Here is a 72,089-nt window from a genome sequence, read left to right as displayed (position 1 = left end):
GGGTGGGAGGGTTGATAAAGAAGGGGTATCACTGTTGCAAGTATCATTCTTACAGTGGAAAGGCTTTTTCAAGGATATAGGACAGGGTCTCCAGTGATCCGATCATTTAAAACAACTGGTCTCAAACAGTTCTCTCTGAAGAGGATGTGCTCACCATTTTCATTCATAAGGGAAGTAGAGTTCAGCCCAGAGCTGCATTAGGATGGTATGGGAGATAACAATGACTCCTGTCCACTAGGAACTGGACTGATTTAAAGAGAGTCACTGCTGCCTTTAGGCTAAAAAATGAGGACTAGATCTACAGGATTCTGTAACCAGATTTCCTAGCTTTTATAAGGGCAAGTGAGATGTTTAGGACTTGATTCATCATTGCCCTGCATCTTGCACAGATGTTCACACCAGTACAAAATGAACGTGAAATGTTCTCATTACAGCTTTGTAGCCACACACGGAGCAATGGTACATTCCACTGTTAAGAGTTCCTTTAACTGCTTTTTAATGTTTAAGTACGGAGTAGCTGTTTTCGTTTAGTTTTTGGATAGCGTGGCTAGTGGAAATCCATTACTACACATGGGTATGATTAAAGTGATTGGTTTTCCATGGCAACATTACCCATCTATAATCTTGTTTCTTAGAGAGATTTGAGCAAGTGTATTAGTAATCTCCTCTAATAATATACCATTGGGAATTACTCTGCCCTTTAAGCCCAAACTCAGAGACAACAAATGACAGATGTCATGGCTTTCAGATAATTACATATTTTGTGGGTGCAACAGATAGGGAGTCTCTAAGAGAAATAATGGTAGGCATTAGTTCTTAACATTTAGACACTATGATAATTCCATTATCAACAAAAGGGTCAATCCAGCCCCATGAACATTAAAGAATCTGGAGATAAGCAGCACTTCACTCAAAAGACTATAAGAGAGCTCCTCATCTGGTGTAAATAAGAGTAGTTCCACTGACATGAGTGGGGGCTATGCCAATTTATAGCAGCCGAGGAACTGGCCCTGTATTGTCACCCATTGTTTTCTACTGAAAGTGCAAAGAGGCTGAACTTTGTGATTCTTGTGACAGATGTGAAAATCAGACCCTTTTGGATACTGCTGCGCCACCACAGTTCCCCCAATCTCCCTTGGGAGTTGTAGGTGGTTGAGCATTTCTGAAAACAGCATGTAGAAAAACTACAATTATTCATTCCCAAACTGGGTCTTTTAACCTTTGCTGTTTTATGAAGGCTGGACACAATGATCAGTTCCTACACCTCTGCCTGAATAGGTAGAGATTCACTTTGCAACCCCTGCTATGTTTCCACTCTTGCAGCAGTGCAAGCCCAAAGGTGCATCTTTCGGGGAAGAGGAATGCACTAAGAATTGACATTGGAAAGATACTATACTCAATTTGGAGTCACTGATTGGATGTTTTTAAGGAATCTCTCTCCATATTTTGTAATCTTTACCTGTAAATGTAGATGGTTTTTGTATTGAACTTATATATAACTAAGTCATTGGGTTGATCAGATATTCCTTAATGATGCTCTTCTGGGCAGGAAATGTACATTATTCTAGGTATATTACACTGTAAAAAGTCTGGGAAATTTATTTGAAGGCTCTTCTCCTTTGGCAGCTATTGCGGATACCCATGCCGGTCATGAGGTTGTCTGCTTCTTCTCATGACTCAACCTTTCAGGAGGCCACACTCACTCCCATCCCTTCTAGGGTAACAGAAAGTTCTGGCCAACAAATAGTCAAATGACCTTGTGTCAGGCCTTCAGACCCTGAGTTTAGGGCCAGGGGAGTCCTTACATCCTTATCTCAGAGCTTCCAATAGCCCTTACCCCGGATATCAGAGGGTTTCATGCCACCTTCTTCTGTGTCTTTAGAAAAACCTAGGCCTCCCTCTACTGATGGTTCTAGTCCAGGGATCCTGTAGTGAGCAGCCAAGGTTTGCTTCCCCCAGACTCCTTATTGCTCCCCCAGATGTCTTCCTAGCTTGGCTGTCTCTAGGCCCTTTTCTCCAGCCTCCTCCCAGGCTAGCTCTTGTTTGGAACAAAACACCTCTTAGGGCTTTCTCCCTGGAAATCCAGTTCCTGCCCTTTTACCAAGGCTTGTCACAGGAGCTCACTCCACCCTGTGGCTTCTCAGTGTCCCTCCTGCCCTATTGTCAGCATTCCCCTCCCAGGAAAGGATCCTACAGCCTTCCCCAGCCCCTGAAGTCTTTCCTTAATTTTAGCCACCCAGCTCCTCCTCATCCTTAAATGAGCCTGACACATCCTGAAGTTGCCACCAGGTGACTTAACTGAGCTCCCCCCTTAACCCTTTCAGTGCCAGTGGGGGGATAGACACACCATCACAATAAGTCATCAAAATCCATTTAAAATTACAGCTATTGCTTCTAAGCCAAATTCCACCACTCTTGCCATAAAAAACAAAATACAAACTGCCAACTACATACAGAAATCAAATGCAGTGACAGCATGATTTGCTACAGTATTTTCAACAACTAGATGGCAACAATGGTGATTACAAGTTAACACAACCTCTCTCATGTAACCCTTTCAGGGCTAGTCTCCATTTGTACTGCACCCAGCACAATGGGGCTCCAATTCCAATTTTGGCCTCTGGGCAATACCATAATAAAAATATTTACTACTAATAGTTGTGAAGAGAATGCATATTGCCACTGTGGAAACACAGATGGAATATTTATTTTTCTATAGTTTGCCTAATGTTTAAAACCCAGCAGAGGGGCTCAAGTGCTTGACCCAGATCCTCAAAAGGTATTTTTATTTTGACAGAAGTTAGAAGCCTAAATACCTTGGAGGATCTAGGTCCTTATGATTGCTGCTTTCCATGGAAGAGCTGATGTGCTACCAAGAGCGTAAGAAAACAAACCAGCTCTGCTGGCAATGGGCTAAGATAAACTCAACCAAATTGAGGTTTTTTCCTTCAGTCTCTGGGACACATCCCGAGTTTTATTTCATGCATTTTCCACATGTCCCATTTAAGTCATTTTATTACCAATAACGACGGTGTTCGTGGGTGCTGCAATCTGCCACTTGACTACCTCTGGTTTAGAAATGGCTACAACTAGAAAAGGCACCCAACGTACACTGTGAAAAGTGCATCTAAGATAACTGCCTTTTCCCTCCTTCAGAAGTATGAAATAAGTCAGGTGTGATGTCCAATTTTACTGAAAAGTCATCTCATCTGACCCTCGGGCTTCAAGATCAACTGTAACTCTCAGTTCTCACAGGAAGTCATCAGAAATTTCTATAAACATTTTGTTGTGGGGGGGGGAAAAGAGTGTCACTTTCAAAGCAGGTCTGAGTTAAAAAAAACAGGTTTCATAAAAATGCAGCAGGTTATGTGAAAGTTATTTGTTTCTTGAAAAGCCTTATAAATATTTGCAAAAATTAAAAGCTTCCACTACATAGTCAACACTAGTAAAAACTTTAACCTTTCTGTGAAGGTGCAAAGAGTTAGGACATTTTAATCACAGGATGCATATGGTAATTTTCTTTAGAAGAATACAGACATATTGTCGATATTATGGGGCTTTACTGCTGAATTGTTGTATGGGAGTCTAGGTTCATGTTGACTTGTAAAAATACAGATATGAAGAATACAGACAGATGACTAAAGAAGTCCAATACAGTCATAAGCATGTATTGTACTGCCAATTAATGGGCCCAGGGGTGCAAGCCTGAAAACCTGCACAAGTACTTCCATCAAGGATGTGCAGAATAGGCTTATATTACAATTGGCACAGAAACAACCGCAGGAATTTCCACAGGTTGGTATCAGAGAAAATGTGTCACTGTCATGTTGCAAGAGTCCCATTAAAGCATTCACACATCACAGGGGAAACTACTGCATAACTCCCCCCCCCCCGTACTTTCCTTTTCCAGAGCTTTAATAATTTCTTATATTTATAAAATATGCTAGTTATTTAAAAATGGAGACAAAATGTTCATATGTAAGCCTTAAAATGCAGTAAAATAATTAAACCCATAAACAAAGCAGGCTTCATTTACACACCTTTATCGTCTTTCAAATGACAAAGTTATTGAAGGTTGATTTTTTTAAAAAAAAGTTCAGTAATGATCAGCACGACCACTTCGCACTGGCATAGTGTCTTTCCATCTGCAGCATGCTGTATAAACAGAGCACCAGAATTTCCCTTGTGCCAAGAGTCACTTAGCAGTGCAGAGGGGAAAGGCAGAGTAGCAGCACTAGGCATCTGTCACAGGGTACTCCACTCACCACTTGGCTGGTGCCTCCTCCTGGATGCTCTGGGGATTAGCTGATGAGGTAGATGCTGTCACTCTGGTCTGTAGCCTCTCTCTCGCTCCAGGAACCACAGCCTACCAGCCAGGTCACTCAGTGCTTCCCCTCTTCCAGGGTATAGTCCTTCAAAGTCTCGGTCACTCCCACAGTGACCCTGACGGTCTTCCCGTTCATCGTCCTGGCCATGCCACTTTCCCAGTGGCATGTAGGGAAACCTGGGCCCATCTTCTACTCTGGCTTCCAGCCCAAGGACTTTACAACATACAGCCAAGGAGGGTTCAGTTCCCAACCTTGCTGCTTATTCCCAGGGCTACTTCCTACCCCAGCCACCCGCCATTCTGAGTTCCACTCTCCTCCCAGAGAGCAACTATAGGATATTTGTTTCTATAGCCCCCAAAAGACACCTCCATTCTGCCAGGAAATAATTGCAGACTGTCTCCCTACAGCACCCTTCCTGAGCCCAGCTTTATAGAAGCCCTGCCTGTTCCCACACAGGTGAGCTTCCCCTAATTAGGGCTTTCCTTTCAGCCTAATAGGTTAATTGGCCCATCTGGCCTCCATTAACCCCAGGGCAAGCACAGGATAGACACCCCATGACAGCATCAATTTGATTCCAAGGGCCAGTCTGCATGACCCCAGCACAAGTCACCACTATACGCTAGCTGAAAATCAGTGAGTACAGCTGTGCCCCTCCCCCACCCTCAACACAGAACCTGCTCCAAGATCCAAACCAGCAGCTTCATCCAGTGGAGATATCCCTCCCACCCCACCAAAGGGATTCTCAGCTAGCAAGCTATAGCCGATCCATTCCTTTGTGCCTACTTAGATCAGATGGTGGAGATGCATGGGACAGGAAAGAGGGGAAGGTTACCTGCTCCGGGGGGAATTCTGCACCACTGCGCATGCACAGAATTCATGTCCCCCACAGATGTCTTTGCTTCCCTGCAGAAAAGTGACTGACAGGGAATTAAAGGGAAGCTGCATGTTTCAGGCACCCAGAACAGCCAGCAGAGGGGTAAATCACCACAGGCCTGGAGACACCCCAGCCAGTGGCTCCTACCCTGATCCAGGATCAGCTGCTAGTCCCAGCTAGGCTGGAAGCAGAAGAGGATGGGACTTCCTCTTCCCCTGCAAGGAGTGGCTGGGGCTGTGTTAGACCCACCCCCAGAAACCTCCCCCAGCAGCAGCAAGGTCATCCTCCCTCCCCCTTCCCCCCCCCCCGCTTCCTGTCCCCATCACTTCTCAGCTTCAGGGTGGAGGGGGTCACTGTATGGGGAGCTGCTCCCACATCCTCCCAACCCCGTGCATCCGGACCTTCCATACCCAGACACCCCTGTCAAGTCTCACCCCATGCACCCAGAACCCCCCTAGCACTACATACACAAAACCCCATCCCACTGAACCTCAACCCCTGCATCTGGAGACCCCATGCACCCAGACCACACCCACTGAGCTCCCTGCACTCAACCCCCCACCCTGACAAGTCCCACCCGCCCGCATCACCCTAAGCCCCCATATCCAGACACTCATGCCACTGACCCCGAACTAGCTGCACCCAGACTCCCACCCCACCAAGCCCCACTCCCCTAGTATCCAGAGTCCCCCACTGAGACCCCCACACCCAGATCCCTCCACTGAGCCCCAACCACCATCACCTGGAAGCCCCTGCAGAGTCACATGGCCCCTGCACTGGAACCCCCCCCCCCCCCATGAGCCTCTGTGCATCCAGACCTCCCACACCTAGACCCCCCACTGAGCTGCCTGCACCCAGATTGTCCCACACAGAACCCTCTCACCCCACACCTGGATTCCCCCACACTGAGCCCCTTCATACTTGGATCAGGCTTGAGACTGCCTGCCCCACACCTGGTGCACCTGGCACAGAGGGGCAGGGCCCCAGGCCGTTTCTGGGGCAGGCCCAGGCCTTGTGCTGTGTCAGGGTCGGATGCAGCCTCACCCCTGAGTCCATGTTCTGGGGATGGGAAGGCTGCAGGGTGATCTCCCACATTTGTACAGCCAGTGGCCTGTGCTCCCCACTGCCATGCTGGAGCCTTCACGTTTATTTATTGACAAATAAAACTTGCAGAATTTTAAAATATTGCACACAGAATTTTTAATTTTTGGTGCAGAATTCCCTCAGGAGTAGAGGTTTTTTCATTTACTGGCCTACAGAATATATTCTTCCCAGTCACTGATCAGAAGCAACTAGAAGCTAAAACACTCCAATCCCGTCTTTCCCCGAGCACAAAAATGCAAGGGAAGAGGATAGGGTTACCACATTTCCACAATCAAAAAAGAGGACAGGGGGGGCGGGAGCCCTGTTCTAGCCCCGCCCCCGCCCTGCCCCCATCCACTCCCTCCCACTTCCCACCCCCTGACTGCCCCCCTCAGAACCCTCAACCCCCCCCCCGCTCCTTGTCCCCTGACTGCCCCCTCCTGGGACCTCTGCCACTAACTGCCCCCTAGGACCCCATCCCCTATCTAAGCCTCCCTGCTTCTTGTCCCCTGACTGCCCCCTCCTGAGAACCGCCCACCCTACCTGCCCCCCTAGGACCCTACCTGTCCCCTGACTGCCCCGACCCTTATCCACACCCCCACCCCATATTCACACCCCTGCCCCCAGACAGACCCCTGGGACTCCCATGCCCTATCCAACTGCTCCCCACCCCCTGACAGGACCCCCAGAACTCCTGACCCATCCAACCCCCTCTGCTCCCTTTCTGCCTCGACCCCTCTCCACACCCCTGCCCCCTGATAGCCCCCCCAGAACCCCTGACCCATCTAACCCCCCCTGCTCCCTGTCCCTGCCTGCCTCGACCCCTCTCCACACCCCTGCCCCCCTGACAGCCCCCCCCAGAACTCCCGACCCATCCAACCAACCCCCCCCCCCCCCGATTCCCTGTCCCCTGACGGCCCCCCTTCTTCAACTCCCCGGCCCCCTTACCATGCCGCTCGGCTTAGAGCAGGTGCCTCCCCCCCCCCCCCCCGAGCGCTGCCGGGCAGGGGCCCTGTCAGCCGCTTTTTCCTCTTTAAATAGCCGACCAGGGGGAAATCCCAGACATTTTTAGAAATCCCCCCTGGACAGCTATTTAAAGAGCGAAAAGCCGGACATGTCCGTGGAAATCCGGATGTATGGTAGCCCTAGAAGAGGAGGGCATGGGATTGACACTAACAATGCCTGGTGCTTAATTTTACTTGTGCCTACCTATCGCCTTCATTCACACCTGCACAGGAACCCAGCTACCTTGTGCATCCTGCTCTGTACTACTCAGAGACTTGAAGAACCAAGGCCTTTGCAAGTCTCAGTTCATCCCCACAGCAGTACATAATAAACAGCATCTGAAATACCAGCTAACACTCCAAACCCCAGTGGAAATGGCTCAGATGCTGCATTTCCAACACAAGGAAAACTGGAGAGAATGTGGATGAGGTGATCTCTTTTATTGGACCAACTTCTGTTGCACGCCCTGTGTAAGTTTGAAAGCTTGTCACTCTCATCAACAGAAGTTGGTCCAATAAAAGATTACCCCATCCACCAGGTTTCTCTAACATCCTGGGACCAACAACACTGCGTACAAGAAAAACTAACAGTTCCATAATCCTTCAGGACAGAGAAGCTACTAAAAATGCTGTAGTTCATCCATAAGAGCTGCAAATTTAGTGCTCACTCTGGCTTTGGAGTCATGCAGGTCAGAGCCTACAAAGACACTCTCAAGCTCTTTGGAAAAGCTTGTCTGGTGAAGCCTAAATACTCACAAGCCCAAACTTTCACATGTGCATTGTGTATACAGGAGCTAACCTATCAACTCCTGCCTAGAATACTAATGGCTTTAACTGCACAAAGAAATGTTCCCTGTTTACAAGCCAAACACAGCCAGCCTTGTCCTTCAGCCAACTGAGACAAGGTGGGTGAGGAAATACCTTTCGTTGGACCAACTTCTGTCACACAGTAGCTCAAAAACTTGTCTCTCACCAACAGAAGGTGCTCCAATAAAAGCTATTTCTTCACCCACCTTGTCTCTCTAATATCCTGGGACCAACATGGCTACAACACTGCATACAACTTTAGTCAGCTGGTCATTTTAAAGATACACTTTGCAGAAATCTCCCTGAACTGAAGAGCAGGAATTAACCGCTAGCGAAAATATGGCTTCTTTTCCCTCCTTTCATAACAAACAACAGCTCCTCACCCATGACCCTCACATATATTCCCTTCCCCACAACGGGCAGGGCATTAGCAAACAGCAATGGGGCAGGGGGGAGGAAAGGGACGGTGCATGAGCTTGCAAACTAGAATACAGAGAAAGGCCATTCATACTGCATTGACCACAGGAACCAAACAGCCAGGCCTAGCCTCTAATTTTATGTACCCCCTTTTATCCTTTCAGAGAAGGAAAACGTTCCTCCTCCCTTGACTCCACTCTCAATGCAGCCCTCTGTAGCTATTGCTGGAAACAGTCCCAGTAGTTTGTGTAAAGTGAAGAGAGGGGAACAGAGGGGAGAGCTGGATGCCCAAGTAAGGGTAAAATCAGTCTGGCCCTTCATAACTTTCTGCCCCATACATTTATCCATCTGAAACACTGAGCCTACTTCATCCCCCTGTTCAGCTCCATTGAAGTCCATGCAATCAGTGCAGTTTCAGCAAGTATAAATGTTTATCCTATAGTACTAGATTCGGCTACACTTACTCATGTCCAATAGCACCTGAACTCCTCATGCAGTCTTTGAGGTGAAGTAAGGTGCTACCAAACTTGAGTATAAGAAACTGCCCCATTGTCTTTATGGCCCCAGTCCTGCAAACGAACCTCCCACCCAACAAAGATCCATTAACTTCAATAGAGAGTTGTGGGATTTGTTGCAGCACAGGGGGCCTCATTGGAGGGAGTCTTATTATGGTTGCCATGTGATGTCTCATCTGCCTAGGTATTTGGTACTAAAGTATGTAGATTAATCTCTAGTTTATCCCAAAGACACCTAATCCTGCTATATCACTCTCCAGCAACATTCACTTTACATTCTAATTCTGCTGCTTGGCCCTATGCTCCTGTCACCTATTGTCCAAGTTCTAATTTATGAGTTTTCTGAGGCAGAGATTATCTGTGTGTTATTTGTTTGCTAGTACAACAGAGCCCTAATGGGGTTCTTAGGCATTACTGCAATAAACAGTGAACCGGAAGCTTTACAAGAACTTTAACACAAAGAAACCCCAAAGAACAGGTCATTATTGTTGTGTGCATTTCTAGAGCGAAGTTTAATACAGCACTTGGAAATCAGGTAGTCTGAGTGAAGGCACAGCCCTTTTATTTGATGCAGGGGCACTCCCTGAGCCCAAGTCTGCTAGGACTTCTGGAGATACCTAGTTCACACTGAGTATACTCAGATACTTAATACTAATATTAGAATAGTCATAAGTCACCATTTTAATGTCACTCCAAAGCTATCGACATGCGACCTAGCCTGGCACATCTTGATGGCTCCAAATGATCTGAAAAATGTGTTTATTTTTAATAAACAAAATCAGCTCCCCTTGAATCTTCCCACCATTCTGCCTTCTACGCTGCATTATCGGATAGGTGAGTGTAAGAGTGGGAAACGTGGAAGTCAAGCAGGAGGCATGGAGGACTGAATAATGGGCATTTTCTTTTGATTCTTACAGTTCTGATGAACGCAATTGATTTCCTAACAAAAGTTAATCTTTGGAAAGGAGCCATGTTAGTGTTCCTGTCAATTTAGTGGGTGTTTTTTAAATTCTTTTGCATACATCTTGAAAGGGAACAGTATCCAGAACTTTGACATGCTTCAGAGAAATATATTAGACTGCTTTGAACTTTAACAAAGCTTCCCTTTGAAGACTTAGTGTTTGGAATTACAATTGATTTTAAAACAGAAGAAAAGTGGTACTGTAAACATGGAAAAAAAGAATCTCCAATACCAGGTTTGCTTTGGACATTCTGAGATTAAGGATCCATGCTTCTAAAAACAGGATATGTAAAGAGACCCTTACAGCTCTCTTGTTTGCCATAACTGACTATAACATCTGCACTGTGCCATAAAGCCCTTAGGAAAGTTCAGCTAGTCACACAGCATTAGAGAGATAGAGAGAAATATGTATACTTCAAGTTTGTGACTGGAGCAAGTGGAGCAAATTAACAGGTCCTAGGAGAGCTATGTTAAATGAGCACGTGTCCTCTATGATAGGTTGTGGTGTACGGCTCCTGTCCCTCAGAAAACGTTGGCTTAGTCTCACACTACCCAACTTGCTCACAAGACAACACACATTTTGAAATCTACATGCAAAAAAAGTGCATGTGGTTCACTTGGGAGCCTCTGCTAAACTGTATGTAACAACGTCAGGGGTCTTCTGCTGATCTTCTCTGGGGGCAAGTGTTGGAACCCTGCAATGAAAGCTGATGGGCTCCTGATGACTTGATGCAATGGGGTTCATTAGTTGCAACATGAGAGCATCTGTGTAGAGAAGTTCTAGTCCGAACAGTCCAAAAGAAGGAACCATAAAAGCAGCCAAGCCTGGGGAAGGAGACTCATGTTATAGTATAAACAAAGTCAAACCTCAAGAAGATTATTAGTTGTGTCCCCGTACAGCATAGTGGGCTGCATTTTGTAGTAAGCCAAAAAAACTCATCTATTCCTATGGTACAATTGGTAACAAACCTGATAACAGCCCTGGAAGAGTAGGCATTGTACCTGTTTGTATTCACAGGGTTGACCGAGGGGTTTGTTTTAATTGTTTATCTCACAATAGAAACAAATAGACACAGTCCATGTCACAAGCTAGATCACAGTGAGGCAAAGGAGGGAGTAGAGGTTGAATAGGAGTGGAAGAAAAAGGTTGACAATCGTTAGATCACCTGGTTACTCAGTAGAAGACATGGATGTAGCTCTCTGCTGCTATCAAATTGCAGTTTTTTGTTCAACCTTTTTTAAAATTTGTAATTTCTCCGAAGTGACGAGTCAAGGGTGAGTGTGCAGGAAGCATTTGAATAAGCTGTCAGATTTTAAGAGATAATGCTTATGGACAGTAACGAAGGCCCCAAAAGATCCACAGTGGCTCTCGTCTGTGTTTATTACATGCTACAGCCATTTCAGTCTGTTACAACTGGGGAAGGGAGGGCGGAGAATGAAATTTGAGATATAGAGTTTGGTTAATTAATTTTCATGCCACCAAGGTTTACCTCTCTGAACTTGGGGGAGGAGGGGTGCGCTCCTGCACAGCACTGGGACTCCCCTGCAACTTCAAAGTGCTCTAGCCTGACACTACACCTCTTCAGCCCTTAGACACTTCCATGCAATTACTGCATTTTTGTGCTTAATTGAAAGGACGTGTGGTTAGTCACGTAATTAGACAAGAAAAATATATACAAATATAAAATAACCACTGTTCAGACACCCAGATCAATAAAGAAGGGGGGGGGGGGAAAAAGAGAGACATTGATTAGATATTAGCAGAACAAACTAACTAGTCCACTAACCAATAATTTTGATAGTCTAAATCTATATTTACTAGAATATCCAGCAATCTCAAAAAGCTGTCAGGTAATAATAATCATATAACCCCATAATTAGCAACAGTTTTTCATAGCATTTATTGCTCTATCATGCAGTAATATTTAGAGAGCCCTGTAGCTTCATATTTCAATTTTTCTTGAACACACAGTAATAGAAATATACATGCTGCTGAGAAAGCAGGTTTGTTTTCCCAGGGGTAAGGCAGGATCTATTCTGAAATCAGATAAGGTTAATGTGCTCACTAATAGAACAGGAAAGCCTATTTTTAGTTGTATAAACCTAAATATTAAGACTCTAAGATAGAGGACTGTTTTCCTTACATTATATAACTTTGCAGAATCATGTGCTCTAACCGGCAGGGCTTTGCACAGTGCACAGAAAGATAGGAAGGTCATTGTGTTTGGGAGCAGGCTATGAATGGGCATACATCAGTTAACTGCAAGGCAGGGTCCTTTGCCCTAAGTGGTAGCGAGGGGCAACTGTTGTGTAATGGTGCGCTTGCAGAGGTCAAATGAGCCAACTTCCATCTTGGAGCACAGCTGTGGACTATACAAGATGAGCTGCAGGGAGCAGTAGGCTCTGGGTTCTCTTGGGCTAGAGTTATGTAATCCTTAAATATGAGCTTTTGTTTAAATATGATGAACAAAATACTCTACATTAACCTCTTTGCCCATGCCCCCTTACCTACAACTACACTGGATACAAAAGGGAGAAGAGTGTGGACAAAGAATAACAATCAGGCTTTAAATGCTAATGAAACACTTTGTTTCACATTTCTTCCCTCTAGGTTCTCATTTTTGAGCCACCATCTCCTCCTGTACCGAACCAGGTTGAGGAGGAAGACTGAGGATCCCTGCCTGGCTTTTCTCCATAATCATTCTAAGCCATCTGCTCTATCAGCACCCATGAATGAAGGGAGATCTGCAGGCCAGAGCCATATGCCTGGAGACCCTCTGCTTCTGCACCAGCTCTAAAGTCCCACTCACATCTGTCTGTCCATCCACCCCTTTACCCCCAGGCCGCAGAATTCAGGCTTGATACCAGGGACTTTCCCTTAAGGTCAATCTTCACCTCATGGCTGAAGTTGGGAGTCCAGCATCATACTAGAGCCTTACATTGGCAAAAATAATTCTTGATACACAACTAATACATCTCTGTAATGGGGTCAGCAACCACCTCTCTCAAGCACCCCCTTTGTCTCGGGGACAGTGCCTGCAAACAATTTTTTCATGGGGCAGCACCCACCTCTCGTGGATGGCCCCATTTTCTTATTTGGGTGAGCCTGCTTTTGTTTTTTGGTCATACATTGGGATGGCACTCACCTCTTGTGAGAGCCCCCCCTCAGCAGGTCTTCAGCTGCTCAGCCCTCCGGCCAAGCCCCGCACACACACACTGTCTCCCCCCCGAGGTACACAGTACAAGTTCTTACCTCGGCCTGGTATGGGGACATAGATCTAACACATCTCCCAGAGGCACTGCCTTCAACTACCTAGCTGGGGCCCATCTTGGTACCTTGGAACCTTGCTGGCCTGGCTAGGTTCTATGTTCAGTCCCCCTGGGCTTCAGCCTGCCCGCACTGACCTTCTGCTGGTCCTGCTGCTCTTCCTGCCAGCCAGGCACCTGGACTTCACTCCTCCAGCTCCACAAAGCAACTGAACTCCCTGGTCTGCTGCTTGTCTTATATAGAGCCTTTCTGGTCCCTGATTGGCTGTTCCTCTGCAGCTACTCTAGGCTGCCTAGAGGACTTCTCACTGCTCTTATTCTGGGGTGGAATAAGGCAAGGCTGCAAGGACTCCAGCAGGGGGCCTTTGGACTTACTCCAGCCTACCACAATCTCCAAGATGCATTATGTAGTGTCAACCCATGTCAGTCACTTGAGTGTTATGGTGGAGCTCCAAGAATCCTTCATCCACTTTTGATCAAATTGTTCACATATTAAAAAAGGTGATTTGTTTAAAAAAAGCACCAATTATTCATAACTGCACTAATGGGGGGCCTGAACCAAAACCTCCCACGCTTGGAAGACTAAGATTTGAAGGACAGGAACTGCTGTACTTCAAATCCATTTAGCACAATTGGGATCCAGCTTGTAGCCAGTATTCTTCTAAAGTCTGAGTAATAAGGTCAAAGGTAGGGTCCAGATGGGAGTCCCAGAGGAATCATGGGAGTAGATGGGCCAGGCAGAATTCTAAGAACAGTTGCCACCCAAAGAGTTTGCAATCTAAGTAACGGGGAATGCGAGGCAAAGCTCTTCATTTCCTGTAGGTGCTAAGGAACCTCCGCAAGCTGAGTCATTGTTACTCCTGTGCAGGAGAGAATAGGACACGGATCAGAAGTGTCCAGTAAGAACTATAGCATTAGGTTTCATCCACACCAGTTCTATTCCAACTGCTCAGAGCCCCACAGTTTGTGTGCGCACTCAGCTGAATATTTGTATCTCAGTCAACACCTCAGTGCAAATCCAGGCATTCAAGAGTGATCAAAGCTGATTATGAGACAGTCAAACTTTTTTTTTTTTTTTTGGGGGGGGGGGGGGGGGGAGGGGGTAATTCAGTTAGCAATACTGCTCATTTCCTAAGCAAACAATCCAAAACAAAGGCATATGCTTTATGGGATCACACAGTATGTCTTACAATGTCAACTTTTATCTACGGGCTCCCAGTGCTCGATTTAAACTTACTTTGTTCCTCTTCCTCTTACTTATTTTACCATCTCTCTGTTCAGTGTGGTCACACTGCCCCCTGCTGGATATTCGTAGGATTGGTGGAAGCACAGTTCTAGAAAGTGTGCTTTTAAAATAGGATTTCTCATTTTAACAAAGTAGGCATTATTTTTCCTCCTGGCTATTACTCAAAAGTTTTTCTTCATGAATGGCAGTTTCACAGCAGCAGAAATGTAGCTTCTTCACACTTACAAATGGCTGCTTGAGTTAAATCTTCAAATTGCTTGTCTCATTATTTAATTCCTTTTTATAAGATGTGGTCTTCACGGGTTTTTTTTTTTTTTTTAAATGTATCTAATTATTTGCCCATAGGACCACCGGTGTGGGTGAAGTTAATACTTGTGAGTAGTGCCAAAGGAGATGGAAGCCTCCTGTCTACCTACAGAACAGGTACAGCCTGGGCACCAACAGTAGAAGTTTCACAACTGTCACATCAGTGAGACTCAACTCTACCCAAGGGAGTTGCCTCAATGGGTGAAAAGATAGATTAGCCTCCATGGGATGGACAAAGCTACAACCACACTGCAAGTCTCCATGGTTCATTTATTCCCTGGCCACCTCTTGCTGACCCTAACAGACCATTCTCCAAATATAGTCCACAGAGTGCATAATGCCTAACTCACCCCCTTCCTAGGATTGATCTTTGTTAAAACAAAGGAAATCAACAGTAACCTAATATAATGGTCAGCTCAAACCGCCCCACCTTTAACTGGTCCTAGAGTTCTTCCCTCAGGAGATCCTCTCTTCCACACAGCCACACTCAGGTCCTAGGTGGGGCAAGAACCCACCTAACTCTTTTAAACAGGACCACCAACTGCTAACCAGATGAAGAGAGGGTAGGTCAGACAAACACTTCCAGACTGTTGCAATCTCTTTCACTGCTAACTGAACAAATGTGATATGGAATAGACAAGGCACAAATGATAAACATGGAATCCTACAATGCTGTTTTCAGAGTAGAGCTGCACTTTCAGCTACCATGGTCCAAGTGACACTTCAGATATCTTATGCAGCCAAGGAAAAGCAAGAAGCACTGGAGGACTAAGAGCTTGATTAAACGTTAGAAACATACACACAAGTGAATAGTCACTTCCATTTTAATCCAAATTGTTCAAGTGATGGTTGCAACAAACACTTTTGCCACAAGCCACACAACGTGCAGGAGTATTATGCTGTCCCCTTTGCTGGAGATGGATGTGCAAATGAAACATGCAACTGGCATATCACAGGAAACAATCTCTGGCACCCGAAGTGATGCAGGGACCACAGGCACACCACCACAATCCAGGAATTAGGAAAAGAAGCTCATCTTTCCATTGCTGCTGTTCAGAGAAAAAAAAAAAAGACGATCACTTACGTATAACTGGAGATCTTCCAGATGGACTCAGCCTATTCACTCATGGGCTGCACTAGCAGGTCCATCTCACACCGTGCAAGCTTGTCATAGCAGTTCCCGTTACAGCACTCCCACACAGCTCCTATCCATCCCTTTGCATTCCTGATTGTAACGAGGGCAAGAGGGCTATCAAAGGGGCATGGCTATAAGAGGGTGATGGAAGGACCTGAGGAAGCAGAGGGTGCCATGCTTCCTTTTATAGCCTGGCCCTCGCAGTATTCAGGAATCCAAAAGAAAGGGGTAGAAAGGATGCATGAGAGCTCTACTGGCACAGCTAGGAGAAGGTTTCACCATCCAAGCTGCACCCACCGGTGTATCAAGAGTGGGAATATGCAGAGGACACTCAAAGAACAAATGAGCTTTTGAGTCGTTTGTCTGCTACATAGGACCATAAAACATAAAGGGGCTTCTCTCACATCCCGGACATCTTTTCTCAACCTGTGAGCATTCAGCTCTTCACAACCTCCCATTCTCATTCCCTTCCCTTTATGTTTTTATGAAGGATTATCTGCCTTTCCCCAAACTTTCCCAGTGGACAAAGCTCTGGCATCCTCCTTACCTAAGAAGCTCGGTTTTTGCTCCTTTCCATCCCTCCTATTAGTTGATACAATTTTAAAAAACATTATTGCATTTGTATAGCGCCTTCCAACTAGGAACTTCAAAAATTGCACAAATAAAAGAATGAATGAATATTTTAACAGCACCCTGGTAAGGTAAGTATTTGGGGTAACTTTTTCAAAAGTTGCTAAGTGACTTAGGAGCCTAATTCCTACTTTCAAGTGACCTAGGGACTAAGGCCCAGATTCACAAAGGTACTTAGGTGCCTAACCCCAAAATGCCAAAGTTTCCGCTAGTCAGAATTCATAAAGCCCCCTACACAAGTGCCCTAATGCCAGGGGAGGCCCTGACAGCCTTCAAGTGGGATTCTCAAAGTACACAGGGAATGCCTATCTTGCCAGCAGGGCCTCCAATTCTATAGGTGTGGTATAAGCATACGGGCAGGATCAGGCCCCTCTGGACAGCTCACCTAAGAGCTGCTACCTGTCAGACCATGCAGCAGGAGAGCCAGATCCAGGCTAGAAAGGGTACATCTGCACTGCAACTGGGAGCGGGCTTCCCAGTCCGAGTAGAAAGCCAGGCACTAGCTCTGCTCAAGCGAGCGTGCTAAAAATAGCAGCGTAGAGTGGGATAGCAATGGCAGTAACTCGAGCTAGCTGCTTGCGTACAAACCTGCCCAGACACCCTGGATACATGCTGGGATGAGCCACCACTCAGCCACACTGCTATTTTTAGTGAACTAACTCAAGCAGAGCTAGCATGTGCCTGTTTACCCAAGCTGGAAAACACACTCCTGGCTGCAGTGTAGATGTACCCCAGGAGGTAGAGAGGCAGCAAAGCACCCACACAAAAGACAGCCAGGGCATGAGTAGGGTGGGAATCCATAGACAAAATACATCTGAGAGAGTCCTGGTAGCCGGGACTTGAAGCCAGAATCCCCACATCCCAGCTGAGTGCCCCAACACAGAGCTATAAAGTCTCACTCCTATCTCCTCCCTTCCCCTCCCCTCTGAATATTTCTGGAGCTCCTCCCCTGAGGTGTGACATAAGCCCCCTTCTTTTACTTTCCTCCGTGCTTGTCATCATCAATATTTGAAGTGGCTTCTCCCCTCTCCTCAGGCAGGTCACGGTTCCTTTTCTTGGCAGGTGGTGCCTCCACTCAAATTAATTCCTCCCTTTGCCAGATACGTGAACAACATCACTGCTAGCTGGCAAGGAACGTAAAGCCCAGTACACAGATAACAATACAGGAAACAAAACAAACCCGAGCAATAAATGAATAAATAAATAAATAAGCAAGCAAGCAAGCAAGCCCACTCCAAAAACAACAGCATTGAAGAGAGGTGAACATTATTGGGAAGAAGAAACTAGGATCTGGGGAAGGAAAGGGTTAAGTAATAATTTATAAGAATTAATAAACTAATTCCCTACCTCCTGACACTCTCAAACTCTTCCAACCTCAGCTCCATCCCTGGCACCTTCCCGAGGTTGCATGTTCTGAGACAGAGCATTGCAGCACTGAGGCACTAGCCACATAAACAAAAGTCACCTTACTACTTCTTCGCCGCTGGTTGGGGCAGGGTCCTCGGCTGACTCCAGCCAGGCTTGCTGGTTTGTGTGGTCGGAAATCCTCCTGGTGTCTCGACTGACTCTCGGTAGCCCGTACCAGGTCCCAGCTCTCTCTACATCCTGATCACTGCAGCACTAGAGCAGCAGAGTCTCCGAGTACAGTGAACTCTTAAACTGCTCTGAGGTACAACAACACACACCCCCAGGACACACCGGATGGTCCTGAGCCCATAAAACTGGACAGCAGGCAGTGTGTACTGAGCACCCTCCTGGTGCACCTTTTAACTTTTAGCCCAGTGGTGATAGCATTCACACAGGATGTGGAAGAAGGTTCAATTCTCCTCTCTGCCTAACAATCAAGTTATCGAGTATTCTCATCAGGCAGCTCTGCCTCAATCTCTCCTTTTGGAGCTCTTCCATTGTGTCTACCAACATCAACAGCTCTTTGGGGCCAAAAGAGAGTGATTCTGTAGGCTAGTGGTTAAGGCACTCAGCTGGGAGAGGGAAGACCCAGATCCCAGTCTCCCTGGTCAATGCATTTTTTTTTTTAAACAAATAAATAGAGTGGAAAAGTTTCAACTGGAGAGATTGAGGAAGACATAACCCAGTGGTTAAAACATCATCATGGGAGGGGGAAGACCCAAGTTCAAATCTCGTTTCCAGAGAAGGAAAATGAACCTGGGTCTCTCATATGCAGCATGATGTCGCTAGTATCCCCGCCTCATAGAATATCAGGGTTGGAAGGGACCTCAGGAGGTCATCTAGTCCAATCCCCTGCTCAAAGCAGGACCAATCCCCAACTAAATCATCCCAGCCAGGGCTTTGTCAAGCCTGACCTTAAAAACCTCTAAGGAAGGCGATTCCACCACCTCCCTAGGTAACCCATTCCAGTGCTTCACCATCCTCCTAGTGAAAAAGCTTTTTCTAATATCCAACCTAAGCCTCCCCCACTGCAACTTGAGACTATTGCTCCTTGTTCTGTCATCTGGTACCACTGAGAACAGTCTAGATCCATCCTCTTTGGAACCCTCTTTCAGGTAGTTGAAAGCAGCTATCAAATCCCCCCTCATTCTTCTCTTCTGCAGAAGAAACAATCCCAGTTCCCTCGGCCTTTCCTCATAAGTCATGTGCTCCAGCCCCCTAATAATTTTTGTTGTCCTCCACTGGACTCTTTCCAATTTTTCCACATCCTTCTTGTATTGTGGGGCCCAAAACTGGACACAGTACTCCAGATGAGGCCTCACCAATGTCAAATACAAGGGAACAATCACGTCTCTCGATCTGCTGGCAATGCCCCTACTTATATAGCCCAAAATGCCATTAGCCTTCTTGGCAACAAGGGCACACTGTCAACTCATCTCCAGCTTCTCGTCCACTGTAACCCCTAGGTCCTTTTCTGCAGAACTGCTGCCTAGCCGTTCGGTCCCTAGCCTGTAGCAGTCATGGAATTCTTCTGTCCTAAGTGCAGGACTCTGCACTTGTCCTTGTTGAACCTCATCAGATTTCTTTCGGCCCCATCCTCTAATTTGTCTAGGTCCCTCTGTATGCGGGTTTACGTTTCCTCGGCGCACACCTACCAGCTCAGGCCCCACATGCAAGAGAGGTGGAAGAATACCGAGTCGGAGGATCCTGCTGGGGCTTAGGCATAAGACTGGCATCTGGGTGCCTAGAGTGAGGCAGTTGTACACACGCTCACTGGCAGATTTTTAAGCGCCTACAGCGTTAGGTGGCAGCTGAGCAGGGGTCAGAGGATCTCATTGGCACATACATGTTGAACTCAGGCATTTAAGTCCTTTTGTAGATTTAGCCTTAGACACTTCTGAAATTTTAACCAGCACCACCATTTTATAAATGGGGAAACTAATGCACAAGGAGCTTAGCTCATTTGTCCTGAGACATACAGCAGGTAAGTGGCAGAGGCAAAAATGGAGCCCAAAGAAGTCCTGACAATTCTCCTGCTGTAGCAACTAGCCAACACTACTTCTCCATTTGAAATGGAGTTTAAAGCAGTGGTGGGCAACCTAAAGCCCACCAAGTAATCACTGGTGGGCCACAAGCCAGTTTGTTTACATTGACTGTCTGTAGGCACAGCCGCCCACAACTCCCAGTGGCCGCGGTTTGCCGTTCCCAGCCAATGGGAGCTGCAGGAAGCAGCGTGAGCCACAGAGACGTGCTGGCTGCTGTTTCCCACATCTCCCATTGGCCGGGAACAGCAAACCACGGCCACCGGGAGCTGCGGGTGGCCGTGCCTGCGGACAGTCAATGTAAACAAACTGCCTTGTGGCCCGCCAACAGCTTTCCCTGATGGGCTGCAGGTTGTTCACGGTTGGTTTAAAGGCTATTACTGTTAAAGAATATCCACAATACTTGTAATTCCATGCTCCTAGCAGAATTAGTTGACCAACCCAGGAAAGTAAAAAAATATTCCCCTAGTTACGTGAATTCAAAACAATATCTTATCTTCAGTACACCCGTGCATCTGAATTAAAATACTTCTATTAATTTCCATAAATGGCCAATAATATGCATTTCAGCATTGTTTACAGAATTGTTATAAAGTTTGCTGATTAGATCAGGTTTCGATTTAATCTATAATAAATTAAACCATGATTGCTTCCCCATCAGAATAATATGACCTTGGTATATTAATTTTAATAAAGATAAGAAATTGCCAAGATAAGCAATTTTCAGTGTTAATAATTTAATAAGGCAATAGACCTTGTAATTAAAAATAAGTTTAAGGAGGCTAAGTGATTTTGATAATGATTTAAGGACCAATTACAGAAAAGATCTCATTCTCTCCTAATTAAATATTGGGAACAGCGCAAAGCAGATCTGAAGTTAACCATTTTTATTATATTGAGGGCATTCACATACTATATTTATATCAAAAGTTTGACAGAAAAATGATATAATGGGATCCTTAAAGAATGGGTTTTTTTTACAAGACAAAAAGAATGTCCTCTAAAGGTGGCTCCAACTTCTGCTGCTTTGTAATAGCCCAGTAGGAGAATTACAGTAGCAAGAGTTGCCAGAGTATATTCATCTTCCAGATGCTCCCTCCTCTCTCTCAGGGACTTATGGAGATCCAGACTATACCAGCATCACAAGTCAAGGATTTCACCCACACTAGCAATACAAAAGCATGATCTCAGCGCAGGTCCGAGTTTGACTCTTCTGCAGTAAGCAAAGCTTGATATTGAGATTGCGTTTGTATGATGGTTGTTAATTTACTAAATGCTAGTAACTAAAAGAAATCTCTTTAAGATGAAGTGGGATTTGTGGGGAAAACTCAACTCACCCATACATCAGTACTTTTAAGAACTGAAGCTGACAAGCTGTAATTGGGGATTAAAACTGGTGTCCCTAAAGGGCAATAAGGGAGCTTTAAAGCCTGGTCTAAAAAGCACCTGGAGAACCCAGGCTGTGAAACCCTGTAATTGTTGTATTTCAGGTTTTAGTTCTAGTAAGCTATCTTGTAAACCTACATGGTAGCAAAATCTGGTTCTCAGCATCATGGCCACATTGCCAAGAGTATCTGCAGCACCATCTATCCATTTGTAAGACTCCCATGCAGGGGTTAAAACACAGCTCACCCTCCTCTGCTAAATGCAGAGGGTGAATTCTCCCTGAATTGGGGAAGCAACACCACCTCTTCTTCCCCCACCCCACCATTATATCTGAGCCTTTAAAGTGTTCATGGATTTATATTTACCACACCTCTCAAAGGCAGGAAAGTATTTGTGCCCTGGTTTTAAAAATATGAAATTGAGGCACAGAGTTAAGGAGCAAAATTTTCAGAAGTGGCCACTAATTCACTGATAGAAATTGAGGTCTGGGTTCTCAATAAGAGATGCCTTCACAGTCTTTAGTGGGAGCTTCTGAAAATCAGGCCCAATGTGCCTCAGTTGGGCACCAAAAATTGGATGCACTTTTGAAAATGTTGAGCTATGTTTTGTCCAGCTTGGCCTACAACTTGTCCAATGTCACTCAAGAAATCTACTGGAAATTGACCCCAGATCTCTAGGGCCACAAATTAATCTTTCTTCCCCAAAGTCTGTCTCCCTCTAACAATTTTTGTTATCTTTTATCTTATTTGAAGCATTACTTTTTTTAAAATCTTACTGCAAATGAGTTTTCTATAACTCAACCCATCCAACTCAGATAAACCATTCTCTTTTCACCCTGCATGCAGCTGAGCAGAAGCCAAGGACAGGGTGACTGAGCCGAACAACATGCACTGGTACTAAATGAAAATTAAACTACAAATATTTTAAAAGATCTGATTTCCTACAAGTGAAATGTATCATTTGTTTAAACTCTATTCATTATTTCTTTCCTCATTTCATAGATCAAATCACGCACAAGAACCTTCCTAAATAGAGCTTTAACTCTTAATAAGAAAACTCTTCAGGAATTCTATTCCTTGTATCAGAATACTGAGGGAATTCATAATTCATCTTAATAGAAGAAAGTTTCCTTTCTCCAGGGGAAGAATTCATCAAGACTTCTCCTGTAGGTAAGATTTTTGACATACATTTGCTTGTTTCTTCCTCTACCATTTGATCTCAGTACTTTATGAATATTTGAGTGTCTGTTACTAAATTTCCAACTGGCAAATTCAATTAAAAACAGAAAGCAACAGTTCGATCCTGCTTACCTGGTCAGCAAATAGTTCCTTTATTACACAATGGATGAAATACGCACTACTTTTGTGGTGGTGAGTTGGATTATATGAAACTTTTCGTCCTTTGTTGGAGCTATGTTATCAAGCCATCAACAGGCAAACACCAGACAGGTTTGACCAATTAAAGTAACAGTCCAGATAATATTGCAAGTGACAGAGAGAAAATTCCTTAATGTGCAGAGGTCTTCTGTCTACATTACAGATCTTTTTTCTCTACAAAGATGTATGTTTTGTCTTTTTACAGAATGAGGATAAGAAAAGCACTGCAACAAGTACTGCAGAAGGTACAGCCATAGTCTATCTTTGAAGTTAATAGAAATTGTCATCTCACAGTTTCTTTTTATTCAGTACCTCTGCCCCTTTCCCACTTCTGCCTCTGCCCTTATACACAGTTACAATCAGATAGAATGTCACCAGGAATATTCTCTCTTGGAATTCACTCTTCCAAAGCCCGGGTTTTGGGACACAGACCAACACAGTTGGTGCCAGTTATTAACTGTCAGTTGGGAAGTGCAAGTGATAGCAATCCATTAACTGGCTTGTAATTTGTAGGATACCAATATTACCTGATCATAATTGGAACGGGTTTTTGTAATGCTTAACAGCCACACAAACAAGGGAGAGCTTTCTGCCAGACTTCAACAGTTGTCTAATCTTATATTTTCAAACCTCTCTCTAGGGACAGCAGGCTAAAGCATTTGTCAATTTTATGACTATTCAGCCCTGGCAGATAATGCATTAAAATTCTGAAAATGAACGTCGCTAATGATTGCCCAACATAAAACCCAACGGTATATGTTAATTAAAGAACTTCAAGGATTTCACATCCATGTTAATTTCTTGTGAATTTAAAACATACAAATAAGTATCCCTTAAGTACCATATATAGGAGCCTTATTTAAAATTTGAATATTTGCATAAAACAGCTTAAACAAGATGAAAATTGTGTATTACAGGCTAAACTATATTAAAGGAAAGGAGCAGCACCTTTTGTCAATACATATTCCCATCTCTGCGTTAGGAGAGCCAGCCTGGTTGCTCACAGAATGGTGGGGGTGGGTATGTGCGCACGTGTGTCAATTTGGGTGTCAACCTTTGTTATAAATACTTTGTAAGCTAATGTACTTTGTCAACTGCATAGTGCTGGGATGGGGGTTATGTTTGTGTATCGAGTTTAAGATGTCAAAGTCAGCCAGCTCAAGACTTCACACACCCCTCATCCCCCGACTTTAGAGGATCAATACATTCAAGATTATGCTGTTTCTAATTTCAGGCATATACTTTCAAGAGAATTTTCAGAGGAGAAGACTGCAAACTCGATACCTTTTTAAAAGAAAATTTATGAATATGAGCGCTCCAGTCACAAGCTTAGATTAAAACAAGGGACAGCTAGAGAATAGTAAGATTACAGTGATAATACTTGTCCCTCAGAGTTAAAATACAAGACCAATAAAAATAAACTGAATTCTTAAATAAGCTTTCAGAAATAATTTTAGTAATCCCCAATTATGTGAAAGCTAGGGAACATGACATGTTTTTTTATCCCATGAACCATCCCTTTCCCATACATTACACACACAAACTCTATGTAGGGTATGAACAAAAGTTGCATACGTATCTAACCACAAAAGCAAGATAGAGCATCTCACAGTACATACATTATACTCTTCCACCCAGGCGCACACATCCCTCACCACTGCAACACTCACCGACAACACACAATTTTACCCTTTCCTGCATAGGGATGCAGCCTTCTGGAACCCCCTTCCCCAAACTTGCAGGCACAATATACCGATTCAGCTCCCCCACCTACTCTCCATTCAAGGGCAGGGGGGCGGAAAGCACACTGAAGGACTTGTGTAGTTTTGTTTGTTTTTTTTAAGTGTATCTCACATAATCTGAGGGGTAGACCTGTTTGATATCAGCCAGGAGTTAAATCAAAGGAGGCTGTTAAGGGAGAAACCAAAGGAAATTAAACCATGGCAAAAATAAGAGGCATCTTCAAAGAAGCGACAGGGACAGCAATGGATTAAGTATCAGCTACCTAGCTGGCTCCATTGAGGCTCGAATGGTTTACTCTTCCCAAGGTGAAGCCTAGAATCAATGGGGTTCCCAAACCTTAAAAATGGGGGCCTCAGGAAGGAGGATGGGTGAGTTAGTTGTCAGCCAACAGAGGCGGATACCAAAACTGACTGAGAATATGGCCACACTACAGCGACTACACTGGCCTAAGTCCCATGCTATAGACAGAGTTTACACCTATAGAACGGGTTGTTCTGTAGGAACACCACCACCGGGAGCAACAGCAGCTAGGCTGACAAGCAGTCTCCCACAGACTTACTTGTATCTACACTAGGGATTAGGCTGGCAGAGCTACGTCACTCAGGGGTGAAGGTTTTTCAAACCCGAGCGACGTGGCATGTCAACCTAAATGTTGAGTGTAGCCCAGGTCTGAGATCAAGCCGGCTTGGGCACAGCATGTTCTCTCCCCCAACACAGAGATGAGAAGAAACTGGACCAAACTGAGCTACAGCTAGAGAGGCTTAATGGGAACAGGACTCTTGTGTTAACCCATTTTCCTAAATGCTGTGTTCCTTTTGGCAATAAAATGCTACGTTGTTCTAAAGATGCTCTTTTTGAGTCACTTGAAATGCAGACCCCCAAAGCGAATGGGCTTACTGGTGCCAAATGGAGTTTAGCCTGTCCTGTTAACGTTCTGGGAAAAAAGGAGGGCTGCAGCCCAGAGATCCAGTTTAACAGTAGGTGGACCACATAGTTCCTCGGAGAGTGAAGGAAGCCAGGCTTGTTCATGACGGACTGAAAAGGAGTCTAAGGTGCAGTTTACACTGGAACGATGACACAGATGCACACATATTTGATCCTTCATACTTGAACCATCTTTGATGAATCAGTTACCCCAAAGACATTGTAAATCTTGGTCTGTCAGCTAACCATAGTGCATAAGAATTCACTTAGGACTACCACCAACTTTTTTGTTTAATTAACAAACCACCCCAGAGAACCCACCAAACTCACTTTCTGTGCAAATTTTTGGCTTTCAAAGTGTAGTTCTTAAGCCAGAAGGGAAGGAATAATCATGAAGCTCAGACTGTTTTGGGGAGAGGGAAACTACTTGTAATTAATAGAACTTTGAAATTGACCAAGTTTTCGTGTAAGTCATTAGAAGATTCAAGTTTTACTGAATTTGTGTGCTGAACATTTGGGACAGATAAGCTACATTTTGTACACAAAACAGACAGGACACTTGTACTTTAAATGTAAACCAAAAAACAATCACAATGACTGTCGCAAAATGAGGAAGGCACATTTTTGAAAAAAAAAATAGATAGTATTGTCATAACTGTTATAGTTTTAATCATTTACATTTCAAGACACCATTCTTAGTCTCTTAAGAATAAGATATGGCTGGTTAGTTTGCCATCTCATTTTCCCCAGAAAGCATTTGCTACAATACAGGCAAAGAATGCATATCTTGTAATAGGATATTGTTTTTTCAGCCCTTCTGAGTGGGGAATAATTATAGCAGGCCTAATTAAAGCTATGGTTTATCAGTAAAGGTGAGAACTGTACTTCACAGAACTGAGGATGACTCAAATGGAAAGAGAAAGTAATGCATCCATGAACTCCACAAACAAAACAAAAATAGATGTATTTTGTTACTGTTTCAATACAAATTTAACATATCAGTGTTGTTATGGCTTGGACACTTTCTCTCCCTCCCCCCATATTCTGAAAACTATAGTTAAGGTGGGTTTAAAAATAACCCACTTGACAATTTTTCTAATTTGTTATTCTTACACATTTCTACTGGAAAAAAAATAACAATGATACTACACAAGGTGACACTTATTGAAAACCTGACTCCACAAGCCTTGGTTGAGATGAATGGCAGCTGAGGTGCTGGAAAGTGCAAGTGTCACACATACCATGCCTATATAATCATATAAAGGATTCCATATGGAATGAATCCACACATAATGAATGGCAAAAACAGTTGTTTTGAGTGCCAAAAGATAGTTTGCAATGCTTTGTTCAACCCTAAACAGAAGATAAATTATTCACTGTCACTGGAATATGCTACTTAACATGAACATGTTCAAACTGATCAAGTTATTATAAAAACAAACTTGTATTCTTCCCAATTATTCAAAATATTACGTGAAACGAGACCAAATATGATAAAAATTACTGCAAGAAAATAGTTCTGGCATATTTTTTAGGCTTCACTTTCTTATGGTTATCAAAAGAAAGCATGTAACTGTAGGAATTTACTATTTATGAACTATTTCACCCATAACATATCATGCCATCACAACTCTTCTCATGCGAACATCTGTAAAGTTTTGATTTTTTTCAAAACAGTACATTACCACTTGTATACCAAGTCATTAATTGTGGTTCTTAGTCACCATTATTTAGATATTTATCAGCTCTGAAAATTAAATCACACAATGTACAAAAAGGAAAAACTATGAAATTGTATATTTTACATCTCATGGAAAAACAAATAGCTTAACTACATAGGACAAGGTAAAAAAACCAAACATACCAATAACTTGCCGTACACCTAATTCACATGTAAGATTAATTCTCTCAAAATTAAATCAAGGTGCAGTGTTGTCCATAGATCATGGCAACCCATACGCTTTTAATTTCTACCCCACCTGCCTATTACTTGTGTTTAGGATAATATCAAAAACAATCACTCTTACATTCCCAGACTTAACATGTTTGTAGTATACAAGAAACCACATGATTGCATACCATAACTGCCTTAAAATTCAGGGGAAATTTTTGTTGCACTTGCCTGCTAGGTATATTTTTATTTTATAAATAATTACACTATGAAGCTTATTTCCAATTCACTAATCTTAAAAGATAGATGAAGTTTCCATAAGCATAGTTACAGAGTAAATCTTGGGTAATCAAGAAACAGCAATACTGTCATACAAACCTGGGATATTCCAAAGAAATGTAAGGTATAACTTGATTTCAAGTCATGCTTGGTACATAATTATTGTAAAATACTTTACTGAATGAAGCATCTAGAGAAGAATAGCAGCATAAAGCTTGTCACATAAGGTAGCGTAACGTGAGAAGAGTCTGAGTTAGCCAAAAGATATCTAGAAGAAAGTTTTGGAGCACTAAGCAATCTATACATGGAAAAAATATTTTTAAACTGTGTAAGATAGCAGGATTTATGAGCCATATTAATGATTTGCAGAAAAAGACAATGTGATTCAGTGATGGCAGACTCAATTTATCGGATCTAAGATGTTTTATGCCCACATTTTTATATTAGCCCTGTTGGCATTGCTCTAGACAGAAGGAAAGAATGCACAAAATAAAATGAAATAAAGGAAAAAAACAAGTAAATACATTGTTTAAATCTAGTTTCTGTACATGTGATTTGAAACTTGACTGTCGACAAAGAATTTAATGCTAATAATACATGCCCTTTGTTTTACATGAGCTTTAATCTCAAACCCATCCAGGCAAGAGAGACCCCTCTCATTTCAGTACAAACTCTTATGGCAGACACTGCACAACATTATATAAAAAGTCAGGCAAAGAAAATGACTAATTCAGCAAATTGATGCTTTTAAAAAATGTAATCATTGGTTATCTTCAGTGAAGGCATTGCTTCATTAACATTTTGATCTAAACGATGATATTCCACTGTTCTCGAGCAAAGACCATCACGCCACCTTCGGCTCTGGACCAATAAGAAGATCTGGAAGAAAATCACAACCAATTTTGATACAGATGAAATGACAATGTGGTGCAAATGTTTCACTTTTGTCAGCTAATGTAACAGCTACATTTGTAATCACAGTGTCCCATCCAGAGCTACCAGCATGACAGTTGCTAGCTAAAATTCACAGTGCTATCTGTACTCGCCACATATTCCTCCCCATAACTAATCCACTCACTGCTAACCCACCTCTTGTCCACACCAAGACTTCTCCCACCACTTGGCTAGAACAGGTACAGCTCTATAATGGCCATAGCATTAGTATTAACAGCATTCAAGTTTTCAACAAAGTCAGTGGAATTTACACTGTTATTGCCAGTGGGAGAATACGGAAAAGATTCTGTAGTTTCAGCACTAGAGTATTTTCTGCTGCTACTCTCCAGCAATGAAGGAGCATGAAGTGGCAACCCAACCCAAGTCTGCATACTCTCAGCATCAAGCAGTAGTTATGGGAGTTGTGAAGACAAAAATCCCCATGTCTCTGTGCTGACACAGGAGAAAACCAAGATGAAAATTTTCAACAGCACCTAGCAATTTAGTCCTTGATCCAAGTCCTATTTCCAAACGTGTCATAGGCACTTCTGAAAATTTTACTTATACTCAGCAATGCAGTTGCTTTTAGCATAATATGGTGTTATAAGTTAGCCATGCTAGTTTCAGATCCAATAAAACAGAAGGCCAAATAATCAAAGTTAGCTAAAGGGATAAAGAAAAAGAGCAGGGAAAGAGAAACATATTTAAACTTCTTGGAGCATTACATTAAGAAAATGCACACAAGTTTGAAATAAAATGTAGGCTGTCATGTAATATCTTTAGATTCTGAAATAAAATAACACTGATTAGACTGGAGAAAAATATTTCAATGGTGGTCTGATTGCATCATCTATTATCTACAGTCAGAGATTTGTTAGAACTGCAAACAAAAGTAACCCAACATGCTAATTATCAAGTTGTGATGGGGCAAGGGTTAAATCCTAGGCATATCTACAATTCAAAGATGGTCTCAAATTGTAAGCATTATCACTATCTCAGGAACATTCTCACTTTACTGAAGATTAAAATTTTCCTTAAATTGAGGTTTATAATCCTGTGCAGACCCAAAATTAGTTCATCAATCACCTTCATTCAACTTTCCCTTGATCTTATTTCTAGAAACCATATATTCCATCATAGCATATTACTGAACGGATTGATTCCTGATGTTATCATTTAATTGATTTTTCCCAACCTAAAATGCTTGTGGTTCTAAATTAGCTTGCTTTTTTGTACAGGTATATTAAGATCACAAAACAGAATACCGTTTGTAAGTGTACTTAGACCTTAGCATAACTAAATAGTTTTTATAAAAAAAAAAGTTGTTCAAGGTTTCAAAGCAAAAATTACTTTGAAATATTAAAGTGGAATTTTTCATCTCACTTTCATAGTATACCTACCTTTCTCTTATTATGATATGTGATATAAACAACAGCTACTAAGAAGGCAATAATAACCAGGTGGAAAAAGAAATGGGTGTCTTCTTCCAATCCTGAGACAGAGTCCTTTATCTTGGCATCAAGAGATTTCATGTGCTCATTATAACTGCCAAAGCTATCAGTCTCCTCATCTCCCGGCAAATCTAGGTCTGTATTATATCTGGAATTGGGCGTCACCTCATAAGGGCCATAGTCATCACGCCCATCAGGCTCCATAGTTTCTTTTGCTGTTGGTGGTGAACTATTCAGTATGTCTTTGAAGTCTGTTAGGAGACCCTCTTCCTCAATTTTAGTATCTTCAGAAGCATCCACATCCATTTGTGAAATGGGGCTAACAGATGTGGAATGAGTTGTAACAGATGTGGCTGGGTCATCCTTCACGATAGCTGATCCAAGCGTGACAATATTATCGACTTTAAGAGTTGTGGTGGATTGCTTTTTTGTTGTAGTTATCAAAGTGGGCAGACTGGGTGTTGAAATCTGAGATGTATTTAATACTTCACTGTCATTTTTAGTAGCATCTGCAGTAGCTGGGGGAAAGGAGAAAACACATTTATTCTATGTTTGTTATTGTTCTTTAGATTTGTGTACAAACATACTCACTAAGTCTCTTGACTTATTTTACAAGGAAGTCATACCATAATGGACTAGGTCCATTTTGGAGTGCAACGATTTTATGGATTTTAAAGTCAGAATATACAATTCTGCCAGTTCACAACTGAGAAAAATGGAACAGGGATCATAAAGTATGCTACACTAGTATGTTAAACTGTTTAGTGACTTGAAATATAGGTTTTGGTTACTATGCATTGTTTTACAATAGTAAAAGATCTCATTGTGGAGTTGACAAGTCTTGCAACGTATAAACCCCAAGATTTAAAGAGATCTTACTCTAAAAATGTCAGACCCCTGTAAGTAAAGTTCATTATATTTTCAAATACCATATTCAGACCTTTTCTGAAGAACTTCTTCTAGTATATTTATAAGTGGATGGAGTTGATTAGTGCAAAAACCCGACAAGCAGATAAAATTTCCTAATCTACCATAGCACACACAAGTGTTAGCAAAGAAGAGATCGATGCATTTACAAATTCACTCTGGACTGGTATTTAGAATAGAAGACCTCAATATTACATTAAATTTTAAAAAAGTCTCATATATTTACTTCCACAGAACCAAAGCTCAAGTCTATCAACCTCAGAAACCACTTTTCACCTTTAAGTGAAAAATGGATTTAGTTTCAATAGCTCATTTTAAAAGACCCACATGAATGAACTTGAAAGCTTAGCCTGACACTTCACCTGCAGATCAAACTCCACTTCGCCCACCAATCTAAGTTACTGAACTATCAGCACTAACCTTTGATTGTCCTTATTTTCAGTGTGTGTCATGATATTGAAGGTGATATGCAAAGCAACAAAGTGCCTTGTATTCTTATGGTGTCAATGTTGGGTTTAAAAAAAAAAAAAAAAAAAGGCCACCCTACAGAAACAGAGTTTTTGAGACTTGCCCCACCTACCTAGAAGATAGTAGTAATCTTTGGAGAACCTGGAATATGACATTAAAGCTTGAGGATGAAACCTAAGGTGCATTTGACATCCCATTCCCACTCACCTAGGGGCCAGGAAAGCTGCAACTCAGGTTTCAACCTGCACCTGTAGTGTTATTTTCCTGCTCCTCTAAGACTGCAAAACTCCTCACTCCCTAGGGTGTTGCTTGAAGAGATTCTTAGGAGGGGAGAATTTGCATTCCACTCACACCCAGATACTTCCTAGGAAACCCACTTCAAAGGGCTTTTTGGAACAGTACATGTGAAGTTCCTAATAACTTCCAGAGTAATCTTGTCTTCCTGCTAAAGAAGTTCCATACAATTTCACAGTAGAACATAAAAAATTGAATTTTTAATACAATTAACCCCAAAAGATAAGTTAAACCTTATTGAATTAGTTTAATTCAATACAAATTAATTCAGGATATTGCACAAAATGGTCAATATGTCACACCACTGTCTTCCACCAGAAGTATATAAATTAGCACAAATCAAGAACACCACTAACTTACTCCATAAAGAAATGATATATCTGTTTAAACCATGAACACTATCTGGAAGGTCAGCAAAAATGATGAAAAAGATTGCACTTATAGAAGAAATGAAGAATTAATCTATTAATAAATGTAATTTACAGCCAAGAAATCAATTCACCTCAAAATTACAGCTTTTACAGGGCCCCCATTTCCCACTTCATCGTCTTCCAGTGAAAAAGGAAAATTTGTTTTCATCTGAGAATTTCCTTTCTTGAATTCCTCACGTCCCACGATCACAAGAGTGGGTTTTTCCACTCTCTCATAAGTGATCAGGGGAAAAAACGACCCCTTGCCCTGGCTAGGACATGTAACTGTATCTTCTGCACCCTTCCCAGAAGGATCTCAAGAAAGTGTGTAATTCCCTTAAGTGGTAACAAAAAAAATGCAGATACCTGCGATGATGCATGTGGATACAAATATGGAGGTATACCTCTTTCAGTCCTTTTGATGAGGAAATCCCAACAGAATAAGGCAGGTATCAGAATCATGGAAGAGACCTCAAGAAGTCAAATCCGGCCCCTGCACCAATACAGGACTAAACAAACCTGGAACACCCCAACAGGGGTTTGTCCAATCTATTCTTAACCTCCAATGATGGGGGTTCTACAACCTCACCTTGGAAGCCTATTCCAGAGCTTAACTACCCTTATTAGTTTCCCTAATAGCTAATCTAAATCTCCATTACTGCAGATTAGCCCATTACTTTTTTCCAACTTCACTGGACATGGAGAACAGCTGATCACAGTTCTCTTTATAACAGCACTTAACATATTCGAAAACTTATCTCGTCCCCTCTCAGTCTTCTTTGCCCAAGATTACACTTTTTAAGAAAAACCTTACCTTATAATTCAGATTTTTTTTTTTTTAAAAAACACGTTTTATCATTTTTGTTGCCCTCCCCTGGACTCTCTAATTTGTCTAAATCTTTCCTAAAGTGTGGCGCTCAGAACACGTCAGAGTACTCCAGTTGAGGCCTCACTACTGCAAACAAGAGTGGACAATTACCTCCCATGTCTTACATACAAGACTCCTGTAGTATTACAGAATACTTAGCGGAAAGCACGTTGGTGCAGGGACTGTCCATCTCTTTGGTTTACTTTTGTATCATGATTAGCACAATGGGGTCTGGTCCATTGCTAGGACCTCTCGTAATACACATAAATAAATGAATAAATAAATAAAATATCCCCAGCTTTCTCCGACACATTTAAATTCTCAGAGTTACTGAGAAGCCTAGCAAGACAGAAAAGCCACAAAATTGTGCTAGGTTGCAGGTATGATGAACACAGTACATTTCTTAGACTTGGCCTTCCCTTTTTTTTCCCTCTTTGTTGTGATCTTTGACCCAGGTGGCAGATGGAGGAAGGAAGAGTACCTAAGCCCAAAGTACCTCAAACCCAAAGTCACAAAAAGAGAAATCTGGGAAAGACTCAGAAGGGTCTGTCCTGTTCTCTGGGTAGAACAAAGGTCTGGCCTACCTCCAATCATCCAAACAAGAAGAGAAGCCCACTATTAAGACTGTGAGAAAGAAAGGGAGCAAGAAATTATTTTCACCGCTTGCAAGTAGCTCTGAAACTATGTATAGGCAGCACAAGCGCTAAAGGACACTGTCAATGCTTACAAGGCTTAAAACGATCAAGAACCCAAATTGAAAAGACCAGAGGATTGATTTTTTCCAGAGTCTGACCCATTTAACAAAATAATCAGCACTCTGATATTATCATCTGACTTTATATAATTATTGGTGTCCCAGCTAAACATTCTAAACAGGCACTGGGTTTGTGTGATGTGCACACTATGCCTACACCCTGCAAATGTGCTCAACTGCCAAGACAATGAAATTAGTCTAGGAAAAAACGTTGCTTTGCCTGCTTTATGACTGGTGGTTAAAAGGTCTTTACTCACCAAACTATGAATTCACTAACAATGTTAAAGGGCAGAGGTCACATGACTATATATATATATAAGCACACAGAAAACTGATACAGAAGTTCTATTTTAAGAGGTGATTAAGACGTTTTTCTTTATTTCCACTTTCAGCAGTTTTACTGTTCAATATTTTTGTGTTTGCGCAATGGAAGTGTTTAGCAGGTTTACAACGTAGCACTAAAAACCACATACCAAGCCATTTAACAAAGTAGCAAATTTCACTGCATTTATTCGTAGTATATTTTTCTTCGTTAATGATTGTGCTGTTCAAGGCATGGCACATGAAATAAGGTTGACTGACTTATAATGATCTACTTTTTACTCCATATTAAAATGTTGAAGTGCCTTTCTTGAAAGCTGCAATAAACTGCATTTATCTGTGCTCTGAGTTTTAGGGAAACGATTATGAAAAATTCTGTCAAAAGACTTCCTTGGCATGTGACAATAACTTTCAGTTGCTACAGAGGATAACTTAGCGCAATTTTTTAGCATGTCAGCAAAACTTCACTACTCACTAGATTTTAAACCAAGTACAACTAATAAAATTACTCTATATATTTCACATCAAAACTAATCAGTCTGACAACATCAGCAGCAGACTTTACTTTTTAAAAGTTTTCATTTCTACTGCAGAAATCTTAATAAAATACTCCAATTCACCTGTATTAGCATACCCTTACAGTGTCCAGGATCACAATTTTGTAACAAGTATATAGATTACACTAAACACACACACACACACACACACACACACAAAACCACTTAAAAGTGGAACATAGGAACTGCAAGATTGTATCAGAGCCACGATCGAGTCCAGTATCCTCCTCTGTCGTAGTAGTCAGTACCAAATGCTTCAGAGGAAGGCATAAGAACTCTGCGGATGCAGATATCAGATAAACCTGGACCCCACATTTGGTCTCAAATTGATCTCTAATAGTTCGAGATTTTAAGCCTTTGTGTTTCAGGGCATAAGCCAAAGTCATAAGAATATTTATATTATTAGAGTTTGGAAGACTTATTGTTTAGAATAAACTAAGTTGGCAGCGTCTCTACATTCTGTATGAAAAAAAAAACAATACATTTCAAACCAGAACCTTTAATTCAAAGTGATTTTGGGTGGGATTTTTATAGTTAAAAAAAAAAAATTGAGTGACCTAGAAGCACAAGTCTCAGCGAAAGTCAATGGAACTCATACTCCAGAGTGAAATATTTTTGGTGAATATTAAATTCACTGAAAAATGCATTTTTCAGAGCACTGAAACTATTTGTGATTTCGGGTAGAATTCAGCAGTTTCTGAAATGCAGAACCATTTCATTTTGACAATTCCAAAACAAAACATTTTGAAGTTTCATTCTGAAATGAAGTTTTCTTTTGAAATGTATCTAACCAAAAAAGGGTGAAAAACACCAAAAAAAGACCCCAAAAAATTATTTCAGGTGTAACTAAATATTTGCTATGACGTTACACAAAATGAGGGAAGAGGGCAAGTTTAGTTTTGGTTTGAAACGAACCAAAATTTTGGAATTTTTCCATTTGCCGCTCCCCTCCTCCCCATCCCCAAAAAACCTGAAAAATCCACTATTTATTCAGCTCTACCACTTAGGGCAGAGGTGGGCAATCTACGGCCTGCGGGCCACACCCTCCTGCCTAGCCCCTGAGCTCCTGGCCCGGGACGCTAGCCCCCCGGCCCCTCCCTCGCTGTTCCCCCTCCCCCGCAGCCTCAGCTCACTGAGCCGCTGGCGCAGTGGTCTGCGCGGCAGGGCTGCTAGCTCTTGCCAGGCCGCGGCTCTGCAGCTGCGCTGCCTGACCCAGTGCTCTGTGCTGCACGGTGGCGTAGCTTATTCAAGCTGGGCGGCGCGGCTGCCTATCCTGGTGCTCTGGGCAGCGCAGCTGTAGCACCGCCAGCCACCAGTGCTCCAGACAGCGCAGTAAGGGGGGGGGGGGCTGGATAGAGGGCAGGGGAGTTCAGGTTGGTGGTCGGGGCAGGGATGTGGATAGGGCAGTCAGAGGGCAGGAAACAGGGAGTTGAATGGGGGTAGGGGTCCCGGGTGGGCAGTCAGGAAAGAGAGGTGAGGTTGGATGGGGCGGTAGGGGGCAGTTAGGGGCAGGGATTCCAGGGGCGGTCGGGGAGAAGGGGTGGTTGGATGGTGCAGGGGTCCTGGAGGGGGCAGTCAGGAAGGAGAGGAGGGGTTGGATGGGGCAGCGGGGGGCAGTCAGGGGCAGGGGGTCCATGGGCAGTCAGGGGACAGGGAACGGGGGGGTTAGGTGGGGGGCCATCAGGGGGTGAGAAGCGGGGGGGTCGGATAGGGAGCGGGGGCTGGGCCACGCCTGGCTGTTTGGGGGAGCAGTCTCCCCTACCCAGCCCTCCATACAATTTTGGAAACTCGATATGGCCCTCAGGCCAAAAAATTTGCCCGCCCCTGATTTAGGGCCTTGTCTAAACTAAAAAGCGTTTGCCAGTATATTGGCAAACCCTCAGAGCACAGACAAATTCCTTCAGATGGTAAAAAGTTTTTTGCCATTCCCCCCGAAATAAGCTATACAACGTGAAGTCCTGGATTGAGATGCATTTCCCTCTGTAAGGGAAAAAAAAAAAAAAGCTCATAATGGCTAATAGGCCTAAATGTGCAAGATAATCCAAGTTCTCAACACCTTGTAGGATCAGACCATAAAACTGCTCATGTTTATGGCACTTTACCTCTAGCACAAAACATTAGGAGACTGCTTAAAAAATAAAGTCACATTATGTACTGCAGTTTGAAAAATCATTTCGCATGCCAAAAATCACATAGGAATGTATTTTCTAAAACAGTGCCATTATTTATGGTTATTTAATAATTTATTAGTTCTTTGGCATGTTGGAAAATTACAAACTTTGGCACCTAAAATATCTAGCCACTTTTTGTCAGATTACTTATCAATAACATGTCATACAGACGGTAGAATGAATCAAGTTACTCACAGACCCATGTACATTTATAAAGGACTAAAGCTGAACAAACTACTCTTTGTTTATATGGCAAACTTTTCCAACATGAAATAGGCTTTAACCAATTGTAAAAACAAAAAACCCTCAACTAACCAAAGTTGAGCTAGATGTCATGGAGCCTTCTAGCTCCTAAAATAAAGGAAAGTCACAAACAATCTAGTCTTGACTACAGAGGTACCATTTACCAAATATAAGGAAACTATTTCTTTAAATTATTACCTTTGCTACTAGTGATGGAATTTTACATAAATTTTAGAATTTTTTTTAGTTTTTACTTGCAGAAAAAATAAATGCTTGGTTGGTGATGCCAAGATGAGCATCCATCATGTCTAAAGCTACAGTTCTGCCAGGAAATCCATCAATGCCCTATTTCTGTTAGCTGGAACTGTAACTGATGGCATTAAACATGAAAGACTTTCGGTGTGGACAGTCACATCTTATGTGAATGCCTCAAAAAAAAAAAATCATTACACTTAAAGGCTTCAATAAAGAGCCAACAGATCACAAGAAAGAAGTCAATACACAGAGCCACTAAATTTCTCCCACATTATTCCATCAGAACAGATGATTCATTCAACCAAGACTTATACCATATGATAAGTTTACAGTAAGATCAAATGGTGTGTTATTGAGACATTCACACAGGTCACACACTGTGACAAAGTCTGACAAGGAAGTCAGTATAGCCACTGAAAATTCCTTACCTTTTTGTAAGCAGACAGCACAAGACACGTTATATGAAGAAATTGGAAAAGAAGAAATATGGCTTACTGTGCAATGCATTTCCTTTTAGATCTGTTTGTATATTCTTTTAAAGGAGATATTTAAAGAGACACCATCAACTTGAAATCTAGTCAATAAAAACAAATACAATAAAAATAATTCCTCCTCCTTATGACAGATATTGAAACCCCATGCAACATCTTTGGGAACCATGTTTATTAAGTTTATACATCTCCAGGAGAAGAGCGTCAACACAGCTCGACTAGGAACTAAAACCAGTGGGGGGTATTTAAGGGAAATCTCTTAAGACAGGTTATAACCGCCTCTAGAGAGGTACCACCCCTTCGGAAGCCAACAGGAAAATCTTTTGATCTAAATGGCTGGATTTAAACTGACTCAGGGCCTTCTTTATGAACCTCCAAATAGGCAAGACCTTTTAGCCAATGGAGGCCCTGACCCTTGCAGAAGGGCTGGAAAGAGTTTGGCCTACCAGGGCCTCATATGACTGAGCAGTGACATCTGGTAAACTTTTAGAATGCATATAGAAACTTTTATTGTTTTTATATTTGTTTTCTCTTTAATTCTTTTACCTTAAGAATAAAGATCTTTGCTTACAAAGAGCAAGGTACCTTGTAACTGCTAGCAATACCTTGTCCATAGCCTTCAGAGAGAAAACAAAGCACTGGTGTTGGCCTTTAGGCAGACTAGCTTGCTGGGGATATTGCTGTATAAGGCGAGGAGCTCCACAGGCAAAACCCCAGGCAAGAGGGAGACAGACACAGGTCTCCACCCAAGAGAGGTGATGGCTGGGAGCCCAAAACCTTAAGTGGTATCCTTGAGGGACCACAGAGGGGGAAGACACGTGCAGTTACTCTGAAAGTGAGACACCCCTGAATCTCCCTGCTATTTTTGTGAGGTTCACAAAGACAGTTTCCTATTTTTAAGAATATTTCTCTGTCCCTTGTTGTTTATCTTTCACACAAAATGGGGGTAACGGACTATATGTTGTTGGACAAAATAAAATGGAAAAGAGAAGCTCATTAATCACTTTCAATTGTAATAATGTTACATTAGATGCAACAACTGTAGACAAAAACAAAATCAGAAAGAATTGTGACAGTTAAGTTGAGGGTGTCCCTTCAAGTAAACTGTGTGGCATACTGTACTAGGATCATATGGATTTCTTTTCTGGACATGCAGAGTATTGTTGACTATTGGCTCTAAAATGGTTAAGACATTTAAAATTCATAGCATAGCAGTTGAATTATAAAACTTTTTGGTTTAGAAATGTAAACAGAGGTCTAACCCAACACAACAATGCTCTCCAGCCAGTGATGACATTGACAATTCATGCCGTATCTTATAACTTTTCTTCACATACACAGTGAAAAAAAATACCTAATTTATTTGCTGCCACTACACGTGGAATGGTATCTAAAGTCAGAGACACGAATATACATGAGTGCGGTGAGGTGCAAACCATGAAGCACCGGCTTGCTTGCTGACTCTTTGGGGAGACCTGGATGGAGGACCTTGCTGCAGTGACAGAAAGAACCATCACTTGTGCACACGTCTGGAAAAACATCTAGTTTGTGAAAAAGGGCACGAGAAAACAAAGTCGTCAAAGGTAAAAAAAATTTCAGGGCCTGGGCCATGTCTTCATGCGTTTGCACAACACCTAACATGAGGAGGCCCTACATATAAATTGAAGTGTATCACTTTACATTTGAGACATTTGTTCATGCTGTAAGACAAATTTATTCGTTTGTATTTTCACCTCAAAATATACCTTTTTAGCTCACTGCATGAGAGAAGCTTATAAAAAAGTCTGCTTCTCAACTGAATTTATATGGGTGGATCCTGCACTGAAGTCAATAGGGCTGAATTGACTTGGATGAAAAAATTAGGAAAGAGTTGCAAAAAATTAATTTTATCCAGTTTCCTATGTGTAGTTACTGGTCACAGGATATGCTGGGCAGCTAACACGGGAAGTGACCTCACCAGATAGAGTAGGATTTTGATGCACCCTGAGGTAATTGCTAAAACAAATGAAATGCAAATATAGCAGAAGTTAGTTTTCCCTTTGAACTATCCAGTTTTGTACATCCTCGCATTTTTAATTCTCAAAAAATGAGTGGTTTTGAAAATGAAATCTTCCTAAAGCCTACATATATGCAGAAGACAAGAAGTTCTTATTAACCAGAAATTATATTTACAAAAATGGACCTCCCTTTCAGAAATAAAGCTATCCAGCAGTTACTACTATGTATGGTATAAAGCATTTGACTTTTAAGAACTCAAGTCATACTATTTGTGGAGTGATTTAGAAAATAGAGTTCTTTTCCCCCCACAAGCTACTTTACATCAGTAAAACAGGTAAATTAAGGAATAACAAATTTTAAAATTCTTGTTAAACATGCATCATTCAATTGGCCATATATCTTTGAGCTGTGAACTCAGAGTCACACCTGGTCAGCTCTTTAAAAGGAAACTTAATCAAAGAAAACCCAGTTATTGTTAAAAGTGGCGTTGAGTCAGAAAGCATAAATCTTCTTTCTGTGTCTATGCTGATCACTGAATGGATGCCACAAAACAATCCTAGGGAGTGCTTATAGCCAGAAATAGTCAGAATTTCAGTTTTGTGTTTCCCTGAAAGATGGCACTTTTCCCAGAAGTCGGGATTTAACACCGAAGTCATAGCCTATTTACAAATGTAAATTATATTTTCCCAAAATGTATCTTGTAGTTTTGACTGGATAAAGTATTGTTCACCTTGTCTTGTACTGTTACATAGCATTGTCATGCAATGTCTGTCATATGCTAGTAGCTTTAACCTAGAGGTGGTTGCACTTCAGGGATTGATTTGATGATCCATATTTATATAATCTGAGGTTCATACTGCCCCTTAACCTTCACCATGGGTACTTTTATCCAAAAGTCTCAGTCATTTTTATAATCAAATATAATCATGATTATTTGCATGGTTTCACACTGTGCACAGCCTGGTGTAATCAGCAAAGCACCATGTAAACAGTATGTTCATATATCTCCAGGAATATTTAACTTTTTAAAAATATTGTAAAGGCATACTTTGTGCCTAGGACAATGCTGTTAAATAAAGCAGTCGGTCAGCATTCCATATTCACTGGAATGCACAACATTAAAAGCAACAAAGACAGATTAAAACTAGATGTTGCTGAACAGAAACAAGGTGAGAAATATCTAACGTATCAGCTGGTGGGAGTGACCCATATATTTACCAAGGGGAGTGGGGGGGGGGAGGGGAAGGGTGTTCTCCATTACTTGGAGCAGAGAAGAGCAACAAAAATGATTAAAGGTCTAGAAAACATGACCTATGAGGGAAAATTGAAAAAATTGGGTTTTAGTCGTCTGGAAAAGAGAAGACTGAGAGGGGACATGATAACAGTTTTCAAGTACATAAAAGGCTGTTACAAGGAGAAGGGAGAAGAATTGTTCTTCTTAACCTCAGAGGATAGGACAAGAAGCAATGGTCTTAAACTATGGTAAGAGCAGTTTAGGTTGGACATTAGGAAAAACTTCCTAACTGTCAAGATGGTTAAACACTGGATTAAGTTGCATAGGGAGGCTGTCGAATCTCCATCATTGGAGATTTTTAAGAGCAGGTTAGACAAACACCTATCAGGGATGGTCTAAATCAGAGTTTCTCAAACTGGGATCGCCGCTTGTGTAGGGAAAGCCTCTGGTGGGCCGGGCCGGTTTGTTTACCTATCCCATCCGACCGATCGCGGCTCCCGCTAGCCACGGTTCGCCACTGCAGGCCAACGGAAGCTGCTAGAAGCGGCGTGGGCCGAGGGACGTACTGGCCGCCGCTTCTAGCGGCTCCCATTGGCCTGCAGTGGCGAACTGCGGCCGGTGGGAGCCGCAATCGGTCGGACCTGCGGACAGGGCAGGTAAACAAACCGCTACAGCCATGCCGCTAAAAGGCACGCAAAAATGTCCACCCCCAACAAACAGAAGCGGCTTTGTTGGCAGGAGAGTGCTCCTGCCGACAAAGCACTGTTCACACCAGCACTTTGTGTCAGTAAAACTTTTGTCATTGGGAAGGGGTGAGTGTTTTTTTTAAACACCCCTGAACGACAAAAGTTTTGCAGATGAAGTGCCAGTGTAGACAACGCCATACTATAGAAAATGTTAAGTCTGCTCGTAATTGTGTGAGATTCCTGTCGTCAACACCTCTCACTAGCAGGGACATAGCAACAGGAATCCTCCTAATTTTAATCAGGTAGGAGTTCACAGCACACAGCTTCCTGGGTTCTTCGCCATTCATGAGGATACTGAAATAGAAGGGTACCTGCTGCTGATTTCCAAACTTCTGAACTCAAAAATGCTAAATTAAAGCCCTGAGAGGAAGGAAAGCAGGAAACGCAGAACTGGCCTAGCACGGGATGTGGGGGAGAAACTTCTCATTAAATCACACTTGAGTAAAATAAACGGAGTGTCTCCCCGATTTAAACATTTTCCCAATGATGGAATAGGGCCCCCACCCCCACCCAACGCTGTCTCCTCCCCAGCCCTCGACAGGTGTCCCCGCTTCACCCCGAGCCCTTCTCTTACCTCTGGTGAGGTGGCTTCCCGAGGGCCTGTTTATCCACCGCAGCCCTCCCAGGCGCCTTCTTCTGACCCTCACTCTTCCGACCCCGGCGCCCCTGCCTGCCCAGGTTTCCCCCATTCACCCCGGCCCCCCAGCCCAGGCAGCGCCTCCCCAGTCCCTTCCGCGGCCGGGGCCGGAGCGCCCCCCGCACTCACCAGTGGTCGCCAGGCCGCAGGCCGGCAAGGCCAGGCCAGCAAGCAGCAGGAGGAGGGAAAGGGTCCGGCCCGGCGGGAACACCTCTCTCACCGCTGCCCGTATCCTCTCCCTGGCAGCGGCCATCTTGGCGGACACGGTGGGGTGATGGGTTCGGAATCGGAACTCGGACGTGGCTAGGTCCCACCTATCGTTGCTAGGCTGTGAGGTTCCGCGACGATGACGTGTTCCCTCTTCCACGCCTAGGCCACCGTAACAGAGAAAAGGAAGGGACAGCGCATGCGCGCCGTAAGGAGCCTTACTGCGCACGCGGCGTGGAAGGCTCCGCATACGCTTGTTTGAGGGGGCGGGAACTTCCGGGAAGACTCCACGGCGGCTGCTAGAGCTGGACTGCTAGTGCGCATGCGCCAGACAGGGCGGGTTCTGTGTGACGGTGCTTGGGCCGTTTATAGGGCTACGGCCGGCGGCGCGCGGCCCCCCCGTGAGGAGGGTTGTTGCGGGGCTAAGCAGCGCCGCCCCCAGGGGCCCCCGGTTTTAGTGGCTGCTCCCTGTCTGGCCTGACCCGGGTGACTTTTTTTCAAGGAAAAAGGAGACACTGCGTGGGGCTAGTCTGAGCTCCCCCCCGCCCCCGGCCGGGCCATATTGTTCGCCCGAACCCCTCCCTCTGCATGGGGCTGGCCCAAGGTACTCGCCCCCCCACACACACACGTTCCTCCACACCCCACTTTTTTGACAAAAATGGTCATTTGTCCCGTTTGCTCCTGCCCACTGATCAAGTTGGCAAAAGCAAACGGGGACATGCTCACTTTTGCCCAAAAAAAACACGGCAGGGACAGGGCTTAAAGAAGGGGCTGTCTTGGCCAAAAGTGGACAGATGGTCACCCTCGGCCTCATGCTCCATGACTCACATGAAAATGTAAATGCCAGAACAAGGCACAGTTGCCAACTTTCCTGTGGTAAATAAGCACCCAGACTTTCATCATAAGCCCAAAAATCAAGCTCATCCCTGAAAACCCCAACGGACTATGTGACTAGATTCCCCTGGCCTGCAGTCTGAGACAGTGGTGTGCACGCCTGACTCTCTCCCCTGCTTGCCGAGAGCCGATCAAAAAAAGAGAAGTGAGCCAAAAGTTAGCCAACAAGCAACTCACAAGCCAATTAAGCCAAAAACAAGCCCAATTTCTGCTGGGTTTTTTTTGTGGGTTTGGCATGTAAGGAAGGCGGCAGTGTCCCAGGGCAGCTGGGGCAGAGTTCAGTGTGGCCTGGAAAAAGGAGAGGCTGAGGCACTGCCTTGCCCTTCCCTTTGTCCAGGAGGGCTGAGCTGCACAGAGGAGAGGCTGCCTGAGCAATAAAACTGCTCCCAAGTGAAAAGTTAAGCAGGCAGATAAGTGACCAACATCAGGGCCTAATTTTGCATTGCACCTTTCGCAACCTCTAGCTGCACCCCTAGGTGATAGATTTGTAGAGTTAAAAAGCAGCAGACATACATGAGGCACTGCAGGCAACGGACGAGACAGATGTTTTCATTTGAGATCTAAAAATATGCTACATTTGCAGAATCTGAAACCTTTTTTCTTGCTAAGGCCCCCCTCAATATGTTATAAAAACTCCATGGCCCACGGGTGGGGGACCCTTGGGCATAGGCATAGTTTTACTTCTATTTTGGGGGCTGGCAGGGCTCGAGCTAGCTCCATACCTCAGGGTCCAGAGAGGAAGCACCACCTCCACCCCCTGACTCACTCAGGGGGCCACCCAACCTGTCTGGGCTGTGGGGGGAAACGCAACCAAAAAAATATAACTCAAAAGGGGGAACTCAGTTCAAAAAGTATGAAAACCACTCAAAGTACAAGGAAGACATAGCTAGGTGCTGTGTGCAAGCTCGGAGTATCTCAGGGTGCAAGCAGGGGATAGCTAGGAGCTGTGTACAGGCAGGGGGGCTCCCGATGCAGCTCCCAGCTTCAGTCCCCACACTGGTCCTGGCGTGGAAGGAGGGGGGAGGTTTGCCAGCTTCAGACTCGCAATGCTCCTGGCTTCGGGAGGTTGGAGAGGTGCCAGTGTAGTGGCACAAACTGCTGTGCTACGCCAGCTTCAGCCCTGCACCACTCCCAGCTTATAAATGGAGAACCACAAGAAATGTACACCTCTAACCCGATATAACGCTGTCCTTGGGAGCCAAAAAAAATCTTACCGCGTTTAGGGTTACCATTCGTCCGGATTTACCCGGACATGTCCTCCTTTTTGTTCTAAAAATAGCATCGGGGGGAATTTGTAAAACACTCAAAATGTCCGGGATTCCCCCCCTCCCCCGGCAGAGCAGAGCGAGCAGCTGGGAGGGCTGCAGGAAAGTCCCGGGCTGGACTCTGGAGCAGCTGTAGAGGAGCCGGATCCGCCCTGCATTCTGAGCCGGCAGCTCTCCCCTGCAGCCCGGTCCAGCAGCACTGTGCAGGGCCAGGGACCGGGTTTTGTTGTGCTGGGGAGCGCAGCCATGTGTCCGGCTCGGCTCGCACAGAGCCCAACACCCTGTTCTGAGCAGCAGGGTAAGGGGGCCAGGGAGGTTCTGGAGGGGGCAGTCAAGAAACGGGAGGGGGGGCTTTTTGGGGGGAGTGGAGAAAGTTTTGGGCAGTCAGGGTACAGGTAGGGGGTAGGGTCCTGGGGGGCAGTTGGGGGGGGTCTTAGGAGGGGGCAGTTAGGGGACAAGGAACAGGGAGTCTTAGGTAGGGGGTGGGGTTCTGGAGGGCAGTTAGGAGCAGGGGTCCCAGGAGGGGGCAGTCAGGGGACAAGGAGCGGGGGGGTGGGGAGCTGGGAGTTCTGGGGGAGGCTGTCAGGGGGCAGGAGTGGGGAGAGGGATCGGAGCAGTCAGGGGACAGGGAGCAGAGGGGTTTAGATGGGTTGGGAGTTCTCGGGGGGGCTGTCAGGGGGCAGGAGTGCGGAGAGGGATCGGAGCAGTCAGGGGACAGGGAGCAGAGGGGTTTAGATGGGTTGGGAGTTCTGGGGGGGGGGCTGTCAGGGGGTGGGGAGTGGTTGGATGGGGCGTGGGAGTCCCAGGGGTCTGTCTGGGGGTGGGGGTGTGGATAAGGGTTGGGGCAGTCAGGGGACAAGAGGCAGGGAGGCTTAGATAGGGAGTGGAGTCCTGGGGGGCAGTTAGGGGCAGTCAGGGGACAAGGAACGGGGGGAGGGTTGGGAGTTCTGGGGGGGCAGGAAGTGGGAGGGGCAGGGGCAGGGCTAGGGCTGGGCTCCTCCCGTCCTCTTTTTTGCTTGCTGAAATATGGTAACCCTAGTTATAGGTGAAACCACGTTATATCGAACGTGCTTTGATCCGCCGGAGTGTGCAGCCCTGCCACCCCCACCCCCACCCCGGAGCACTGCTTTACCGCATTATGTTCGAATTCGTGTTATATCGGGTCGCGTTATATTGGGATAGAGGTGTACTAAATTCTTAAATATTTGCTGTCTTATGGAAAAGACTGAATTACAATTATCTTTTCTGAATGAGTTATTCTAAATTTTTAAGTCTCCCAAATAATTTATTCATCACGTACGAAGATGCAAGTTAGAAAAAAATAACAGCAAGAAAATACGATGATGCAGGACCATTTTGTACAAAGCAAGAGGAATTAATATAAAGACAAAGTAAAAGGTGAAGTTTCAATATTTTATTCAAGTTGGGTTTTTTGTTTATTTCATTTTAAGTAGTGTCAAGTACAGCAGTTTGGGGTCTAGTTCCACACAAAATGGAAGACTAAAAATGTTCCCATTAAATTGCTAAAAAAAGTGGTAATAAAACAAAAGTCCATTTTAAATTCAGAGTGATGCCACTATGTGATGACAGTTACAAAGACTCTTCCCTACTTATGGCTCTGTCTTACAAGCTTTTCCATATTTAGTCCAAGGGAAAGGAACCACAACACAAAACAAGTATTATTGACTGAGTCACATCAAACCTTCTCCATACCAAAATTATACAAGGTGAACAATCTAAAGCACTCTGAAGCTGTAGGTATCAGATAACTAAATAAGACAAACAGTTAATGGAATATCTGTCTAAAAATATCCTTTTTTTCCTGATAGTTTTGCACACTCCATCATGGACTGAAACTCTGATAAGTTAATATCCAAAATCTATGCTTCATGAATTAAGAGTTCACTATGGTGGATTGCAATTCTCAGTCACGGTTTCTATATCACACTTTTCTGTCCTTATATAGCCATTACTCTGGAATAGGTAATCAGTACCTTCATTATATCCCTTGTGAAGTTGTAATTAGCAGCTGTGATGGGCAACAAGCCTGGAATTAGGTTTTTTTAAAATGTTTTCTTCTCAAAAGAACGACACTTTAAAGCTTAGCGGTCTTTAACCAGGTTTAACATGACTGATACGCAACAATACTTGCACCCCAGACATAAAACATTGAAAGGTTCACTAAATTCTGAAGGTAGCTATGCTGTAAAGTATTTTCAAATTAGTGATTGTACAATCCCTTTTTATGCTTCAAATTCCAATCCTAGACCAAGTTTGTGTCCACCCGCATTGACATTCTTGCCATCCAACAAAGCCGACAATGTAAGTTTGATACCTGCGTAAAAGAACAAAGAGGGAGAAGGTAAAACCTGGAAAAGAGGTACCAAATAAAATATGGTGTGTATATTTTGCTTCTTTGAATTATTGGCCCGTTATGGTAATTTAATTTGGTTGTATGGGGTTGACTATTCGTGTAAAGATTGTTCTTTTAAAATAACTTGTAGAATGCCTAAAGCAGTGGATGCATTTCTATCAAAAGAAATAATAATGAACAATAACATAGGGCTAAATTCTCCTATGTTTACTCATCTGGGTGGTACATTACTCTGAAGGCTTGTCTACACTATGCAGCTTTTAGTGACAACGCTGTGCTGACACAGCTAAAAGTCAGTGTGTGTGAACACTCTCTATCAGTATTTTGTCGGCACTTTTGCCGATAAAATACTTCCAGCCCCGCGAGCGGCATAAGCTTTGCCGGCAGGAGAGTGCTCCTGCCGATAAAGCTGCGTTCACACTGCCACTTGTGTCGGCAAAACTTTTGTCTTTCGTGGGGAGGGCTTTTTTAAGTACCCGCGAAAGACAAAAGTTTTGGCGACAACATCGCAGTGTAGACAAGACCTGAGTCATTCTATTGATTTCAGTGGGACTAATGGCAGACAAAGGCATTACTTAATGTGAGTGTGAATGACAGAATCAAGACTATTATGTCTACCCAACTTCCTAAAGCACATTTAGGTCTATGGATGAATAGTGCAAAATGCAAAAGTTATAAAAATTTGTATCAATCTGGTATTCTGACAGCAACATCATTGTGCTTCAATAATTCTGTGATCAGCAGCACTGAAGTTCTCCTCTCTAGGCCAGTGGAACTCAAGCGTGTCATGCTTTGAATTAGAAGAGAGGCTTACAATAGGAGAGCTTCCAGTGACTATGAATGCACTTGCTAAATCAGGACTTTACATGTACAAAAGGCCTGTTTGTGTATCTAACCGGTCATTTGAGGTGCTGCATGCTTCTGGCAAATCTGCTCCTCATTGAATGTCAAAAACTTTTTAAAAAAATCCAGCTCTAAAAGGGTCATTTCTTGAGTTGGCAAGTAGGACAACGATGTTATAAAACCAAATCACTTTTCCACATGAAAATCTCTTTGCTGCTTAAAGACTAAAATGTATCTTTCTCAAATTCTGAATTCTTTCTGTCTACACTTACCTGGCTTCAAAGTTTGAGTGTATCCTAAACCAATCAGACTGGAGTTGTTCACTTTAGCCTGAAAAAACAAAAAAACACACAGTCATTTTAATAATCTGGTATATTTCTTCAAAGTCTTTGCTGTTTAAAAGGTAAGTGGCTTTGTTTAAAAGGTTAAACTATTTCAGATTCCAAATCATATGGACATAATATGAACCAAATTTTGCCACTACTCACAGCTATGCAACTCCACTAAATACTTCCAATATATAAAGATGTTTTTTTGGCCATTCAATGACAGATCTGCGGGTAGCTATCTTACAACAGAAAAACTTCAAAAACAGACTCCAACGGGAGACTGCTGAGCTGGAATTGATATGCAAACTAGATACAATCAACTCAGGATTGAATAAGGACTGGGAATGGCTGAGCCATTACAAACATTGAATCTATCTCCCCTTGTAACTATTCTCACACTTCTTATCAAACTGTCTGTACTGAGCTATCTTGATTATCACTTCAAAAGTTTTTTTTTTTCCCCTCTTGTTTAATTGGCCTCTCAGAGTTGGTAAGACAACTCCCACCTGTTCATGCTCTCTGTATGTGTGTATATATATCTCCTCAATATATGTTTCACTCTATATGCATCCGAAGAAGTGGGCTGTAGCCCACAAAAGCTTATGCTCTAATAAATTTGTTAGTCTCTAAGGTGCCACAAGTACTCCTGTTCTTTTTAAAGATGTTTTTGTTAACCAACTTAATAACTATTGTAATGAGTCATGAATACCAGAGAATACTCTCTTCCACTTCACCTAGGTCAATTCTTATATGCCAGTCTACTGGTAACACAGCACTCTGTGCTACTTTTCAGAAAGTATAGGTAATAGTGATCTCAGACTGTCTGACTGATGGACAGCAGACAAAATACAGAGAATGGGTCAAATTCATCCCATGGAATTACATCAAGGATGTATTTGACCCACTAAATCCAAAACAAATATTACAAAGTTTAGAGCTTTCTATTATTACAGGCAGTGCGGGTAACAACACTTATAGTTGAGATTACTCAATTTCCAGTATAAGAATCTGCAAAGTCATCAACAGTACTCACAGAGAAAGATGCATCAGGGTCAATCTGATATTTGGCTGCTATTCCAAAGCGAGTGTTGCTATTTCCAGCTGTCCAAGAGAGATTGACAGCAGTTTCCAATTTATCATTCACCTTCTGATAAATGGAGCCTCCAAATTCTGTGCCATCATTCCTGTAATGAGCAGATTAATTTTAAATTGCACAGAAATTAAAAAAAAAAAAAATCTGTATTTTATAGTAATGGTCCCAAACACAATGTTTTGGACTACTACAGACTACTGTAGTTGAAAGCCATTGTAAGTGTTTGATGGGATAGCTCATAACTTTTGATAATCTGTAGGGACCAATGCACTTGGATCCGAAGTGCATTTGTGATTTGCCAGTCATTCCTTCTGGAATGCATGGATTCAACTGTTCTTTAAGGCAATTTGAGCTTCCTAAATCATATCTTGCAGAACCCCGGGAAAACTGAACAGAAGCAGGTTTGAATAAGCAGCTCCTAGAAGGCAGAACAGTTGTTCAAGTTCCAAATGGGAATGGCTTACAATAGCCCTGCTACATACAAAATGATTGTTATCAGAAAAGGGTGAGGACAGAACTGAAGGTTTTAATTAAATTTTGTCCTCTTTTTTCCATTTGTGCAGAAATGACAAGTGCTTGTGTAGATGGATTATTAGGAATTCCAATTCTGAAACATCCCAGGGTTACAGCTATATGAAGTTTGATTAAACTCCCTTGCTCTTGTGTTTCATTTCCTTTTGTTTCTGTTCTTGTACATTGTTTGTTTTCTCTCTTGGGCCAAACCATTAGTCTCTATTCCAATTTACCTTGCATAAATGGAGTAGTAGCTTTTATTTTCTCCTGCATGAAGAAAGTGTGTATAATTGAATACGTTTGCTTCTTTTATTTTTCCAATAAAAATCTGTTACAAAGTTGTACAGTTGAATGCCAAGCCAATCAATCGCTCACAATCTGTTCTTATTCCCTCCAAAATTGAATGAGTGCTAAAGGTTCCCTCAGTCTCCCATGCCCTCACCCACATACATCAAACAAAGGGCCAGTGCAAAACAGCATCTGAAGTCTTTAAGCAGATCTCTCTCCAATTTCTGGAGGTTCCTACTGAGCCTTCTCAGTAAGTGAAGAGTCCATGCCAACTCCATCATTTTCCCTCTTATTAATTTTGACAACCTTTCCACTTCGTTACTAAACCAGGGAGCAATATACATTAATGCTCATTTGCTGGTACTTACACATTAGTGTGAAGCTGGAATTCATCAGTCTTATAACCAACAGCAAAGTTGCTCTGGGTTACTCTGGATTTAGTTGTCTCAAAAGTCATTTGGTAACCTGACAACCAACCCTCATAGCCGAACACAAAGGCTCCACGTATTGAAGGTCCAGCAATATCAAAATCCATGTCACAGCCAAGGTTGATGTGTTCCCGTTTATATCCTGTCTTAATTTTAGCATTTTTTTTCCTGAAGGAAGGGGGGGGAGAGAAGAAAAGGGTAGAGATGGGGTGGCAACAAAGTTTTATGACAAAATCATTCATACGTAGTGATTTTATCAATCCATTGTTACTTTTAACAAAACATAACGATGCCAGAAGACAAAGTACACATACCCAGAGATCCATCCTTTAAATTTGTTTCACGCTGTATACATAACTGCAAATAAATTATGTGCACATGAAGCAATAAAATAAAAAACCGTTTGGAATACTGAGCCTCACATGCAGATCTTGAAACTAAATTACAGTATTTGAAAGTTGCAATACAAAAAGCATGAAACAAACCTAGTATGTACTGAATTTTTTTGCAATTAAAGACTGCGTTATCTAGGATCCTACCTAATTGCTTTGTAAACTGGTGTAGGTGAGAGAGAAGATGACTTTGCAGTTTTTATTTGAATATAATTTTAAAAGCTTGTTCCACTGATAGCTCCTAAATGCCTAAAACTGGAAACTTCTGGGAAAACATGAAGCAGAAAGGTTGCTTAGTCAAGTTTCATATGCAGACTGCTGTAAATCAACTCAAGTCCTGTTCTGGGTTCTAAATAGGTGGGAACTGTGTCAAGAAAAATCCATTGTTAACCACACAGTAATAGACAGCTCCACCATATCTTACTAACTACAGCCCCAATTCAGCAAAATACTGAATCTTGTCCCTAAACTTTAAGTAGCCTTTAACTGGACTACTCATGTGCTCAATGGTACACAAGTGCTTCAGTACCTTCCTGAATCAGGTCCTAAGGCAGAAAGTGTTACCTTTTCCCTGCCTTTCTCTTCCCAGAAATATTATTCAACTCTATGGCATTAACAGCAGTTATAATCCCATTTGACAGTGTGTTCACTTTCCAAGATCAATTTCTACAAGATTACAGCTTGGCTAAATTGTGCGTTTGGAGGTTCCCTTACAATCGTATTATGATTTGATTATTAAATATCAAAAGTTGTTCATCCCATGTTAATTCTTTGCAATTAAAGACTGATTTATATATGATCCTACCTAATTGCTTTGTAACTTGGTATAGATGAGGAAGAAGATTACTTTGCATTAGACAATTTGTAATTGAATATAATGTTAAAAGACTGTTTCATTGATATCGCCTGACTACCTAAGACTGGAAAATTTCTGAGAAAAACAGGAAGTAAAAAGTTTGTTAATCAAGTGACATATGCAGACTGCTGGTTGCCTAACAAACACTTCAATTCAGTATAATGGGTTTCCTTTCATGCAACCCAAGGAGGAAGGGCTTTTCCTATCACACATCTAGTCTTTCTGTATACAAGTATTAATTTAGGGCATTCATTCTCTTGAAATACTCTGTACCTACTTAATTAAGCTATCACCCATTAAAAATAACCAATCCCCTACTTGCCATCCTGTTCAATTTCTATTAGCAACAATGCATTATCCACAATCCACATAACAGTAAGAGAAGGACACTTCTAATGACTAATGATCACTTGTGGCTAATGGCCTTGGCAGCTACCACATATCCCTCTGCCTTGATTATCAGATATTTACATCAATAGCATTTTGGTCTCCAAAAATAATACAAGATATAAAGAATCACAAATTTTCAGAAGTTCAAGTAATCAAACTCCCTGTCTCCTCCCACCTCATAGCTATTCCCATTATTGTACAGCCACCCTGAGCTACTGCAAACATTTTTAATTTGAACATTTCCATTAAACATGAAAATTGGAGGAAGGGAGGAAAGTGTAGCTGTTCCATTAGTAATCTCTCAGGAGAGGTCAGCAGGGCATTGCAATAAGGAGCTGCTGGTAACTGAAAGAGTACTTTCCAGTCTTGCCCCAATATTACTCACAGAAAGATCTCCTTTTCCATAAACTAGGAGTAGCAGAAATTTTTGAGCCAGTCTTTAGAAACAAATGCTCTACCACCCTTCTTTCACAGTGACTATTAACACTTCAACTTACTGCTGCTTTGCGGAGCCTTCACCCCACAGAGCCATCTGTGTAGCAAATAAGTCTAGTTTTTCAATGGATTAAGTAAAACTCTGACGAAGTTGGAGGAATTTGGGTCTTGTGGCAGCTATGCATCAACCTGTGCATTTCTAGTGCCGACATCATGTGCTAAATGCATTAAGCACCAAATGCAAACTGAAGAATGCATAATCGTCGTCCACAAAGCACCTCTTCTCCATCACTCCTTGATTTAGTCACTGTTACTTAGCTTTTCTTTCTTTGCATTTAAAAGAAATTATGCTGTCATTCTTCCACACCCATTACTGAAGGAGGCTTGCACAAACAGGCTGGGTCGTGCATCACAATCTGAAAATAGGCTCAAGTTCATTAGATCTTCTGTGGCAAGTAGTTCTTTAGTGGGTTCTCTTCCAAGACCAACACTGCCCCTGGAAAGTTTCATCTTGTGCTCTCTTAACTCAGTGGGTGACAGAGGGAGAGGCATTCTCTCAGCTAGGCCCTAATCAGTTAAGGGTTTTAAAGACTAGTACCAGGACCTAGCACATTAGAATAGAAAGCCAAAAAGTGTGCTGAGCCCCCTTATACTGTCCTTGTATCTTTCAATATGGAATTACACTTATAGACAGACCAGCTGCCTGGAATCACTTGCTCCTTGCTAGTCTTGTCCAATGCATAATATTTCTCTTACACTTCCTTAGGTTTGTTTACATTAAGGGAGCAGATTCTCATTACTTGGTGGACTCTCACTCCAGAATTTTTGACTGTCATTTTTAAGATCTTCTCTTTCCTTTGAACTTACAAGTTCATTCCATCAACAACATTACATTTTGGGAAAATTGTATCACAAAGTTTCTTCTGCCACTTTACTTGGTCACTTCCCAGAGTCGGTCCAAACACATGGTTCAATCTAATTGAAATTTCAAAGTAATGCTCTATTTCAGCTGGAGGGAAAAAAGTCTTTCACTTTAATGGTTTCAAACTTGCCTGTATTACACTTTTACAGTGATTGCACCCTTCCTTTTACTCTCAGGAGCTTCTAAACTTTGCATTACTCAGCTGATGTTCTCTCCTGATGTCATCTCTTCTGCAGCAGTGTAGGAGGTGGAAGTCAAAAAGACTGTCAGCAGCACTCAGCATTGGCCTACCTCTGCTTCCACTGAAGTCAATAGTAGTAAAACTCACAATGACTGCAATGGCACAGGCCAACACTGAGCACGTCTGAAATTCCCATTCGTGGTTAATAGGTTCATCCAGGAAGGAAGGGAAAGCAAAAGATGTGTCAAACTCATGTCTGGTGTAATTCTACTGAATTCAGTGGAGTCACACCTGATTCTGGCCCAGTTTATTCAGATAATTTTTAATGGCCCTCCACAGAGGAATCCCCGTTTCAATTATAAGGCAGATGGGGAGCTGTTGTGAGATAACAGCTCAGCTATAATTTCCCATTCATATGTGATTATTTTTAAAATCCAATGATGTAATAATTCATTTTCAACAAAACTTCACATTATTATTAGGGCTGTCAAGCGATTAAAAAAATTAATCGCGATTAATCGCACTATTAAAGAACAGAATATCATTTATTTAAATGTTTTTGGATTTCTCTACATTTTCAAATATATGGATTTCAATTACCATACAGAATACAAAACGTACAGTGCTCACTTTGTATTATTTTATTACAAATATTTGCACAGTAAAAAACAAAGACATCGTATTTTTCAATTCACCTAATACCAATATAGTGCAATCTCTAACATGAAAGTTGAGCTTACAAATGTAGAATGATGTACAAAAATATAACTCACTCAAAAATAAATCATTGTGAAACTTTAGAACCTACAAGTCCACTCAGTTCTACATCTTGTTCCCCGCTTCTTGTACACGTCACCTGAAAGTGACAACAGGTGTTTGCATGGCGCTGTTGTAGCCGGCATCGCAAAATAGTTACGTGCCAGATGCGCTAAAGATTCATATGTCCCTTCATACTTCAACCACCCTTCCAGAGGACATGCGCCCGTGCAGATGGAGTCTGCTCAATAGTGATCCAAAGCAGTGCAGACCGATAGATATTCATTGTCATCATCTGAGTCAGATGCCACCAGCAGAAGGTTGATTTTCTTTTTTGGTGGTTCAGTTCTGTAGTTTCCGCATCGAGTGTTGCTCTTTCAAGACTTTTGAAAACATCTCTACACCTCGTCCCTCTCAAATTTTGGAAGGCACTTCAGATTCTTAAACCTGGGGTCAAGTGCTGTAGCTATCTTTAGAAATCTCACATTGGTACCTTCTTTGAGTTTTGTCAGATCTGCAGTGAAAGTGTTCTTAAAACGAACAACATGTGCTGGGTCATCATCTGAGACTGCTATAACATGAAATATATGGCAGAATGTGGGTAAAACAGAGCAGGGGACATACAATTCTCCCCCAAGGAGTTCAGTCACAAATTTAATTAACACATTATTTTTTTAATGAGCGTCAGCAGCATAGAAGCATGTCCTCTGGAATGGTGGCCGAAGCATGAAAGAGCATATGAAAGTTTTAGCATATCTGGTACTAAAATACCTTGCAATGACGGCTACAAAAGTGCCATGCGAACGGCTGTTCTCACTTTCAGGTTACATTGTAAAGAAGAAGCGGGCAGCATTATGGCCCGTAAATGTAAACGTATTTGTCTTAGTGATTGGCTAAACAAGAAGTAGGACTGAGTGGACTTGTAGGCTCTGAAGTTTTACATTACACTCAAAAAAGAAAAACACAGTTATGTAACAAAACAAAAAATCTATATTTGTAAGCTGCACTTTCATGAAAGAGATTGCACTACAGTACCTATATGAGGTGAACTGAAAAATACTATTTCTTTGTTTATCATTTATACAGTGCAAATATTTGTAATAAAAATAATAATAATGTAAAGTGAGTACTATACACTTTGTATTCTGTTTTGTAATTGAAATCAACATATGTAGAAAAACATCCAAAAATATAATACATTTCAATTGGTATTCTATTGTTTAATAGTGTGATTAATCGCAATTCATTTTTTAATCACGATTAATTTTTTTTAGTTAATCGCGTGAGTTAACTGTGATTAATTGACAGCCCTACTTTTTATGCTTTAAAACTAAAACTGAATATACTATCTGCACATGAGATAGCAAGCAATTTGAAATTAGAATATGAGGTCTGCAACTTGGGGTGAAATGGTCACTGTGATTACTGCCTGGTCACTTGCAGTGCCATGTGCTATTTTCAGAGGCAAATCTGCATGATATTCTCAATCATCACAACATTTGTTTGTGTGTGGGAAGGAAATCAACCAACATCTAGTCTTACAGCTGCCTAATCCTCCTGGCCCATATAATATGTCACTGTCCAATCACACAAACCAAAACATTCATCCAATCCCAAACATGGTTACAGCCTGCAAGAATTTAGGCTTTACATCCAGCTTGAGAGAAGAACCCAATTACTGAACTGAGTTATTGGAGCAATCAGCCAAATAGCTTGCAGTGCTCATTAATCTCCGCATTTCAGCTGATTTGTTTAGGGTGTGGTAGCCAAGTGAACATTTTAAGATATGAACTGCATTAAGTCACAATGACCAAAACAAAACTGTTTCACCGGACACCAGTTTTGACTATAATCTTCAAATTATTGTACTTAATCCTTTGCTACTTATAAATTATGTCAAAAAAGGAATTTTCAATTCAAAGGTTTAGTAAGATGTGACAGGATTTGACTGCTCGGGGCATACCTGCTATCTGTTCTTATTCTTCAGTTTACAGGGAGTTAAAGAATAAACCAGTGTTCAGGAAATAAAAACAAGCAAAATATCCCTTTTTGTCGTCACTTCTTACCCAGTGTTAGGAGAGAACGAGGAGTCAAAGGTCAGCTTCAGTCCATGTGCAAGCTGAACAGAAAAGAAATTCACCAGTTGCATTTATAATTGAAAAGGAGACTGTGATAAGTAAATTGGTAAACTGTGACTTGTGAGCTAAGAGTTACCTGATCTTCAAGAGTAATCTCTGTGCCTAGTGTGTTGTCGGTGTTCCACTTCTCCGTGAACGTCAAGCCATATTCCCCCCATTTGTATTTTGTTTCCAAACTGCCAGTAACTTTGCTTGTCTCTGAGTTTGCTGAACCTGAGCTTGTAAATTCCTAAAGTAAAGCAAAATAAATAAATAAAGATGCAGAATGTACTAATTACAATTACAGTAATTTGGGGGCGTATTCAGCATCACAGTGCTTTCTCAAATGCTTTTTCTATATTTGTTTCCTTGTCATTAATATAAGCACACACTTGCCCTGACAAAACTGCAAAATAAGAATGCTTCACATTTAAGGAATGCACTGGTGATGCGTGTGTGAATAATTTTCTCTGCTGACATAACACAAAATAAGACACTATTTCAAGTGTTACTATGCAAAATAAAACCTGTGAAATAAAATAATTACTCTCTCAAGTCTTCAACTACATCTTTCCTCAGGTATTTCAATCAGCTCAATTAAGCAATCAAACAACAATTAATGATTATTTTGTAGCATAAGCCAAATGAGAAAAATTCTTCAGACATTTTTTTTTGGGGGGGTGGGGGGAATCACATTTCAAAAGTTCTGACAGTGAGGAAGAGATGTTGCAAATCACAGCAGCAGCCAACTGTGTACACACTTTATTTTAAAACAAGTGACTGACAATGCTGCCAAACGGCATTCAGACATAGGTTCCCAGAGAGCAGTGGCTCAATCCTGATCACTTTACTAAGAGCCAACTCAAAGTCTGCAGGGAAAAAAACACAGTCGAACCAGCAGCCTTTGCAAGCTGAAGTTCATGCAGTTTCTACTCATCCTATTCAGCTGGGTAGAGAGGGAAAGACAATCCCCTCATCATCAAGTGGGCAGGGGGCCTGGCCTTGCTGGGTCAGACCATGGTCCAATCTTGCCCAGTATCCTGTCTGCAATAGTGGCCCATACCAGAACTTCAGGGGGAACACACAGAGCAGGGCAATTATAGAGTGGTCCATCGGTCTTCCAGACCTAACTTCTGGTAGTCAGAGGTTTAGAGTCATCCTGAGTATGGGGTTGCGTCCCTGGCCATCTTGGCTAATAGCAGTTGATGGACTCCATGAACTTACCCAGTTCTTTTATGAACCCAGTTATACTTTTGGACATCACAACATCCCATGGCAATGAGTTCCACAGATTAACAGTGCATTGTCTGAAAAAGTACTCTCTGTTGTTTGTATTAACCCTTTGCTGATTTATTTCATCAGGCAACTCCTGGTTTTTGTATTGTGTGAAAGGGCAAATAACACTTCTCTGTTCACTTTTTCCACACCATTCAAGATTTTATAGACCTCTTTCATATCCCCCCCTTAGTTGTCTCTTTTCTAAGCTGAACAGCCCTAATCATTTCCTCACATGGAAGTTATTCTATACCCTCAATCATCTTTGTTGCCCTTTTCTGAACCTTTTCCAGTTCCACTATATCCTCTGGAAGATGGGGTGACCAGAATTGGACACAGTATTCAAGGGGTGGGCATAAAATGACATAGTGGTATTATGGTATTTTCTGTCTTACTTTCTATCCCTTTCCTAATAGTCCATAACATACTGTTATGTTAGCCTTTTTGACCCCTGCTGCAGGGTGTCAGGGAGGCTAGTACCCCGCTCCACCGCTTCCTCCTGCCGCACCCCCCCCCCACAGCTGGAGCCTCGAGACACCCCACACACACACCTGGAGGAGCCCTAAACATCCCACCTCTGGGCTTGATGAGCTCCACGCTGGCCAGAGGCCCAAGTGTCCCCACCCCCAACCTCAGCCAGAGCCCCAAGACCGTCCCACACGGAGAAGCCCCAGGCTAATCAAAGCCCCGAGCCCCCATCCCTCCTGCCAGGAGGTCACCCACCCACCCACCCACCCACCCACCCACACACCTGCTCAGAGGAGCCCTGGGCCAGCCACAGCTGCACCTCCCCTTCCCAGACCCCAAGCTGCTGTGGGGAAAAGCTCTCACTAAGACGCTTTTGATATGCCCCATGCAGGTTCCGGGGCAGCTGAGGAGGCAGTATTTGCTACTCAACTTCCTGGGTACCTCGGTAATCTCTCTGGAGTCCAGGGACATTACTAATGAATCCAGGAAGCTGAATAGCACATACCACTTCTTCAGCCGCCCCAGAACTTGCCTGGGCAAAAACTTCCCCCGCCAAACCCGCAACCGGGGTTCCAGCGGCTGCAGCAGTGCCAGTGGAGGCTCCCATACGTGGCAGGGCTCTTTCACGGTCTATAATGAACCCCTGGCTATAACGAACAAATGGTGTGGATCCTGACGTGTTCGTTATAGCAAGGTTGTACTGTACTTTACACTTATCAACGTTGAATGGCATCTACCATTTTGTTGCCCAGTCTCACAGTTTTGTGAGAAATCCTATGTAACTCCGTGCAGTCTGCTTTGGACTTAACTATCTTGAATAATTTTGATCATCTGCAAACTTTACCATTCCCACCTACCCATGGCTACTTAGTTCCCTTAGGAGCCTTTGGTAAGGGACATTGTCAAAGGCTTTCTGAAAATCCACGACACTATATCCACTGGATCACCTTTGTCCACGTGCTTGCTGACTCCCTCAAAGAATTTTAATAGATTGGTGAGGCATGATTTCTCTTTACAAAAGCCATGCTGATTCTTCCCCAACAAATCATGTTTCTCTGCGTGTCTGACAATTCTGTTCTTCTCTACAGTTTCTACCAATTTGCCTGGCATTGAAACGAGGTTTACCAGCTTGTAATTGCCAGGATCTCTTCTGGAGCCCTTTCTCCAGAATTCTCTTATAGAAAGATGGTGCATTGTTAGGGTGACCAGATAGCAAGTGTGAAAAATCGGGATGGGGGTGGAGGGGTGGGGTAATAGGAGCCCATATTAAAAAAAGCCCCAAATATCGGGACTGTCCCTATAAAATCAGGACATCTGGTCACTCTATGTTGCATAGTACAATGTTCTCTCACAAATATTATGCCATATACGAGTCTATTCACCAAAACTGCACCTGCTAAGAGGGAGGAATTTTTAAAAATGGCAATCAGAGTGGAAATGATAATTTTTTTCCTACTTGCTAAAATTTCAAGTTTAAGTCATTTTGTAATTTAACTGCTCTCATAAAATGCAAGGTATAACTAGTATTTTATACAAGTGATGCATAGTACCGCAAATGAACACATCTACTATGTCATACATACCTCATTACTGAAAGATAACCGCAAAACATAGCATAGCTACATTATAATATAATCCAGCATGTAAAAGGTGTGAAATTCATATTTTTCCACTTTTAGAAATGGGGACATAATAAACATATAGTTGATAGATACTAATGTTTTCTCTTTCCAAACTCACCAGTCCATTTTCAGATTTTGTCTTCAAATCAAGTTTTATTAATCCAAATCCTAAAAAATGACAAAAAAAAAAACCAAGAATTTTACATATTAGTTTGAAACAGCAACATACAGAAACAGCATTTCTCTGTTATCTCTTACAGCTCCCAGCTCCATCGCCTTTGAACAATCTAAGAAAATAGGATTTATACAAGAGTCGACAGCTGCTCCTATTACTTGTTTGCCAGGACAGATTTTGCCATTTATATTCATATTAGATAGCACCTTCCTACACTAGTCCTAGTGATTTCAGTGGTGCTACTTCCACAATGCTAGATTGGAATACTTCTACTGGTACTACTGAGGAGTACCTTGCTCCACAAGTAACTCTATTGACTTCAGTGATACCATGCTTAGAGTAAGGTAATGTTCGACATGAGTAAGGGGATTGTAATCTGGCCTATAAAAAGGTACTATACACCAGTTTCCTTCAAACAGAGAGCACGCTAAGGGAGACATTGATGATCTTCAACCACAGGAGAACAAGTAGCTCCCCTCTGGTCTTTACCAGCCAGGACGGACAGCACTCTAAATCTCAGCTTGTGCAATGCAATTCCTCCAATACCCTGGAATTCAGCCTGAACCCAAATATTATCATCTGCAAAATAACTTCAAAGGTCTTCATCACAGAAGGCACTCAAATTAGCAGTCAAGCTGTCAACGGCTCAAAACAAATCTGATTAAGACTGGGTGGAAATTTCAGCTGAGATTTTTAAATTGGTTCTCACGGTTTCAGCTAGTTATTAGGTTTTGCAACAGGTCTACTGGTCGACCAGTTCCTGGGACTACTGGTTCTCCATTAATAACCTAGAGACCAGAGTAGCAGAAACCAGGTAATGGGGTCTAATAGAATGTACTGAAATTTCTAGTAGGGAAGAGAGTAAAATCTTAGGAAAACAGCTTCAGGAGTTAGTTATTCAGTAAAAAAATATATATATATATATTTTCCTCCTGGTATTATTTACCATAGCCCTTGGTGAAAACATCTCTGGCAGATTTTCCTAGATCAGCGTAAGCAGGTGGAACAGCCATTTTCTGCAAAAACAACAACAGAGATTACAATATTTAGATTCTAGCTGATAATTTAAGCAAAACTCCCACAGTACGGCCACTCTCCTTTTTCCAACCATCAGCTCTCAATTAGCTATAGAGCTGGATAAAGTATCTGCAGCAATATTGACATTTTCTTTATTGGCCAGTATTAGTCACTGAGGCATATATGCCATGTTGAATCAGAAACAGTCTGCAAAACAAATACAAAAAGGATAGTAAAATGTGAAGAAACTTTCTGTGCCTTTGAAGGCAGTTAAATGCTGATGCTTTTACAAGAACTGCATGATTTACTTCCTGGTTTTTGTTCTCATTAAAGTTTCTCTATATGTTCGTTACTTCCATTAATCAAGGTGAGTATCCTATTGGACTGTGAGCAATCCAGGTTTAATTCAGAACATGCCTAACCTCTATAGTCAATTGCACCAAAATCCCTCTAACTCCGAGGATCTGATTCCAAGCACAGAGTAAGGTAAGCTCCTCTGTTACACAGTCCAGCAGGATACAATTTATGCCAGCAAAATCTATGAGTGGCTATTCTTCACCCTAAACTTTCTTTTACTTGGGTATCACTACTACTACTGGATCAGATTTTTAAACCTCCTTAGACATGGATGCCTCCGTTCCTTTCTGTTGCCCAGTGGGGAGAAAAACTGAATTCACTGTGCAGAACTGGAATTGAGGGGATTGCATAGAGGGTAGAGTGGCTATATACAATGCACCCAAACAGGCAGCCATTGGCTACCCCTCCATACTAACTAGATACAAAATCCAAGCACCAGGCAAACTCTGAGGCATGGCCTGCCCAGATGAGGGAGAATGGAGCTTGGGAGAGGTAACTGTGTGAGATGCTTTGTTTGGCATGGATATCCTGCGAACCACAAGCTTTGGCCCAGATTTTCAAACAGCTCTTCAGGTTGTATGCGCTCAGCAGAACTTGCCCCCTGCTGGTTCAATACCTGCCAGCAAGAAGGAAGGATTCATCACATTTCCCCTCACTCCCCACACCCACAGAGGTTTGTAGGATATGCCATGCCAGGGGGAAAGAAAACTGTACCCCCCCCCCTTTTTTTTTTTAAACACCAAGATATGAAGCTGTGACCCTGACATGTTTTGTTTTGTTTTTTTGAAAGGGACAATCAAAGTCAGCAGACCTGAAGTTTTACAGACCTTCTTCCCTCATACAGAAGTTCACTATTCCTTACACATTACAATTTAAAAACCACAAAATTGATGATTTCTCCCTGCCTATCAATACCAGACATTGCAGTGGGATTTCATATTCCTAAAATCCTTCTTGGTTTTGTGTATTAATGACATAATTCCAGTAAAGGAGAGTGCAAATGTGATAGAGGGAATTTTCTACCAGGAATAACCAATCCTGACTCAATACCACAAGAGCTGTGCAATGCCAGAAAACAATGCCTTAATGTAAGATCTAAAGCCACCAAACAAAAAGACACCAATCACATGCACACAAGAGGGTGCTGCTTCTACTCTTTTTTTTTGCTTCAGACTTGGATGCAATTTGTTTCCACATGAACTTCGCTACCCATTAATACCTGGCAGGCACTTTTAAACAGCCACTTAAAGCCTCAAGCATTCACTTCAACAAGTTGTTGCCTGCCAAGATAGGATCTTGCTTTTACATAAGTGAAGAATCCCTTTCCTAAAGTGTACAAAACAGACGTAGCAACTAAATCAAATTGAACTGTCTTCTCAGAATGCACATAAAGTAGTATATAAGGGAGCATAACAGACATATTAAGATGCAGACTCAGTTACCCAGACTACATTGTATCTGGATGTATCAAAAGACCCTTAGAGAGACAAAGTGGGTAAGGTAATAGCATTTATTGGACCAACTTCTGTTGGTGAGAGAGACAAACTTTCAAGTTCTCCCACCAACAAAAGTTGGTCCAATCAAAGATATTACCTCACCCACCTTCTCTCTCTAATATCCTGGGACCAACACAGTTACAACACCACACATCAGAAAACCCTTGCAATGTATTAGTCGGATGCATCACAAAGTATCTGAGGAACGATAGGCTGACATCAAGCAGCTAAATGGTTAATAAAAAGTTCAGGCCATAATCCAAAAGATTTGAAGCTGCTTACAACATTAGGGCTGAATTTTGCCCTTTTTTTGTGCCAGCATGAAAGCCGGGATTTAATTCCACTCCCTACAGTGGAAACCATTTTAAAAAGTTGATCAGATGTGATTCGGGGGAGGGGAGGGGGGAGAGGGGAGGAAACAGCCTACAAATCTGTTGATGCTTCTACAGTACTTTTAAAAAAAATGCCTCTGCTCTGCAGACCATCAATTTTAAAAACATAGCACAACTATGGCCCTCAGTGCACAGATCACTTCACAGAAAATAGAGTCAAGGTAGGCCCAGCAACTCCAGAATCCTGGACATATTGAGAGGATTCAGAATCAGGACCACTTACAGTTTAGACAATGCTACTTTCCAGTCATAGCAGCCAAATCTCACTAGAATTAAGTGAGGAGTAGTTCCAAAATACCAAGCAGCATCAAATCACAGTATTAAAAATTCCTACATTTGAAAAGCAGGTAAGTATTGCTGTGAAGGGCAACTCGAACTGCTGTCATTCTATAGAAGCCCTAATTGCTCTCAGTACAAGGAGTATTTTAGAGATCATATGCATTTCCAATACACACTTATGATCACATTGATTCAGTTGGTTTTCCTAAAATCAAAATTTTACACTAACTTGTTTTCACCAAGACTGTGTGCCAATATTATTGTTTTATTTATATACTCTTAATAATTCTCCTGTATAAAATTCCACAGTCCCAAACTCTGCTCTCACTTACACTTGTGTAATGCCACTAACGGCAATGCAGTGACTCTTATGCAAATGTAACAGAACGGAGGCAGGCCCCGGGATTCAGTTCTAAGATATTATCCCCAGCAAGCTATCAGCAGGGAGAGTCAGTCATGCTTGTGTGATGAATCAGCTGTGACATGCTGATCCAATGCAGCAGTTGTCTATGGTTCTAGGGCAGTGACAGATGCTTAGTCTCCTCTTATGCAATCACTATAATTAAGAAATAATATAATAATGCTAAATCCATGTCCATTGTAAATCTATTTGTAAGGCAGATCATTTAAGTAACATAGAAAGAGGTGTCTAAAATGGATGAAAAACCGTTCTGTGTATAAGTTGGTAGTTAACCTTATTGTTGTCAGTGACAAAGAAAAAATAATTATTTCTGTTCACATCAGCTGGTCAACAGAGGCCTACTGTATTACAGGAGAAAAACAAATCCATCACATCATATAAGACTGCAGCATGCTTAACCAGAATAAAGGGCCAGGGACTAAGGACATACCGAGCTAAGGTGACCAGATGTCCCGATTTTATAGGGAAAGTCCCGATTTTTGGGTCTTTTTCTCATAGAGGCTCCTAATACCCCTCACCCCCTGTCCCGATTTTTCACGTTTGCTGTCTGGTCACCCTATACCGAGCGCATGTCTTAGTCTTTCACCTCTGGAATTCCAGGAGGTGAACTCAGACTAGGTCATAAGTGAAACTGAAAACACTGGTCTTATCCCTGCCCTGCTGTGTGTATAGACCATAAAACTACCACATGACTCAATCTCTGTTCATAAAAGGCCAAGACTTAAATAGTAGGAAATACTGGAAGTCATTGAGGCACTGACAGAGCTACATGGGGAAACTTTGGACTGACTGCTTGACTCACAGTAGAGCTACTAACGTAAGCACTAAATTCAGAATTGTAAAGAGAAAAAATGGAAAGCTTCCTTTAGAGTGTGCAGCAGCTTCTACTTATTGTAGACAACAGGGGCCAAATTCAGCCTTAGTTAAGAAAACTCTACTGAAGTCAACAGAGTTCCACCTGGGCTAAATCTAGCTCTAAATGTTTCCAAATGTTGTGAGGTTGGCAAGTTTCCATTGTATAACACAATTTTGGGGTCCTGTGTCAGCCGTTACCCAACTACAAGCAAACAACCATTTATTTACCTGAGTGTCATACAAAGTGTCATTTATTTTTTTTACCCAGTAATTTTAAATACATCTGTTTGCCACCAGCCTCCCTTCCCACAGCGAGGCTGAAACGATATAATTAATAATGATGATGATGATACTACCTAGCTATTACATTGAGATCTACTGGTGAAGAGAACTAAGTGCTTTACAAAGGAGGCCAGTATTATCATCCCCATTTTCACACATATGGGGAAACTGAAGCACAGAGAGGCAAAGTGATTTACCAAAGAACACCCAGCAGGCCAGTGGCAGTTCTGGGAACAGAACCCAGATCTCCTGATCCCAGTCCAGCGCTCTATCCATCAGCCAACATGCCTCTCCTATGATACTGGAACTTTCCCTGCATAGACTATTGGCTTTTCCTTTAGTTTTATTAATATTTCTATGGTGGAAAATATACCACAAATTTAAAATAAGAAGGAAAAAACCCAGGCAGGACCAAAGTTAGTGGGAATCTATGAGTAAGGATGTCGTGATTTAGACCACAGTTCAGGCTAATTTTCACTTATAAACTTGAACATATGCAACAATTCTTGAAAATGGTGATCCCTATTGAATTTGAAAGGATTTTCAGTTTACCATTTCCACTATTTCCTTTAGAGCATCTTAAAGGCAGACTTTGTGCCGTGATATAAGCCAATGATATGTTCCACTGAACTATTTGTACAAACCACAGTGACATACTATCACAAATTATGAGACAAACGACAATCTCCCTGCATAAGAGGGAAGGCAAATCAAGGAGTCATCCCTTACAGTCCACACACCTAAGAAATTTGATTCATTTTTAAAATAGTTGCTAGAAAGTTACAACTTGAAACAATGCTCTGGATTCTTTGGCCAAGAAATTTAATTTACAAATTAAAAATAATTTTAAAAAAGCATGAGGGATGGTGGATTTGTATGACAGAATTACAAAAACGATGGTCCTAAAAATAACGAAAACAAACCAGACTTCAGTGTCTCAAAAAACTACTCGCAGTTGAAAAAATAACTAAACCTGCCCAGGCTTTGTTTTAAAAGAAGTTTAAGAGCCTAATACAAAGCCCACTCAAGTCATGATTGCAATCAGCTTTGGATCAGGGCAAAGATTTATGCACCTGCTTAACTTTAAACACAAGTCAGCCTAAAGCACATGTGTTAGTCTTTGCAGGACCTGGGCCTAAGTGCACATATTTATGAATACTCTGAACTATGGATCAATAGGAAACCAAAGTCCAAATTTTGCCCCAACTTGTAAGTCCACTTAAATCAATATACAATATAAGTCCAAAGCCTGCAAGCTGTTCCACACAGGCAGACCACTAAGCCCTTCAAGTGTCAAACGATCTAAGGTACTTACTTATATGGCACCCATTACCATAGTATCTGAGCAATATCCCCACAATACACTTGTGAGGCAGGGAGGTACATTTAACAGATAGGGAACAGAGGCACGGAGTTTAGGTGACTTGCCGAAGGTCACACAGGAAGTCTGTGGCAGAGCAGGGACTTGACCCTCAGTCCCACATTGAGTTCATGGAACTGTGTGCAGCATAAGGGCCCTAGTCTTAGTTTATTGAGCAAATATTGCACATTTTAAACCCTCTCAAACTAGTTACATTATCATCCAAATAAGTAATTGTTTAGTTCTTAAATACTGATGTAGCTAACATACTCTAGTGATTAATCAAACAATACGCATTTTAAAAAACCCCTTAGCACATATTTACAAGAACAGTTCAATGATCTTTGTGTTTAGGGAATTAAAGAAAGAGAGGGGAGTCTGATCTGAGTTCATGGGTGTAAATACAACTTTTAATTAAGACAGTTTTATTATTATTTGCAAAGTTTAAGATACTAATTAAACAAAGCGAAAAAAAAACACAGGATACAATTCTGCCCTCCCCGCTGTGGCCAATAAAGTTAAAAAGGCTGTGAAAGCCGAACAAGTCCCAAGGATCCTATTTGTTAAAATAAAATCCCAAACCATACATTAACAACTGTTCATGCAAATACATGTTTAGGAAGCAGTGAGCAATAATGTGATCATTGGCAGCAAGGATGGGAATAGAATTAGGACAGTTAATTAGTTGGCCAGTAAAATCTATGAGTTGCCACAATTATATCACCAATGCAGTGCAAGCTTACCAGGTAAGCACAGTAGGCATGGGTAAAGCACTGAAGAGGGGCCAGAGCACTTCCTAAACATTCTGGGCTGTATTATATCCTCTATTACAGGGGTTCCCAAAGTTGGTTTGCAGCTTGTTCAGGGTAAGCCCCTGGCAGGCCGCGAGACGCTTTGTTTATCTCAGCGGCCGCAAGTATAGCCACTCGCAGGTCCCAGTGGCCACAGTTCACCATTCCTGGCCAATGGGAGCTGCAGGAAGCAGTGGCCCGGCCCACGCCGCTTCCCGTAGCTCCCTTTGGCCGGGAACCGCCGCCACTGGGAGCTGCGAGCCACGGTACTTGTGGACACTCAGGTAAACAAAGCATCTCGCGGCACGCCAGAGGCTTAGCCTGAACAAACTGAGAACCAAGTTTGGGAATCCCTGCTCTATTACATCAGTGCACCCTCAAATCAATGGGCCTGACCAGTTAAAAATGAGGGCAATATTTGGTCCTCCAGGGTATTTTTGTTTGCTAGTTCCTTTCACACTGTAGAAAAGCATTTACTATATTTAATCTTAAATCAATTTTCTCCTTCTATGTTTTTCATCTGCCATGTTCTCAAAATATGTATGTTTGGGCTTTGCAATCTCGCTGCTTAGATTCTGCTGACACCATCCTGCAGGGAAGTCACAGTACTGACTTGGGGACATCACTCATGTTGCCATACCCAATTCAGACTCTACTGCTCAATCAGACAAAAGTTGAGGCTGGATGTGGGGGAAGAAACAGGAGTACAGAAAATGATGGACCAAATAAATCACTTGTTGTGTAAAGTTGGAGCAGGTGTTGTATTTTAAAAAGAGTTTTCACAGTGTGAAAGTCCTTCTTCAAAGAGATTCTGACACAATTCATACCAGGGAATGACAGAATTTTCATTTCTGACCCTCAAAAGGCAATCTGGAATGCAACACAGAATCAGAACAGTTTTCGTTGGTATCATTATCACTGCTCTTTCGAAATAGCCTGACTAACTCAACAGCATGGACCCATTCTACTCCAATTTTATTTTAACTAATGGCCAAAGACAGAAAGGATATGGAGATAGAGCTACTTCATACCACCAGATATAGTTCTTCCAGATCACAGCTGTGACAGGACAGGGTGGGCAAACTTTTGTGGCTGCTGCACAAGGCTGAGCCTTTTCTGAGGATAAAGGAATTCAGTCCCTAGCATTCTCAAACTGGCCCATGGCTCCAGTATTAAAATACAATTAAAAATATAAATAACAATTTTTTTTTAATTACAAGTATTTGGGGGGTTGGCGTTTGTGTGTGCTTTTTTAAAGATCTCATGCTGAATGTTCCTAACTTCTGGAACGCCACTAAGCCCCATCATTTATTCACACTTTCCACAAGAATAAGGAAGATAATGGGCTGGTTAAAATAAGGTAAATTACTGGCAATCAAAGATTCGGTGCTGAGTCATGCTATCATACAAGACAGCCATATAGGACATTCGGGGGGAGAGGGAAGGATATTGGAAGTATTAGAGCCCAAAATCCAATCAAGAACAGTTATAAACGCAGTATAGCGAATGAACAACAGTAAAAACTTGCTAATGCAGAAGTTACAATTTGTAGGCCCTGTATTTATATTCCTAGCATCCTGGCTGTGAAAATAATGTATATATTGAATCAGCTAGCACAGCCCCGCACTGAGATGTAACCAGCTCCAGTCTAGTTATTCGCCAGGAAGCAGACTTACATCTTCTTGTTGGGCCCTGTGCAATGATAATGCATTGAGGTAAATCACAGTGCTGAACATGCCTTCCCCTCCCCAGAGAGAAGGTCACCTACAGCCTACCTCTCCTGGAGGTACGGGGTGGAGAAGGAAGCGGCAGCTACCATCCTGCAAACCCCTCCCTGTCTGACTCTGAGCCGGCTGGCGGCGGGCGGGCCCCCGGGTCCCGGCTGGCAAACCGATGGCGCTGCCTAAAATAGGTGCCCACTCCCCATGTTTAGTGCCGCATGAATGCACCACCCCCGAAGGTAACTGGGGGGCCGGCTCCGTCCTTTGGGATCCGGGCAGCTGGTGCATGGGTCAGGCTCCCCTCCAGGGAGCCCCTCCCGACCTCGGCGGGTGCAGGCAGCCGCAAGGGCCTGGCTTTCCAATGCCCATTGCGCGACCGATGGCACCGAGCACCAGGCCCTGCCCCATCCCCTCTGCAGGCTGCAACGGCGGCCGCCGCCCGGTTACCTCTGCAGCGCCGCCGCGGGACCAGCGGCCTGCCCGGGGCACGGGAGGAGGCTCGGCCCACGCGCTTACCTTGCTCGCCGGGCTCTGCGGCGGCTGCAGCGAGGCTGAGTGACAGCTGGGGGAGGGAGCGGGGCGGACCTTGCCTGGCAGGAGCCCGGCCTAGGGAGAGACCGCGAGAGCAGCTCCGCCACTCCCTGACGGCCGGGAGACGTGACTGCGGGCTGGGCTGGGCTGGGCAGGGCAGGCTCGCCCCGGCGGTGGGTGCGGAGCTCTTGCAGGGCGTGACAAGCAACGGGAGGCTCATCGGCTCTCCGGGAGCATCCCCGTGGTTTAAGCCGGTGCTGGGCAGAGTCCCAGGGAAGGCACCGCTGGGCACAGCCCTGCCCTCGCAGCGTGCGGGGAGGATTGTTCCCAGAAGGCTCATCCATCTCTAACTTCTGGGAGGCCTCGAGGGCATGCTAGCGCCTCGCCACGGGGGCTGGAAGTGGGTTTCCATCATATACAGGGTTTTACAGTGTGGTTCAATGGCTCTCAGCACCCCCTGTTCTCGTCACATCGGATGGTGGGGAACGGTCAAATATGGACCTAATAAAACCCATGTCCTTTGTAGTTCTAGTGGCAACAGGGTGTGTGTTTGTTACGGCTTCTATTTTTTACTGAAGAAACATCCGCTTGCCCTGTCTGCTACCCAGCCGTGTATCCCAGTGCTGTGGGTAGAACCAGAAAGTGAAACGCATTTATTTATTGAATACAGCACTGTACCCAATGTAGAGGAAAATATGTTCCCTGCCCCAAGGACTTTACAATCAAAGGCCTTGATCCAGCAAACGCAGACATACGTAACTTCACTCCAGTCTGATGAAGTGGGCATTCACCCACGAAAGCTTATGCCCCAATACTTCTGTTAGTCTTAAAGGTGCCACAGGACCCTCTGTTGCTTTTTACAGATTCAGACTAACACGGCTACCCCTCTGATACTTCACTCCAGTAGTAGTCCCTGAAATTGGTGGGGTTACTCATGGAAATAAAGCTTTTCACGTGCTGAAGTGTGTGCAGCATGGGAGTCAGCACTACACGTGACAGAGAGGTTGTGCTCGATCAGACATGGAAGATAAAGTTAGAAGCTGCGTTTTGTATGGACTCAGGCAATGTGTGTGTAGGGAGACCCACTATGCTGAGGTTGCAGCAATCAAGGCAGGAGACAACAAGGCTTGAAAAAGAGGAGAAAGCTGTCTGAAGAGAAAATTAAAAAAACAGATCTTAAAAATATTGTGGAGGAAGAAGTGGAAGGATTTGAACAGTGGCTGAATTTGGGAAGGAAGGGAACAGGGAAAAGAGTTAACAATGACCCCTGATGAGGTGGGTGATGGTGTCAACAGTGGCAGAGACGGTTTCAGAGGAATAATAAGTTCATTATTGGCCACGTCAAATGAAAGATGATAGCCAGCCATCCATGAGGACCTGTCAGACAGGCTGACATGCAGAATTGCATGGAGGGAGACAAGCAATGTGCCAGATAACCACTGCGGCAAAGCCCAAAGTCATACAGTCAGAATCACTGTGTTTTACATTGGTGTTTAACCATTTCCAGCAAACTCATGAATGAGAACCAGTGGTATATTTGGACTGATTGAGCCCTGGGTGAAATTCACAAGGCTGAGGACAATGCATCCTTTTCAAAAAGCCCTCAGCTGAGGAACTCCCTGCTATAAGGGACCAGCATCACCCAAGTCTTGCTTCCTTCAGGGCAAGACGTAGGTGCTGGAAGTAGGCACAGGTGCTGGAACTGAGGGTGCTGCCGCATTCCCTGCCTTGAAGTAGTTTCCATTAAATACAGGGTTTACAGTTTGGTTCAATGGCTCTCAGCACCTACACTAAAAAAATTGTTCCAGCACCCCATGGGCAAGAGGTACTGGCTGTCCAATACCAGTCACTGCAGGATAGCCTAGCAGCATTACCCCTTCAAGTACAAAACATGATAATCCCACCTAAGAAAGGGGTGTTGATTTTGGTACTGTTACTATTTCTGGCCCGAGCCATTTGCCAGTATTTGGGACCTTGCATAAAGAGGAGAAATTCATGATACAGTCAGGTTATTTCTTTGATGCAGTCTTGTTTATTTACAAAGAATGTACACAAAGTACCATTTTCCTGAACACAGTAGGAGCAAACAACAGGAGACAGTTTCCTTGCTCACAATCCCAAGCCTCCCTTTGCAGCCAGCACTCTGCCCAAAATACTCTCTCTTGGCTTTCCCTCAGGGCCACACTACAAGTGCTTCTCTTGCTGTCTCCTGGTTTTTCTGCTGCTCTCTGCCTGCTTTGTGGCTGCTTCTCATTGAGATGTACAGCACTGTATTGGAACTCTGGGAGCTCACTTTCACCCCTTTCTCCCTTGTATTGACTAGATCCACTGGTTCTTGTTTTGCAACTTTAGTTCCCTTTTCTAATACTTACTATTTATCAGAAA

The 72,089-nt window shown here is 42.8% G+C and overlaps 2 protein-coding genes across 3 annotated transcripts; both read right to left on the bottom strand.

The window, feature by feature from the left end:
* Nucleotides 1–26,095: 26,095 nt before the first annotated feature.
* C8H5orf15 (chromosome 8 C5orf15 homolog) lies at nt 26,096–42,753 on the bottom strand. The gene is made up of 3 exons (XM_054037113.1): nt 42,509–42,753; nt 29,955–30,523; nt 26,096–28,500 (listed from the first exon to the last, which is right to left on the bottom strand). The coding sequence occupies exons 1-3, from the start codon at nt 42,630–42,632 to the stop codon at nt 28,369–28,371; spliced, it is 825 nt and encodes a 274-aa protein (XP_053893088.1). The 5' UTR covers nt 42,633–42,753; the 3' UTR covers nt 26,096–28,368.
* Nucleotides 42,754–46,144: 3,391 nt separating this feature from the next.
* On the bottom strand, nt 46,145–69,788 carry VDAC1 (voltage dependent anion channel 1). Of its 2 annotated transcripts, none has more exons than XM_054037518.1 (9): nt 69,690–69,788; nt 61,149–61,218; nt 60,146–60,195; nt 56,760–56,912; nt 56,612–56,664; nt 50,554–50,781; nt 49,325–49,475; nt 48,235–48,292; nt 46,145–47,080 (listed from the first exon to the last, which is right to left on the bottom strand). In XM_054037518.1, exons 2-9 carry the CDS (start codon nt 61,213–61,215, stop codon nt 46,989–46,991), a joined length of 852 nt encoding a protein of 283 aa, XP_053893493.1. In that variant the 5' UTR covers nt 61,216–61,218; nt 69,690–69,788; the 3' UTR covers nt 46,145–46,988. The 2 variants fall into 2 exon arrangements, with proteins under 2 accessions (XP_053893493.1, XP_053893494.1); XM_054037519.1 differs by lacking the exon at nt 69,690–69,788 and adding an exon at nt 69,621–69,641.
* Between the last annotated feature and the right edge of the window lie 2,301 nt (nt 69,789–72,089).

Source organism: Malaclemys terrapin, chromosome 8 (genome assembly GCF_027887155.1).
Source record: "Malaclemys terrapin pileata isolate rMalTer1 chromosome 8, rMalTer1.hap1, whole genome shotgun sequence".
NCBI lineage: Eukaryota > Metazoa > Chordata > Testudines > Emydidae > Malaclemys > Malaclemys terrapin.
This window is presented reverse-complemented; position numbering and strand designations above follow the sequence as displayed.

What these genes read in the sequence shown, in the direction of transcription:
- C8H5orf15 (XM_054037113.1), bottom strand. Translation starts at nt 42,632, where the DNA reads ATGGCCGCTGCCAGGGAGAGGATACGGGCAGCGGTGAGAGAGGTGTTC. An exon ending in CTGCGGCCTGGCGACCACTG is followed by an intron (nt 30,524 to 42,508) that starts GTGAGTGCGGGG and finishes CCTTTCCCCCAG; the next exon opens with CTACTGCAGATGCTACTAAA. An exon ending in CATATCATAATAAGAGAAAG is followed by an intron (nt 28,501 to 29,954) that starts GTAGGTATACTA and finishes ATTTTCTTCCAG; the next exon opens with ATCTTCTTATTGGTCCAGAG.
- VDAC1 (XM_054037518.1), bottom strand. Translation starts at nt 61,215, where the DNA reads ATGGCTGTTCCACCTGCTTACGCTGATCTAGGAAAATCTGCCAGAGAT. An exon ending in TGTTTTCACCAAGGGCTATG is followed by an intron (nt 60,196 to 61,148) that starts GTAAATAATACC and finishes GTCATTTTTTAG; the next exon opens with GATTTGGATTAATAAAACTT. An exon ending in CACTCAAACTTTGAAGCCAG is followed by an intron (nt 47,081 to 48,234) that starts GTAAGTGTAGAC and finishes TCTTTTACGCAG; the next exon opens with GTATCAAACTTACATTGTCG.